General features: G+C 37.6%; 2 protein-coding genes across 4 annotated transcripts; both read right to left on the bottom strand.

Moving 5' to 3' along the window:
- Positions 1–17,826: 17,826 nt before the first annotated feature.
- On the bottom strand, positions 17,827–45,288 carry PGGT1B (protein geranylgeranyltransferase type I subunit beta). 3 transcript variants are annotated; one of them, XM_032213547.1, is made up of 9 exons: positions 45,077–45,288; positions 40,523–40,639; positions 34,867–34,934; positions 33,179–33,330; positions 31,544–31,676; positions 27,633–27,678; positions 26,946–27,130; positions 25,146–25,254; positions 17,827–18,469 (listed from the first exon to the last, which is right to left on the bottom strand). In XM_032213547.1, the coding sequence occupies exons 2-9, from the start codon at positions 40,602–40,604 to the stop codon at positions 18,288–18,290; spliced, it is 957 nt and encodes a 318-aa protein (XP_032069438.1). In that variant the 5' UTR covers positions 40,605–40,639; positions 45,077–45,288; the 3' UTR covers positions 17,827–18,287. The 3 variants fall into 3 exon arrangements, with proteins under 3 accessions (XP_032069438.1, XP_032069439.1, XP_032069440.1); XM_032213548.1 differs by lacking the exon at positions 45,077–45,288 and having other exon boundaries at positions 40,519–40,608; XM_032213549.1 differs by lacking the exons at positions 40,523–40,639; positions 45,077–45,288 and adding an exon at positions 37,102–37,210.
- Positions 45,289–47,098: 1,810 nt separating this feature from the next.
- Positions 47,099–60,332, bottom strand: CCDC112 (coiled-coil domain containing 112). Its single transcript, XM_032214520.1, is given in 13 exon segments — positions 47,099–47,150; positions 47,288–47,406; positions 48,156–48,251; positions 50,376–50,789; positions 52,116–52,497; positions 54,038–54,089; positions 54,092–54,112; positions 55,511–55,600; positions 56,329–56,346; positions 56,349–56,369; positions 56,372–56,445; positions 58,017–58,129; positions 60,282–60,332. Coding segments are annotated over 13 exon segments (1,482 nt in total). The 3' UTR covers positions 47,099–47,119.
- Between the last annotated feature and the right edge of the window lie 11,757 nt (positions 60,333–72,089).

The following is a 72,089-nucleotide window of genomic DNA, read 5'->3' as shown; positions in this document are numbered from 1 at the left end:
AAGGAAGCTAATACAAGCAAAGAGACTTATTTCAAATACCTAGTAGCCATTTTGGCATGTCATACTTACCAGTTATCTGAATCATGGTTTAACCCAGATTTCAGGCTTTATATGCCACATTCACTGAACCGTGAACTACAGGTAGTCCTTGACTTACAACAGTTCATTTAGTGACTGTTCCATGTTACCACAGCACTGAAAAAAGTGACTTGTGACCAGTTTTCACACTTACGACCATTGCAGCATCCTCATAATCATGTCATCAAAAATGGTTGGTAACTGACTCATATTGCTGTGTCCTGGGCTCCTATGATCCCCTCGGTATGACTTCATGACAAGCAAAGTCAATTGGAAAACCATATTCGGTGTTACTAATTTAACAACCACAGTGATTCACTTAACAACAGTAGCTAGAAAAGTTGCAATACGAGACAAAACTCACTCAACCAACGTTTTACTCAGCAGCATAAATATTGGGCTCCGTTGTGGTCGTAAACCGGGGACTCCGTGTAAGCGGCCGAGTTCGCAAAACCCCTTGGGCTAAGCGTGATTGCTATTACTTGGTGGCTTAACTACGTCCTGCGAAGACAGCCAGGGAGCTAGCTAGTCCTAAGCGTAGAATCGCTGGAGGATTTGAAATCCAGCTCGGCCGTTGGGTCTGTTAAATAAACAAGAGCCCGGCGTGCTCTAGCTAGCCTAGACTCCCGGAGTAGCGGCTTACGACTCACACACAACTCACACTTGATTCCAGAGGGCGGACAAAGCCGCCCGTCCAGTCGCTCCGGTTAAGCAGCTCCGCTCGCGGAAGCCCGCCTGCCTCTCCCTTCGCCGCCGCCTCGGAAACTCTCTTTCTCGCGGCTGGTCGGTTAATTCCCGCAAGTCTGAGCCGAAGTTGCTTTGCACCTGCGAGCGGGGGACCCGGGGGGGGGCGTACTTTGTATTGGACGCCGAATTACCGGCGACAAGCGCCGGGGGAGGGTTTTTTTTTTTTTGGCGGGGAGGCGAGAGGGAATTCGCTTTACCTTGCCTTTTGCTAATAGCTCCACTATGTAGCCGAACGCGCGCTCTTCCTTCGATTCGGACATCGTTTCCAATAAAGCCCCGCGGAGGCAGACGCTTCCAGCGCCACCCCCGCTCGCTCCACGCCCCCGGCGCCGTCAGTCAAGCCCCGGCGTCAAAGCAGCGGAACTCCAAGGAGAGATGAGGACCATCCCCGTCTTTCCTCCTCGACTGCCCCTCCGGTCGGAAGTGGCCGTGCCAAGAAAACCGCAAACGCCGCGGCCCCTGAGGAGGACTGCCGGGGTGGGGGGAGACGGACACAGGGCTGCCTTAATGAATTCTGTTTGACAGCAGGTCAAGGAAAAGGTGAGCGAAGGAGAAAGGGAAAAGAAGCTGCCCGGATTGGAAACGATGAGCAGCTGATCTCCGGACAATCGCATTCCCTCTAGAGGAGGCAAAGGTTTTATCCCCACTCTCTCTCTGGGGAATAGCTCTGATCCAATAATCAGGGGATCAAATGAACCCAAAGCCAAGATCATTTCAGCAGGGGGACCTTGTTTACTCTTAGGACAGTTGTAAGCCAAAGCCATACAATCAGGAGGCTGATGACACCTTTCCCACTGGACAAATTACAGGTAGTTCTCAACAACAGTTCATTTAGTGATGTTCAAAGTTACAACGGGAAAAAAGTGACTTATGACCATCTTTCACACTTATGACCATTGCACCATCTCCATGGTCATGTGATTTCCATTCAGATGCTTGACAATTGACTCACATTTATGATGGTTGCAATGTCCTGGAGTCATGCGATCCCTTTTTGCCAAGCTTCTGACGAGCAAATTCAATAGGGAAACTAGATTCACTTGTTACTAATTTAAGCACTGCAGTGATTCACTTAACAAATGTGGTGAGAAAAGTTGTAAAATGGAGCAAAACTCACTTAACAAATTTCTCATTTAACAACATAAATTTTGGGCTCAATTGTGATTGTAAATTGATGACTCTACGTATATATAATCTGGGAAGTGGAAATTCTCTTTTGTTCATATTTTAAATCCTGATGTCAGACTTGAGCCATTAATTGTTCTTCTCCTATTTTTCCTATATAGACTCCAGAAGGGTGTTGATGCTAGATCAGGGGTGTCAAACTCAAGGCTAAAATCTGGCCTATGGGGCCACCCTGCAAACAGTGAAGGATTGGTCCACAGTTCCTCTGCCAGTGAAAAAAGAGATCAGGAGTGCAACCCTTCTGACTTCCATTTTTGCTGGCAGAGGGTTGCAGGAGATCATTGCAGCTGAAAACAGAGCTTGGCAGCCCATTTTCACTAGCAGAATGCTCTGGCCACTATAGGCACCCGTAACACGAGTGACATCAAGGTGGCCATGCCCACACTGGCCACCCCCACCCCCAAGGTCAAACACAACTCTGATGTGGCCCTCAATGAAATCAAGGTTGACACCCCTGTGCTAGATAGTGGCATCTTCCCTACTGGAGAAAGAGCATGTAAAAGTGTTGCTGATCTTGTGTGCTTGTTGGGGCCTGTGATGATGTTCCTGGCATAAATGTGAGGGCAAAGGAGATATCTGATCTCCCCATATCCATTCCGACAGCACCATCACAAATCCTATTGAAGTTGATGCCCACTCCAAAATAAATGGTCATAGAATTGCATGTTTATTAGGACTCTTCATGCTTTGAAAATGATTTAAAAGTGTTTCAGACTTCACTTGACTGTAATCGCAAAAACTCTTTACTAGTCATTAAAACAATACCTTTTTCCCCCTGGCCAATCCTTGTAAACCTGGCAAAAAGATGCTTCTGGGTTAAGAATCAGATTCATTTTAATCAGTAGTAGATTTTTTTTTTTAATGCAGGTTTCCCCCCACCCCTGGTTTGAAAACTGAAAAAAGTTAGGCTGCTTTAATGAACAGCAGAGAAGTGCTACTCTCCTGCAAGATTATTCTTACTAATGATTTCCTAGTTAAAGTTTTTTGTATTTCTTGACTCCAGTATAGTGTTTTACCAGATTTCTGCAGTCCTGATATATTGTGCCTAGATAGCATTTTAAGTAATTCTCTCTTCTTCCTTTCTTTTCTTGCCTATTTAGCATACTCTTTTTGAAAATAACACAGGTGGGTGTTGGTTCATCATTCCACTGTTTTGCTATTTGAATTGAGTTAGGTATGCTGTTATGTCATTGTGGTAGACTAGCTGCTGAATTGAAGTAATCAGGAATGCAACATTGAAAAGGAGGCAGGGTGATGCTAAGCAGGAGTAGGAAGAAAAAAGTATGCCCTCATCAATCTGAAATGACTACTAAGTGTTACTCTAATTCTGCATACAACAGATAAATCTGATTTTATCCCTGAATGGCTGTAATAGATTTTGGGGCTTTGTTTGGTAGAGTTGCCACAAGAAGAAAAATACTACCCTAACTTTAATACAACTAGGTAAGGCTACCTTATGTGTCAAGATGAGATGGAACTAGGTCATGGAGACATGTGTTCCCCCCACCCAATTGCTGGGGCATGTTTGCATCATAGTTCAGTACAAGTGGAGAAGAGCCCATTACAACACATTTGCAGTGTGTTCTTACAAACTGAAAGCCAAATTCTGATCTCAGTTAATTATGTAACCTCATTAAATCTATCCATAGAGCTTCCTGAGAGCTGCTTTAGGAGAGTTGAATTGCTCTTTTCAGAGTGTTCAATGGTTATTGTTACTGCATTGATATTATAGCTTTCTACAGTTTAACCTTGATACAAAATACTCTTCCCTTTAGAAAACTGAGCACAAAGCTAGGTATCAAGCTCAATTGTTACTGGATACTCTGCTTTCCACTCATTCATTAGCTAAACAGCTTGCTATTTATTATGTCCTGTTTCAGCAAAGGCACAGGCCTTCTCCGGTGACTTAACGTTTTTCCCCTTGTTCGGTACTGTCTTATAAAGTTTTGCAACTAAGCACCCAAATGAACTACATAACTCAATACAAAAAAAAGGAACAGTCACCAACCAATACAGAAAAGAGTTCAAAGAAGAAGAGAAAGGTAGAAATGTTATATTGCCGGTCTTGTTTCGGCCTTGATTACAAAACAAGTAATATGTATCACCTTCAGTAGTTGATGAGGCCTTTCCTCTGGCAAACTCCTCTCAGTTCTTAAGTCCAGAAGCTGGACCTATGATGCATACTGTAGTCATCTTCTTTCTGAAGTAGCTTCTGCAGGGCTTGTATTTTAGTTGAAGCTAAGGAAAATTGGCTTGTTAAGCAACAACCTTGGGAAGGCAAAGTGCATAATGCTAAATTCCAGCTAGCTACGGGGCTGAACTTCCTTCTGAACTACCCTTGTTTGACCTTCAGTTATCCCATTGTTTTATGTTTCACATTTATTTTGCTCTCAAGAATCAACTTTTGCTGGATAAAAATTCTATTAGATTGAAGAGAAATACAACATCAACTCCTCCCTTTCTCTGAATTCAAACAGTGGTGAAACGGGTAACATTGGAATCAAAGGTCGTAATTGGAATTTTGCTCCCAATTTTAAAAGACAAAAAGCACAGGAAAAAGTTGATTTATATATTTGATAGCCAAAAATCATAGAAAGCCTGGTAGAACCTTTAATAAAGTTCAAAGGCATAAGCTTTCTTGAACTGCCCCTCATTTCATCATATGTAGTGAGTAGCTAGATTGATGTAGAATATGAATTGTGGTGAGGCAGAATGAGGAAGAGGACAGATTTGGTATGTAGATACAAGTTACATATGAGACAGAATATCAGTATCTTTTGCTATTAAAACCCATTGTGTTTGTTGAGAGTTTCTGAGATTACCCAAATCTTTTGTTTGTGTGTTCATCAGTTCTTGCTCAATAGTTGAGTTAAGGATCTTTGAGCTCAGCTAGAGAGTATCCTGGGAAGATGATTTGTTCTAATACTATTTTGCACTCAGACAAGAAAGAACTGGGCTGGATCTAATCAGTGTTGATTAACCGCACCTATTGCTTTGCATTGTTATAATTTAGTGGAGAAACGCCCTTTGACTCCTGAGTACCTAAGGATAAGATGCAGAAACATAGCAAAGAAAGCAAACTAGGAGATTTTTTTTGGGGGGGGGGGGGCGACATCACAGCGGTGAAAGAAAGGTTTTGGAGTCTCTTAAAAGCTAACAACTGTACTTCCATCAGCTTGCATGGACTGAAGGTGAGTTCATATGAGGGACATGAAACATTATTCTAAGTTAGCAAATAGATTGTATTGGAGGCAAAAAATACTAAGGAGTAAAGTCAGAGTAAAATGTAAGCAGCACAAATTTTACAGTCACAGTGTGTATTCTTTGTCTTTTCTTTGGATCTCATTGCTTTCAGCCTCATATAGAGAGAGCTTTTAAAGGATGTTCTATGCCACTGATGGCTAACCTTTTTGTCATCACGTGCTGAAAATGCGCGTGCGCCCCCACACCCCTGTGCAAGTGCACGTGACCACCATGCTTCCCCACCCCTGCGCATGTGTGCATGACCGCCATGCACCATTTTTGGCCTAGTAGGTCTCCCTGCAGCCTCTTAGGACCAAAAATGGGCTGTGGGAGAGGGGAGCGCCTCCCTCCCCCATGTTCTGCCCCCCATACATATGCATGAAACCCTGCCTGCTTCACCATGCATGTGCACACACGTCTCCTGCATGCACTATACCCCCACACGTGCACCAGAGACCCTAAAATCAGCTAGCCAGTGGGAGGTGCGTCACATGCACGGTAGACCTAAGCAGGGGCAACAGCTCACGTGCCCGCAGAGAGGGTTCTGCATGGCATCTGTGGCACATGTGCCATAGGTTCATCATCACAGTTCTATGCTATAAGAAAAGTTTGAAGATGAGATGAATGTTACTGAATAATTTTAGATTCCATTGCATTGCTTGAAGGTTCCTAAAGTATAGAGTATTTTAACCCAGCAATAAGGTATTGCTAGATTGAATAAGGCCTGGGATGTCTGGAAGGAGATGGGGAGTGAGGAGGGGTTAAAAAAAGCCTGAGTGGCTGTAATTGTGTGATTAAAGCTCCATCCCTTTCTACATGTATGTGAAATCAATGCATTATTTTAAAAAATGGGATTTCAGTTACACAATTACATCTACTTTCTTGACTCACCTCTCACTGAATAAAGTTTTAAGAATAAACAAGGCAGAATTGCAAACAACTACATTTTCTTATGTCTAGTCATGCTTGTTAAAATCATTAACAGTGAGAATCATTTCAAACTTGTATTTAATTTTTATTCTGAAACAGAAATCAGGCCTGCTTTTTTCCATGACTTCCGTATTAGGAATATTTTATGCTGCATCTAAATAATGCACAACATGATATCCATGTTTTGTTACATAGCTGAGGTTACTGTATTGTTTTGCTCATAAACAGAATTTCTTCACAGAAAAAGCTACTGCATATAACATCAAGGCTGCATAGTCAGATCCTTGTAGAATGAAGTGGCCCTGCTTTCTGAAGCTGTCCTTTGTGTTTGGTTAAGCTACCAAACACCTGCCGGGATAAATACAGTTTTGAATTGCTTGCTAAAGTTATCAAAGAGAAGCTGGATGGAATTTCAGCACTTTGAGCTCTTGAGTCTGCTCTGGTTTCCACAAGATGCTCAGCCGTATTATGATTTGTTCTTGATTGAGATCCTCCTCTATGAACTCAGTCACTGCAATTTATAAACATACCATGCTTCTGGTTTGGTATGTTGTGTGATATTTTTACCTCAAAGTGACAGTGTGAAGTGTCTTTCAGCCATTATTTGTCCTCCAGTTATGCATCACACTTGAGTTTGCTCCTCATATTAAGCTATGATTTACTTAAAAAGTGCTTATTAAAGAAACGTTGCAAATGTGAACAGTTACCGTTTAACAGTTCCCAATTCCTGTATTAGCAGGTGTGTCCACAAGTGGAAGGGCCTAAAGAGATAACAGCCACAACCATGGAATTGAATCCATGACCCTTTTTATCTAGGTTGTGACATTAAAAATAACTAAAGTTTCAACTGCATGGTTTTGATTGCAATCTTGAATTATCCAATTCTTCCTTGCAGACACTGCTCTCTGCTAGATAACATTATTCATGCTTTACTATAGGCAAGAAAAACCAAATCCACACTTATCAGATAGGTGATACTTGGCTCAATAGTAGTAACTGTGAGAGGGATCTTGCAGTTCTAGTGGACAACCATTTAAATATGAGCCAGCAGTGTGTTGCAGCTGCCAAGAAAGCCATCACAATCCTAGGGTGCATTAATAGAGGAATAGAATAAAGACCATGTGAAGTGTTAATGCCACTTTATAATGCCTTGGTAAGACCACACTTGGAGTATTGCCTCCAGTTTTGGTGGCTACAATATAAAAAAGACATTAGAGCGCAAAGAAGACCAACAAAAATGATTAGGGGACTGACTAGTAAAATATATAAAGAACGGTTGCAGGAATTGGGTATGTCTAGTTTAATGAAAAGAAGGACTGGGGTAATGATAGCAGGGTTCCATTATCTAAGGGGCTGCAAAGAACAGAGGCTCAACCTATTCTCTAAAGCAATGGTCTCCAACCTTGGCAACTGTAAGACCTGTGGACTTCAACTCCCAACTCAACTTCAGCTTTGCTGGCTGAGGAACTCTGGGAGTTGAAGTCCACAAGTCTTAAAGTTGCCAAGGTTGGAGACCACTGCTCTAAAGCACCTGAAGGCAAGGACAGGAAGCAATGGATGGAAACTAATCAAGGAGAGAACCAACCTGGAACTAAGGAGAAATTTCCTGGCAGAACAATTAATCAGTGGACTGACTTGCCTCTGGAAGTTGTAGGTGCTCCAACACTGGAGGTTTTTAAGAAAAGATTGGACAACCATTTGTCTGAAATGGTATAGGGCCATGATGGCGAACCTATGGCATGCATGTCTGAAGTGGCACACGGAGCCATGTTGCCTGGCACCCGTGGTGCCACCCGTTCCTCTTCCAGATTTCTGGTGCTCATGCGCACGTGACACTCAGCTGGCTTTTGTGCATGCGGCAGTGCTAGAAACTGGAAAATCTGGTCTTCTGTTTTCCGGCATGAGCATACATGCTGGCCAGCCGATCGGCACATGTGCATGCGTGCCAGTGACCAGAAGACTTGCTGGCTAGCGTGCATGCACACACATATGAAGCCAGAAATTCATTTCCCAGCATGTGCATGCCCCATGGGCAGCTCCTCTTCCGGGTTGCAGCCCAAACGAGCACACACACTTGGTGCCAAAAAGGTTTGCCATCATTGGTATAGGGTATCTGCTTGAGCATGGGATTGGACTAAAAGACCTTTAAGGTCCCTTCCAACTCTGTTATCCCAATGCAGCTCCTATAAACAGGCATTTATATCAGGTTATTAAAATTCAAATTATAAAATTTTATAAACATTTGAAATAAAGAATATAGATACTGGAATGTTTGAAAGTGGATTTTGTCTAGGACCATGTCAGTGTGTGCAACTGAAGTTCTATAAATAATACAAGGCTTTGATGTTTCTGACATATTTCTCATGAAATTTGTTTCCTGAACTCCATGGAAAAGCCTTGCTCACTTAGCGCAAGACTTTAACATTAGAGTGTTCAACTCTGAAATATGGGTTGTGTAGACCCCTATAAATATTTCATGTATAATGTTCTATTTGCCATTATGTATTTATAAGCAACAATCCCAAGTCAATGGAAAATCATATAACAATTGCCTTGATATTTAAAAATATACCATTTGGAATACATATCCACCTATCTATTGCAGAAACCTTGAATTAATCTTTGATCCTTGAATTAATTGCTACATTTTACTCTTCTTCTTTTTCTTGGTTTAATCATTTTATGCCCAATAAGTAGAGTCTTCTGGATGAGTTGAAAGGCATTTTTAACACAAGAGCATGTGTAAAAGGCAGACATAATTAACCAATAGGGCAAGAATTTTTTTTAAAAGCCAACAAAGAAGCCAGTACACTCAGGGTTAAAATAGTAATTGGCCTTGAAGTGTCAAGTAAGTAGTCTAATTATGCCAAAGTAATAAACAAGATATTAAAGATTTATGAAAAGAAAAAGGGTGGTTGGCCAATTAATTGTAAAGGCAGGAAATCTCAGAAGATCTTCTAACATAAATATATCAGACAGCAAATAATCTCTTTCTCCCCCAAACAGTTCTATAGAACAAAGAATGAACTGACAAAGCTGCAAGTTCTACTTTTCATTTTCAATTTCTAATTAACATACTCTTTCTCTACTTCATATGAGTCCCTGACCTTGTAACATTGAAGAAAGAGAATCATGAGAAAATGTAATTATATTGGTGTGCAAAGAAATTCATTAAGAAAGCAAAAAAAGATGGAGTGTAGAGAGAATAATCTGAATGGCACCTGAACTAGAAGTTGCAATGGAAATCTGAGGAGACCTATATACATTTTTTCCCTCTGAGAACTCAGCAATAAGAATGATTTGCCTCTGGAGTTTCACAATTACTCAACTACATATTTAAACAAATGTTTCCTGCATCTAAGCCAACTTTCTAAGCAATGATAATGATGGAGGTTTCACTAGAAATGTTCCTCTCTAAGGGAATCTCTAGTAAAAGTCAAAAGACTTATATGGTCTGAAGAAAAATTAAAGTACAGCTGGTTTTTAAATAGGTGAACAAAGCATTGCTTACACAATTGTGAGTGCACATTACAATGGTGATAAATGTTTTAAAGGTTTAAACCCATTCACGTCTAAATATTTTAAACGTGCTGGGACTGAAAAACCTATTGGGTGAGCATTGAGAGAGTGGAAAGTTTATGAATACTGTATAAAGCCATCTACCTTGCAAGCACTTGTAGCTGTCTGAAAGTTACTGCACACAGCATGCAGTTCACATACTGTAATATATTTTCTGTACATATGAAATGTGTGTTGGAGCTAAGGGAATTTTGATTTGCTTTTAGCCACAAAAATATTCCATTGATTAATGGTTATAAGAAGCCGTTGCAGCTGCTAAAAGAGGAGGAATAGGAAAGGCAAAGGAGTGAATGAGAGAATGAACCTAATCCAGATTTGGTATCGGATCAACAGCTGCAACAAAATTTTGTTTCCTTTTTTGGAAGGGAAGTCGTGGGAACTCTTGATCTCCAACACATTCCATAGTCTGCACGTGCCTTTGAGATCAACATACAAGGGGCCCATGTTACATGTATTCAGATTCCACAGTGCCATTAAATATCAAAGTCCACAGAACCAAACTAAACTTGCATGCATCTGTAAAAGCTGCCTATTTTTAGGCTTTTGGAAGTGCTAGTACAGGGAATGTTTTGTAGCCCATTACGGCAAGCAGTGGATAGGAACAATTCTAGACACTTGCATCCTGTAAGATATGAAGAGTATTTATTTTCAGCAAGGCTATTGAAAGTAACAGCACCCACAAGGAATCATTATAAATAGCATGATCACTATAAACATCTCATTTTATAGTGGTCATTTGAAGAATTTGTGATCACATGATCACATCTCAGATGAGATGGCCAACTTTTCAATGGCAGTAAATAGTACTTAATTATGAAAAGAAATAAGGACACAATTGGCAATTGTTGATGCAAAGTGGACAGAAATATATCATGCATACTGGCTTTGCCAGAATTTTCTGATATGAGGAGTCCTTACTGCTTAAAGTTTGTTTGCTTGCAGACCCTTTATTAGGTGACATCAATGCAAGTGGTTTGCTCCCATATATAGTAGGCTGTCCTGAAAGCATTGGTGGAGGTATGTTTTTCTCATTGTTTTCTGCTTGATTGTTTGTCTAGTGTTAATCTGCTCATCTGGGTCCTGACTGCTGGAGAGGATCTGCTCTTTTTTTTCCTCCTTAGCTTTTTAATTGTCTCTTGAATGGTGTGTAAATATGTCTATGGAGATTCTCAACCATTCAGGTCATGGTTGTTCCAAAGGTATTTTCAAAAGGCAATTGGACTTTCCAAGAAAGTCCAGGCGCCTTTGAAAAATGCCTTTGCTTAGGCAAATATGGTTTATTCTGTGTGTCTTGAAAGCTGATTTGTCTGAATGGCAAACTTCCAAGACTTCCCTAGCTTTTTTAAAAATTTAGCTTGGTCTAGGATGTTCAGATTCCTAGTTGAAACTGAGGTTCAATTTTCAGACAGATATCAAAGTTAGGAATTACATTCTGGTTGCGTTCTATATTTATATGCAAGGTATGACACATTCTGGTAGTCACATGAGAGTAATACCCAAAAGCCACAAAACAGTGTGGATACTTTTGATGTCTCAGAATCAATAATCAGAACAAAATGGGAAGAAAAGAAGAAACAAGATAGTATAGCTTTTCAAACCTGACTGATAGTGACATCCCAGGACACATGACCAGGCAGGAGAAGGAAGGGGGCTTAGCATGAAGGAATGAGCAACATACTGGACTCACTGAAAACTAGAAATCTCCTGTAGGGGGAACATTATTCTTTCTATTCTCTGGACGGATGTGGTCCATTTTCAATTCAACTCCCACATGCCTGCAAATCTGGTGCTCTTCCACTCTTCTTCAGATGATAGACAGTGTCCCAAGACCTTTACACAAGGTTATTCCTACAGTACTTTGAGTTAGAAAGGATTAAAAGCCGAGGCGAGGGGGTAAGAGAAGATGAGAGATACATTAATATTTAGAGCTAACAATCTGCATTTAGCAAATCTTAAAATGGGATGCCAAAATAGGTTTTTGATATTTAATTTAGGTTTGCACAGGTGCTGAGATGCCTTCAGGCTGATGGGCAGGAAAAGATCCCTTGTTCTTGAAAAAACTCCAAAGTCAACTGCAACATTTATTCCTAAAGCAATGCATATATAGCATAAGTGGATATGGGAAACGTTAAATCCATAGAAGAAAAACTGAACATATGATTGGTAAAGCATCAATTAAAAAAAAAGACCATAAAAAACATAGAATGCTTCCCACCAATAAATAAAAATTAAAGCTCATCTTCCTATATATTCTGCTAAATACATAATATGTGTTCTATAATATATTTTTCAACATATCGCTGCATTACAACTCAAGAAACACAAAACAGAATAACAGAGCTGGGACCTTGGAGGTCTTCTACACCAAACCATGTTCAAGCAGGAAATTCTATGCCAATTCAGACAATTTTTTTTCCCCATCTCTTCTTAAAAACCTCTAGTCATTCCACTGATTAATTGTTCCATCAGGAAATTTCTCCTTAAGTCTAGGTTGGTTGGTTCCCATTTTCATTACTTTCCATCAAGTGCTTCTTATCCTGCCTTATGGTGCTTTGAAGAATAGGCTGATTCCCTATTCTATACGGCAACCCATTAGATATTGGAACATTATCATGTCATGCCTAGCCCTTCTTTTCATTCAATTAGACATACCCAATTCCTGCAACTGTTCATTGTATGTTTTAGCCTCCAGTCTCATACCGACGGGCTCCGGATCCAATGGAGATATAAAATGTCCCCGAATGGGATTTTCCATGTATTTTGCCAGGAAATGTACAGAAGTCCGGCTCAAAAGGTGTGCCCCCTCCTACCATAACGACTGGCTCAAAACCCAATGGGGCTATCCATTTTGTTCTATGAATTCATAGAGAGCTAACCCTAAGCCTAAGTGGAATTTTCCCAAATGGGATTTTCCAATGTATTTTGCCAGGAAATGTATATAAAGCTGGCTCAAAATGCATCCCCCTCCTAACCATACTGATGGTCTCTGGATCCAATGGAGATGTCCATTTTGCTCTGTGAATACATGGATAGATATCCGTTTTTCGCTATGAATTCATGGAGAGCTAACCCTAAGTGGAATTTTTCCCGAATGGGACTTTCCCATGTATTTTGCCAGAAAAAGAACATAAGTCTGACTCAAAATGTGCGCCACCTCCTAACCATACCGACGGGCTCCAAATCCAATGGAGATGTCCATTTTGCTCTGTGAATTCACGGAGAGCTAACCCTAAGTGGAATTTTACCTAATGGTATTTTTCCATGTCCTTTGCCAGGAAAAGTACATAAGAATGGCTAAAATGGCGTGCCCCCTCCGAACTATAACAACGGGCTCCGAATCCAATAGTGATGCCTGTTTTGCTCTGCAAATTCGTGGAGAACTAAACCTAATCCTATATTGAATTTTCCTGAACGTGATTTTCCCATGTATTTTCTGAGGAAATGTATATAAAGCCGACTCAAAATGTTTCCCTCTCATAATCATATCAATGGACTCGAAATCCAATGGCGATGTCCGTTTTGCTCTGCAAATTCATGAAGAGATAACATTAACCCTAAGTGGAATTTTCCCAAATGGGACTTTCCCATGTATTTTGCCAGAAAAAGAACATAAGTCTGGCTCAAAATGTGTGCCCCGTCCTAACCATAAGTATGGGCTCCGATCCAGTGGCGAAGTCCATTTTTCGCTATGAATTCATGGAGAGCTAACTCTAACTCTAAGTTGAATTTTCCCGAATGGGACTTTCCCATGTGTTTTGGAAGGAAAAGTACATAAGGCTGGCTCAAATGGTGTGCCCGTCCCAACCATACAGAATGGCTCCAAATCCAATGGTAATGTCTGTTTTTCTCTTCAAATTCATGGAGAACTAACCCTAACCCTAGATTAAATTCTCCCAAAAGGGATTTTCCCATGCATCTTGCCAGGAAAAGTACATTAGTCCTGCTCAAAATGTGCGCGCCCTCCTAACCATACTGATTGGCTCTAAATCTAGTGGCGATGTCGTTTTTCGCTTTCAATTCATGCAGAGCTAACCTAACCCTAAGTGGAATTTTCCTGAATGGGATTTCCCCCATGAATTTTGCCAGGAAAAGTACATAAGTCCAGCTCAAAAGGCATGCACCCTCCTAACCACAATGACGGGCTCCGAATCCAATGGCAATGTCCATTTTCCTGCTGTGAATTCATGGAGAGCTGACCCTAAGCCTAAGTGGAATTTTCCCAAATGGGATTTTCCCATGTACAAGGAAACGTACAGAAGCCCGGCTCAAAAAGTCTGCCCCTTCCTAACCATACTGATGGGCTCTGAATCCAAAAGCAATGTCCAGTTTTACTATGAATTCATGGAGAGCTAAACCTAACCCCAAGTGGAATTTTCCCAAATGGGACTTTCCCATGTATTTTTTGAGGAAATAAGTCCGGCTCAAAAGCCGTGCCCCCTCCTAACCACAACGACGGCTCTGAACCCAATGGCGATGTCCGTTTTTCGCTGTGAATTCATGGAGAGCTAAACCTAAGCCTAAGTGGAATTTTCCCGAATTGTATTTTCCCATGTATTTTGCCAGGAAATGTACAGAAGACTTGGTCAAAAGACGTGCCTCCTCCTAACCATTCCGTCCTCAGTGAACTGCAAAAAATAAGGAAACCAGGAACTTCATTTTAAAATGACTTAACTAGTTTAATCTAATTAAATATAATTCTGTTGAAAAACCAGTGAATTACGATAAAGTTGAAAGCACACTTCAGATAAAAGAAAATGGCTAAAGGACACAAGAATCTCCAATATGCCATTTATCGGCCCTAATAACAAAACAAAAAAGAATCATTTTTTCTCTTCTTCATGCTTGGAAGAAATTACATTTCTGATATTGAGGAGTATCTAATAGGAGCCAGAATTAGCAGTTGTCCAACTGCCACAGAACACTCTCTGGCTTTTCCTTTTCCCTTCTGTAGTGTATAATATGTACATTTTCACACAGATGTAACCTAACAAAAATAGGACATTAATCACAACACTGAAAAAAAGCAAACAAATCTGTATCTACTATAAATGATTGTGTGTTAAATTGACATGTTCTGATTATAATTTGCTAGATTAGATCAAAACTATGATATTGCTGTGATTTTTCAAGTTTAGTTTAAGTCTTAAAGTTCAGAAGTTGTGCAAAATAAATTGGTCTGCAAATATTCACAACCTCAACCATTTAAAATGGACTTAGCGAATTTCACTAAGCCATGATTTATTTACAGTACATCATTAAGTAGGCTATAGATCAGTAAATCTTATACTATGATTTATCAATCGCCCAATTTAGTTTTCATTTGTTACCACTGTAAAAATGGGATTTCTTAGAAGCAGCTTTTTGAGAAATACAATCCGAATTCTCCCTATTCAGGCTTTCCACATATCAGTCAGTTTGAGACTGTAGGGTACACTGTTTTATCAGTTTGGTCTAGTAATTAAAGGGCCGGGATAGAAACCAAGAGACTTATGAATTCTAGTCCCATATTAAGTCACATAAAATGGCTGGGTGATCTTGGGTCAATCATTCTCTCAACTAACTCACTGTCTGCTTTGTTATACAGAAAATATGAAAAGAAAGAAATATTAGGAGTTTGCTGCTTTGAGTTATTTATAAAATATAAATAAAAACTTAAGGCTTGCCAGGCAGTCCAAGCAAATGGTGAATTGTATCTGTTGTTTAGATCAGTGGTCCCCAACCTTTTTATCGCCGCGGACCAGTCAGCCTTTGATAATTTTACCGTGGCCCGCTGAGCGCGCGCAGGGGTAGGGGGGCGTTGTTCGCGACGACACATTGATTGTTTATATATCAGATTGTTTTGATTAAACAACTTTTATTTTATTGTATTTAAACATGCCTTACAAAATAAAATACAATTACATAAATATAAAGTGCAAGGCTACGCTACTAGCGCTGTCTACGCTAGCCCTACGTAGCTGCGCAGGCGCTCTTAGGTTTTTTTCAGGAATCGGCCAGCGCTGAAGCGCTGAAAAGGAATGAGAAGGGCGGCGCTGGACACAGGGGGGCGGTGGGCCGCTGGTGACGTCAGAGTGCCACCAGCGGTCCAGTAACACCTTGTGCCAGTTAGCCCTAATTTGCATACAGAAAGAAACTATGGCCCCCGGCCGCTGCAGCGATCATGACCCCCGGCCGCTGCGCGGCCCGGTGCCAGGTACTCCACGGCCCGGCACCGGTCCGCGGACCGGGGGTTGGGGATCACTGGTTTAGATATTAATCAAGGTGCAAAAGGTAAAAAAGAATGACTTTTCACCCAGTTGCTTTTAGTTGTTAAGATATCTATTTTATATACCTGATCTTTTCCTTCAGAGACAGAAAAATAATATGGCCTGCTGTCTTCACTGTTGTACAATTATGTTAAGTTTACAAAAGGAGGAAGTAGAATGCACTAAGTGAGAAACTGCTGAATGTAACATGGGTTGGGCCATCTGTGCAACTTTCTGTAACAAGTCAAAATATTTGGTGTATTAGAAAGATCCTGAGAATAACGCCATTTTAATTTTTTTTTATCAGATTAGCAAAATATACTTTAACTATTAAATCTCAATTAAAACTGCAGAACTCCTGTCATTTAAAATTCAACTGGTAAAAGCAAATTTATAAAGAGGAGAAATATGAACTCTCAATGGAGTTCAATGAGATAGTTTACTCTACAAGGGAATCTTTAATGAATTTACCTTTTAAATCAAGGGATTTCCTGCCTGAATATAGCCTAGAACCATGATGGTGAACCTTTGGCATGTGTGCAACACGAGCCCTTTCTACAGGCACGCAAGCTGTCACCCCAGCTCAGCTCCACTTCGCATGCATGTGCGTCTCCCTCTGGCCAGCTGATTTTTGGGTCTCTGATGCACATGCGGGAGAGGCACATGGATGAGGGAAGGTGCCGGGAAGGCACATGCATGCATGGGGGCGGTCCCAGGAGGCTTAAGGGAAGCTTGCTAGGCCCAAAATGGGCCACAGGAGATGTAGCATTCTCCCCCTCCGGCCCCATTTTTAGTCCCAGGAGGCTTCAGGGAAGCCTGCTAGGCCCAAAACGGGTCATGGGAGGGTCATGCATGCATACGCAGGAGGGCAGGGCAAGGGGGATCATGCACATATTGTATTATGGGTGTGGCCATGTATGCATGCATTTTTGCACAGTGCACACTTCTGGCACGCGACGGCAAAAAGGTTAGCCATCACTGGCCAAGAAAATTGTAGCAAAAACTTGAAGAAAAAAAGGATAAGAGTAGTGAGTAGGCTCATTCTAGTTCATAAGAGATAATGGTTTATGAAATCGAAGAAACAGCAGAAGGAGCTGCCACAGGAAGCACTGTTCCAACAAGAAGAGAGTCAAGCAAAGAAGCAAGCTCAGCAGACAAGAGTGACAAGCAAAAACAAAATTCATAGTATACTTTGAACTGCTGAAATTAAACCAAGAGCCTCATAGAAGAAACTAGCACTGAACACCTTGAGAATTACAGGATTAGAGAGCTGGAATGAAAATAATAAGTACAGGTAGCCTTCAACTTACAATCACAATGGAGCCAAAAATTTATGTTGTTAAGTGAGATGTTAAGTGAGTTTTGCCCCCTTGTTTTGCCACAGTTGTTATGTAAATCACTGCAAATGCTATATTAGTAAAACAATTGTTAAATGAATCTGATTTCCTCATTGCCTTTGCTTGTCAGAAGGTCATAAACGGTAATCACTGAAGCATCTGAATTTTGATCGCACGATTATGGGGATGCTGCAGTGATTGTAACTGTGAAAAACAGTCATAATTCACATATTTCAGTGGTGCTATAATTTTGAAGTCACTAAATGAACTGTTGCAAGTTGAGGACTACCTGTAATTCAACAAAGACCAAGAGATACATTGGGAAACAAAAATCAAACCCATCAATACTGTCTAAGGAGGGGATACCAGGATAGTTTAATTTAGGCTGCTGTACTTAATGGATGACTGGAATTGATGTCCCAAATAACCTCTTCAAACTGTATAATTCTAAATTAAGATGACCCCCAAATAAATACAGTACATGATGAATAAAATAATTTTATTTTTTTACAAAGATTATACAATTGTTGTCTACCTTAAAGAACACCTTTTAGCAATTAAGACTTAATTTATAAGATACCATATGAAGTCCTTATTACATAAGTATCACTAATTTCAAGATATTTAGTATGAAAATATGTAAGGTCATTTTGAAGTTTCTTTATATCATAGTTTGCCATTGCACTGTTTAAAATAATAAAGTAGAATTCATTAACTCATCTCGCTTTGAAGACCTTTTTCTGAAACCAATCTTCTATCTTTGCATTTGTAAAGGCAAGCATTTTAAAAACAAAAAAATAAAATCCAATTCCAGAAGCTGTCAAGTTGATGCCAGTATATGAATTTGATTCTATGATACCAGTACTTTAAAAGAGCACATCGGTTATACATGGCTTTGAACCTTGGGCTACAATTATGCTACCAAGCTCAAATGGAGTCTCAGTCATGTGGCACTGTGCATTTCCTCTGAAGACTGTGTAGAGTCCTGGGTTGCCCAGATCTGATGAAGGTGTTGAAGGCGTTCTGAAGTCCTTGTGCTTACATTCAGGGCAGGATGAACCTTTCGAATGCCAGACTCGCCCATTAATGACAGGCCACAAATCCCAAAGTAGGCATGAAGAGCATCTAGAAAGGCAAACCAAAAATGAGTTTGTATGTGTGACAGATACATATATTATTCACACATAGGCACAAACAGTATAATACAATAACAACCTATTATTTTCTAAACTAAGATCTTTTCAAAGTAAATAACAAAGAAAGCCTAATTCTGACACACAACTATATATTTCAGGGTGGAGTGGGGAATCATAGGCCAAGCTTAGAGAACACTGCATGAAGGCTTGTTTGTGTATATTCCACCTTTTGTTCAGCTCAAGATAGCTTACGTAGTATTTTCTCCTTCCATTTTTCTTATAAAAACCATAAGGATACCAGTATGAGATAGGTTGGACTGAATGACAGTGAATGGCCCAAAATTACTCAGTGGTTTTAGAAGAAAAAAGAACTCTAATAGGATGAGAAATTCAACGCTAAGTATTACGGCTGGATTTATCTCTCTCAAATATCAACATATATATCCCATTATTAAAAGTTTGCAGAATGTCAGAGAAAAATAGTTTGCTTGACTACTGTTTTGGCTTCACTACTGCAACATATGCTCTACAGCTTTTGAAGATATCAGCTGGTCAGAATACACCTGCACAGATAGTCATAGACATGTCTCAATATGCCTGTGTAATATCTGCTTCATGAACTGCACTTGCTTCCAGCTGCAATTCAAGGTGTCTGTCATTCCTATAAAGCCCTATAAAGCATAGGGCCTAGTATTTGAGGGATAGCCTGTCTCTCGTAACATCTATTGGGCCTATTTAATCAGGCAGGATTGGCTTGCTTTGGATTCCTTTGATTAAACAATGCCATCTATCAGGACCCTGGCAGTTCACCTTTTAAGGACTAGCACCTGCCCTCCGGAATTAAGTTCTCTCAGATCCTGATAGTAGCCATTCTGGTGGTGTTTGAAAGGGTCTTGAAGATCTGACTCTTCACCAAGGCCTTCAGCAAGGATGAAAAATCATGGTGGAATCTAATAATTGCAAGAAGCAAAGTTTATATTGATAATAAAAGCTGAATTCAGCATTAGTGCCAGCATATGAATTCAATTAGAAATCTTCATGAAAGGAAACTCTGATCAGATTCCTATATTGTATCCTGTACAACTTACATGATTATTCATGTGTTCTACCAATGATATGGTTAAGTCACACAATCTTGCAGAAGAACTTGTAAATATACTTTCAAACTTTCTAAGAAATAAAAAAGCAGAGAGACTATTGTCCAAGATAGTCAATGTTTAACATTCTGATGTTGATTCTCAACTATATGGACAAATATCAAACAATTTGATTTAAAGCAGTGGTGGGTTTCAAAAATTGTTCGAACCTACTCTGTGGGTGTGGCCTTTGTGGGAGTGGCTTGCCGCCCATGTGACCGGATGGGAGTGGCTTGCCACCCATGTGACCGGATATGAAGATGCCGACGACACTTGTCAGAACCACCTTAAATTACCTCACACACAGCACTGGCATGCATAAGAATATGATGTAAACTTGTTTTTAAAAGGTATCTTTGGTTTGCGTTAAAACAACTTCAACACACGCAATGTTCTGATTGCACCACAAACGCAGTAGTCATCCTTACTTTTCACAGAGGCACTGAGTTTTATAAATATCATATCCAACGACCAGTGGTGGGTTTCAAAAAATTTTGGAACCTCTTCTGTAGGTGTGGCCTGCTTTCCGGGTTCACTGGTGGAACCTCTTCTAACTGGTTCGGTAGATTTGACAAACCGGTTCTACCGAATAGGTGCGAACTGGTAGGAACCCACCTCTGATTTAAAGCCTCAAAACTATATTAAATCATCAAAAGGTTTAGCAAACATTTTAGGGTGGATCCCCCCACCTCCCAGATTCTGCTCATAGTTCCATAGTTTTTCTTCAAAGCCAGGATACAAAATGACATGATTCCAAGCAAATTCTATATCTGTACAAATACACCATGTCTTCCAAGCAAAGTTTGACTTCTGGTGACTTTATGAATATATCCCTTTAGTTTTCTTGGCAACAATATAGAAGTGGTTTACCACTGGTTTCTCCTGGGATGTTAATTTTAACTTTCCAGTCTAGTCTAACCAGGTCCAACCCTGCTTAGCTTTCTAAGATTAGCCAATACATCCCAGATCTTTACAGAACCTTGAGTTAGTACTAGAAAACTGCTGAATGCTGGCATAGAGATGTATGCATTGGAAGGGATCTTGTAGAGCTTTTCCTGTTTCCTGAGGAAAACTATTAAACCTTTCCAGAATATTGTCCGTTGAACTGCCATTTGAAAATTTCTAGCAAGACCAGACTATTCTACTGCTTAACAGCCCTTCCTGGAAATGTCTGTTAATATGTACCCTAAATTTCATTTTTTAATTTAGTGAATTGACCTATTATATTTTGAGTTTCAACACAGAATATCTCTGATGTTTCTTGCCTACCCTCCTCCTTTAACATATGGCCATTAGTTTAGTGCCCATTCAAAGTTACAACAGCACTATAAAAAGTGACTTACAATTGGTTCTCACTGTTAAAACTGTCATAGCATCCTCAATCACGTAATCAAAATTTGTACATGTATTTATGGCAGTTGCTGCATCCCAGGGTCATTTGATTGCCACCGGTGACCCTCCCAGCCAACTTTAGATAAGCAAAGTCAATGGAGGAAGCTGGATTCATGTAATGACCTGCATGATTCACTTAACAAGCACAGTGATTTGCTTCGCATTTGTGGCAGAAAGGTCTTAAAATCAGATGTGACTCAGTTACTAACTACCTTGCTTAGCAACAGAAACTCTGGTCCCAACTGTGGTCATAAATCTAAAATTGTCTATACCCGTAGACTGCAATTGTATCTCCACTTCATTTTTTTTCTGTTACAAGTTAAACATACCCAGCTCATTATGATAGTCCTTAGAGGCATTGGTCTCTCCTCTGAACCTGTTCCAGCTGATCCATGTCCCTTTTGAAATGCATTGAACAAAGTAGTTCAACTGCAGCTTGATCAATACAAATTAATCCTACAATCTGGATGCAATGCCTCTGCTAATGAAGCCCAGAATTGCATGTGTGTGTGTGTGTTACACTGCTCCTTCATTTTTCCCTAGTACCGTGTTTCCCCCAAAATACGACCTGTTCTGAAACATTGCCACATTTTTGCGTGGGCAAAAATATAAGGCCACCCCTGAAAATAAGCTCCCTGGACAACATCCCCCCCCCCCTCCAGCCAGGCAGAGCACCACTCACTGACCTAGCGGTATCCCGAAGGCACCAAGCCATGGGCGCCAAAAGGCGTTCATGTTGCTTGCCTTTGGGATACTGTTAGGAATATGATTCTGACGGTTGGGTTGGCAATATATAAATCATGTAACAATGGTGTAACTGTTTCTTTAAACCATACTGTAAAATGTGATTGATTGCTGTTTTCCTCAATCGGCCATAAGAGGGAGCCAGAATGTCTGTTAAGTCTCTGTTTGTTAGGTGCTGGGCTGATCTGATCTGGAAGTGCCGTGAGCTATTGTAAGTTTTGCAACTGTTAGCAAACTTTGTGTACTGAACTGATTATATGATTACTGGACTATGTTATTTGGATTATCCCTTAACTGAAAGACATTGATGACTGACTGTCTTATCCGTGTATGACTTGGACTGTTTGATGGACTCTGATACCTCTATTTCCATGAAATTAAAAGCCCATTTAAACTGCAGTGTCTCTGTATGCTGGTTTGTGTGTTCTCCAACACAACTCTCCCAACGCTTCGCTGAACGTACCCGCTCTCCCAACAGAGAGCTTACCTAACAGATACTGCTAGGTTGGGGAGTGGTGTTCTGCCTGGCCGGAGGGGGAGAGTTGCCAGGTGGCTGCTCCCTTGCAAGTGGGCTCCCAAAGAGCTGGGCACAGCCTCAGGGACGAAGCAGCCATGAGGTGACCACACTCAACGAGTAGCCGCCCTGCAAACTCTCTCCAGCCAGGCAGAGTGCCATTCACTGATCTAGGGGGTATCCCTAAGGTGCCAAGCCATGTGGCACTCTGCCCGCGCCCCCCCAGCTCCCGCAGCTTGGCACATTAGAGATACCACTAGGTCAGTGCATGGAGCTCTGCCTGGCTGGAGAAGGGGGTTGCGTGAGCGCCTGTTCCACCCCCAGCAAGCATGCCTCCCAGCCTCACCATGTGCTGGTCCAGCTCTCCCTGAAGGGGCAGGGCGCCATCGCTGCCATGCTCTGAGCATAACTTCTTCTCCGGCTTCCAAACGCCAAAATTCAGTTGCCGAGTCTTCCAGCAGCGGCTGCTCTAGGAGTGCACTCTATGGTTGTGGGCTGGCTGCTGGAAGACTCTCTGTCCAGAAGATTCTCTGTCCGGCAGCCAGCCTACAACCATAGAGCGGCCTAGAGCGGCCACTGCTGGAAGACTCGGCAGCCGAGTTTTGGAGTTTGGAAGCCGGAGAAGTAGTTATGCTCAGAGTGCAGCGGTGGTGGCCTGGCCCTGCAGGGAGAGCTGGGTAAGGGCATGGTGAGGCTGGGAGGCATGCTTGCTGGAGGCAGAACAGGCACTCGCGCAACCCCCTTCTCCAGCCGGGCAGATCTCCATGCACTGACTTAGGGGGTATCCCTAATGTGCCAAGCTGCGTGAGCTGGGGAGCGGGCAGATCGCCATGTAGCTTGGCGCCTTAGGGATACCCTTTAGGTCAGTGAATGCCGCTCTGCCCAGCTGGAGAGGGGGTTTGTCGGGTGGTTGCTCGTGAGCGTGTCACCTCATGGCTGCTTCGCTCCTGAGGCTGTGCCCAGCTGTTTGGGAGCCCGCTCGCAAGGGAGCAGCTGCCTGGCAACCCCAAAACAATAAGCCCTCCCCCTATAATAAGACCAAGGCTATATTTCGTGGGGCAAAAGAAAATAAGACCCTGTCTTATTTTCTGGAAAACACATTAGGTATATTAGTACTTCTACATCCTTACATACATTGCCATCATGTAAAGTGTCTGCATTTCTATACTTATGATCTGATATTTTCCCCTCAAAAGAAAAACCTTACGTTTGTCCCAACAGAACAGTTCCCCCATAAAATCTCCAAAGAGAACACAACAACAAAAGCTCCATTTGTTATTTGATTCCCAGGACTTGGAATTCAAAGTTTCAGTAACCTGAATTTCATAACATAAAAGCACTTTAAACTTCCATTTTGGAAAGGTAATCCAATCTCTTTTTCTTGCGTTTTGTTCCAGATCAATGCTACATTTGTTTGCACATTCAATTCTAATTCATCAGCCAGCACTGTACTGTAATCTCATCTGGGAAAAATCTTACTTACTTTAAAATCTATTGAGAATGAAATTATAATATTACAATAGTTCCCCCCACCACCACCACGGATGAGATTTCAGATATTCAGAAGTCGAAGACAGAAGAAGCCTAAAAATTAAGGCTTTAAGGACAGTGTGAAACTCAGAAATATGAGATAGTTATCGAACATTATTACCAGAGAAGGAAGAAATTATTGAATACATATGAGAATGTAATTCCCTATGCTTAAATTTAATTCAATATAAATGGAATCATATCACATTTGTCTTTGTCCTGGCACTGCTTATTACAAGTAGTCCTTGACTTACAACAATTCACTTGGTGACTGTTTTAAGTTACCATGGGACTGATAAAAAGTGACTTATACCATTTTTCACACTTCTAACTATTGCAGCATCCCTATGGTCACGAGATTTACATTTGGATGCTTGACAACTGACCTTCATTTATGATGGTTGCAGTACCACAGTGTGACCTTCTGACAAGCAAAGTCAATCTGGGGAAGCCAGATTAACAACCATGTTACTAATTTAACAACAGCAGCAATTCACTTAACAAATGTGTTAAGAAAAGTTGTAAAATGGGGCAAACTCAACCAATTTCTTGCAACATAATTTTTGGGCTCAATTGTGGTTGTAAGCTGAGGACTACCTCTAGTTTCAGAGTATGGTTCCTACTGTAGATAAATTCAAAGTCTGGTTAATACCAATATTGTAGAATGTTCTGATATTTTTGAGATGAAGTGATTAGATTAGAAAATTGTAGGGTATTCTAAACATTACAATAACAGGTTTTAAAACCCCAAACAAGAAACTTGTGTTTTTTGCTACACTAGAAAATGTCTTAAATTTTAGCACAAATGTGTATCTTTCCTAAATAATACCTACCATTGCATACTCTTTTTTTCTGCCACTATATACATCATTTTGCATTTTCTAAATTAGCTCATTCGCTCTTTTATTCAATTTTCAAAGACTTTGAAAAATCAAAGTCTTTATAATCCATTTGAGTTTTCTTAGTCATCTGGAACTGCTTCTTAATTTGACTATATCATTGATGATCCAATTCCAGATTATCCTGTATTGTACAAATACTTGAGACATTTCTTTCCATTGTGACAATTATTCATTTATTCCTACACTACTTTCCCTTTTATAATTGACTATTAATCCATATGATAAGCACTTATTCTATGAATACTTGTGCAGAATTTTGCCTGAGGGATTCTACAAAATACTTCAATAGATCACTTTTATCTGTAGACCTGTTTTTATCTTTTGAAAAATTAGAGAGAAAAATTTATTTCATTCCACAAAACATTCCAATTTCCTTTCCGCTCTGTTTTAAGACAATCTTTGCTTTGTCGTAAATAATCACACAAGTAAACAAAATACTGCAAATACCTGGATGACTATCTGGCCACTTAGCAAATCCACCAACAAGGCGATCTTGGGTTGATAAAATGTAATTTCTATTTTTTTCATAGTTTGTGTACTGAAATATTTTTAGAAGCTGAAAGAAAAATGTATCATGTTTATCATATTCAAAACACTCAGAAATATCACAATAAAGCAATTTCTCATGAGGAGCATTCAGTTAGATGATGATGCAATATTTATATTAAACGCTAAACTGACAGCCTCAAAGTAATGATATCTATCTATCTATCTATCTATCTATCTATCTATCTATCTATCTATCTATCTATCTATCATATATGTTGTGACTCAGCAGTTCTGCTGAGAGTCTTTTCGGGATCAAGATTCATTAGGCAGCTGGGAGTGGTTAGAAGCAAGTTGGGAGATAAAAGGAGGGATGCTGCCACGCCCCAGTCGCTGGAGTCAACGTTCCTTCGTGTGTTCCGTGTTTGGTAAAACATTGTGTGATTATTAATCATGATTTATGCGTGTTACACTTGGAAAAGTGCTTTGGTGTTTCGTGTAAACCTGATCTGTGAAGACTGTGAAAGAACAGCTGCGTTTGTAAGAGCTTTTGTTTTGAACTCTTATCGGAGAGTGATGTTTATGTTATTTCTGGGCTTGAAGCCAGTTTGAACTGTAAACTGATAAAGAGAAAAGTCCTTTTTTAGTTTGCCTGCCTGCGTTTGTTAACAAGCCATCAAGGGGGGGTTAGAACACACACACACACACACACACACACACACACACACACACACACACACATATATATATATATATATATATATATATATATATATATGTATATATATATATATATATATATATATATATAAACTACAAGTTTTCTCCTTTCTTCCTGCTCATTCATACATTTTAATCAGAAATTTTAGCTGTCTAGCTTGATGAAAAACTGAGCAGCTTTTATGCTGTTGGCACAATAAAACTCCTAATATAGAACAGCGATGGCGAACCTTTTTTGGCTCGTGTGCCATAAGCGGGGGGAGCGCAGAGGGGTCGTGGGTGGATGTGCCTCACCCATAATTCAATGTGTGACCCCCCCAGCGCGCATGCGCACATGACAGGCGCTCCCCCCATTTTTTGCATATAAAGCCTTTAGAGCCTGGGGAGGGTGAAAACAGCCTCCCCTGCGCCCCCCAGAGGCTCGAGAAGCTTCCCTGAAGCCTCCAGAAGGCAAAAAACGACCATATGAGCAAACTGGAAGTCACTTCTGGGTTTCTTGTAGGGCTGATTTTAGCCCTCAGGAACGTTCAGGAACCCTCAGGTGGCTTCCCTAAAGGCTCTGGAGGACTAAAAACAGCCATACGGTTTGCTTATAGGGTTGTTTTTTGCCCTACGGTGGCTTCAGGGAAGCCTCCTGAGGGCTCCTGAACGCTCTGGAGGGCTTAAACTGGCCCTACGAGCAAACTAGAAGTCGATTCCTGAACTTCCTGTTTGCCCTTAGGGCTGGTTTTTTGCGCTCCGCAAGCTTCAGGGAAGCTCCTGAAGCCTCCGGAGGGCCTCGGAGAGGGGCGGGATAGGCTGTTTTCACCCTCCCAGGCTTCTATAAAGCCTCTGGAGCCTGGGGGGGGGGGAATGGCTTTAAAAAAGGACTCAGCTTGCCAGCACGCGCATACACGCTGGCCAGCTGACAGGACAATGCCTCGCGTGCCCTGACAAATGGCTCCGCGTGCCACCTGTGGCATGCATGCCATAGGTTCACCATCCCGGATATAGAATAAGCAGACTATAGATTCTAAAGTCTTAGTTATACTTTCAAATTACCTTAAGAGTTGCTCCTACCCAAAATGAATAACAGGTATCTACAGGCTTGTTGGGTCTTCCTTGATAACCATTCTGTTGCCTCATAATACACCATCTCCTTATTCTCTTCAGTTCCTTTTCAGAGAAGACTTCCTCAAGTTTACCCATGAGGCACAATGATGCAATACCACAAAATGTAGAGCCACCTATAACAGGGGGGACAGTCTCTTCAATATGTTTACAGCCTTTATGGAATTACTAATAAGATTTAGTTGACATGAACTATTATCTACTATTAATGTTCTCAAGCAACTACCGACACCCAGAGCTTTTTCCTCCATGAATTCATTTAATCTTTTAAAGTAACTGCCTACATAGTGTACCTGTTAATAGCCCCCAGCTGAGTTTAATTGGTTCTAATTCATCCAACTTTGAAAACATACAATAGCTGTTATTTCACAATGCATGTGGGAAGAAAAACTGCACGTAGTTGTAGCAAGCCTGACACTTGAAGAAACAGCAATTCCAATATGGGAGCAGCTAGCTTTTGTCAATGAAAAATTAGTGGGTTTTTTCCTCCTTTCTCACAAGAATCCTCAAACTAGAATTCACAACGTTCACATTTTGCCAGCACTGGGGTAGAAGTGAAGTTCAATCAGATTCCCACAACCACTTTTTTTTAATGGTAAGACTAAAAAATTATCTTACCATGTGATTCAAGTTCTGCTCCTTGGGCAAGACCATTATCGTAGGACTGAAAAACAAATAAATTGACAATGTAATTTTATTAAGAGGCAGTTCTTTTTTTAATATTGCATAAGATGAATTCAACTTGATCAGGACCAAGATCAAGGTGTTAGAAAGTAGAACAAAAAACCAGAATCACCTCCCTCAACTGCTTTCTTCTAACTGGAGATTGGCGCTCCAATAAATGGTAGCACTTTTAATTCTAAATGAAAAATAAAGATCTAATTTTTCAATCACTACAGGAGACATAGAAATATTAACTTTGCGAAAGATTGGATTTTGTTTTACAGGAGTTAAAGTAACTCTTATGCTTGGACTTAAAATCTGTAAGCATAACTCTATTCATAGAAAAATGCTTTCTCACCCCATCTTCCCAATGTATTTACCTGCCTCATATAGTTATCTGAGGGTTCGGGATTCTTCCAATGGAATACTCCACCCTGGCACAGGTACAGGAGCAGCAGTAGTAGTATACCAGTATGTGAGTGTGGGTTCCGGCAGGCACTACTGCCGGTTTGCTTGTGGGTATGCTGTGCGCGCATGCACAATACAATAAAAATTATTCTGCACATGCGCAGAAGCAAAAAACAAGGTGGTGGTGCCTATGGTGCTGCCCAGAGAACCTGTTCAGGGACGTGGCAGACCTGGGTTGCTGCTGGTTCCAGCAACCCAGGCTGCCAAACCACTACTGGTTCAGTTGAACCAGTCCGAACCTGTTGGAACCCACCACTGGAGTGTATACTTGAATGCACTGAATAAATGCAGAAACATAAGAGAAAGAGATTCCACACAAGCAGAATCATACAATATATGACTTTCTTTTATAAGTGTATAAAAATATTACCTTAAAATAACATTTGTCTGGTCAAAATAACAACTGGTTACCCAGCTCTATGAATTTCAGCATCACGCCAATTTGTATTGCCTACACAAGTTGATATTAAATACTAATGGCCTTATTCTTTTACACAGTAACATAAGATATTGTGAAACAAACATTGTTGTGTAGTGAGTTCTCTGACAATGAACAATTTATACAATTGCCTTGTATAAAGAGCCATTATTCAAATAAATAAAGAGTCAGTGTGGTGGTTAAAGTGACAGACTACAAACCAGGAGATCACAAATACTAGTCCTCCCTTAGACAGCCTGCTCACTCTTAGCCAATAGAAATCTCAGGGTTATTTTTGTGTGGAATAAGAGGGGATATTATGTACACCAAATAAAGATGCAATATAAGTTTGATAAATACATTATCCATAAACTAGAAATCAATATCAGTGATAGCAATTTGCATCAATGATATATTTAGTTTACAATACAATAAAAAAACATACAAACTATATATTATACTTTATATCTTTTATACTGTATAAATCTTACATTCCAATTTGAGATTCAAACAGAGCTTGTATGGAAAGACAAATATTTTAGATGAATTAAAATTAAGACCAATATCTTCATTTAATAATTTTGTTAAATTGAAGTAAATAATTTTAAGCATTTATTTCTGCCTATCAGTTAAAATGCTGATTCCTTTATCCTATGTCTTAATTTTAATTAAGAAAAAACAGAGAAATCCTATCAGATTTGTTGTTCAACATCATTATTTTGAAGCATACTTCATTTTCCGAGTACTAAATCAAATGTACAATTTTCTCATTTTCTGGGCTCAGTCTAGTAATATTTTAGTCATTCCAAGTTTTCCCCACATCAGATCAGAATTAAAAATAAGCAAATAAGCACTCTGTGAAGAATACATTATCTCTTTTCTTAAATTTATGAAAAAACTAGAGTTGGCAACTTGAGAAGTAAGGAGCCTGGGACCGAATCATTAGATAAACATAGTACCAATGCTATCAATAGCCCAATCTGAGAAAAAGACTGCATACAATCTATTACAACAAAAGGACTGAAAATAGAAGAAAAACTTGAATAGACACATATACAGTGAGATTTTGTAAACTCTGTATCTTCATTATTATAGCTATTTTGCATCTGCAATAAATCTTACTTATGTATCAGAGTCCTGTCCTTCCGTGAAAGCTCCTGAGTGCAGACTGAAACATCTAGAGAGATTAATTACAATGATGTGGATATACTGTAAGGCTGAACATTTGTGGTATTATTACAATCCAAGGGCTATTGAGCTTCTCTAAAAGCAGCCAGTCTGATGCAGTGATTAAGGTATCAGATAGAAATTGGGAGACATGAGTTCCAGCTCAATTTTAGACAAAAAACCCAGTTGGGTGACTGGGTCAGTCACTGTCTCTCAGCCCTAGGAAGGGGGCAATGGCAAATCACTCCTGAAAAACCTTGCAAAAATACTGTGGGGAACTGTCTAGATAGTCTCTGAGAATCAGAGATAACTGAATGGAAATTTAAAAAAAAAACAGCTTAGAGAATGCCTAAGAGATGGCAAGTTGGCATGCTTGGGATCATGCAATTTCAACTCTTGAAGGTTCCAGACTTTCATAGAAATTGAACATTTGCAATAATCAGATAAAGAGGACAAAGAAATTTATGTAATTCAGAATTTTACTCATTTATCACCACCTCACTTTAGAAGCTTATAACAGGAAATTGTGTATTTTGTTCATTTGAAATTCTTTGTTTTTTAACAATGATTTAAGACAATGATATTAAGTGTAGACTAAACAACTATGACTTATGACAACATTCTGATTTTTTAAATTAAAAATTAACTTCTAATGCGGTTATACTGAAGTAAAGAAAACATTCCTATTTTCACTATATTAGGGAGTAGAATTTATCACTGTAATTACACTTAAATTGTATGCATTAGCTTAAATTTGAGCTGATAGTCTTGGTATTCCTTATTTTGTAAACCAGACATTTAAAAATATTACAACCTCAATTTCCAGAAAAGGTAAATATCACCATTTTTACCATAGTACACAATAATACACTTTATATCTATGGCATGAATATAGAATACACTTCCCAAAGCAGAATTTAAATTTTTGAATTTAAAAGCTACTTCAGTTAATCAGACTTCAAATATCAAATACTATTTTTTAACATCTTCATTAAAAAAAACATTTTTCATCTCAAACAAGAAAAAAATTAAAAATACAACTAAAAAGGAAAACTATCAGTAGTCACTAAAAATCAGATGCTAGTTTGTCCAACAGAAGTTACTAAGGTATGACATAAAAACAATAGGAAGTCTATATATGTACAGTTAAGACTACACGTTAACATCCCTATGAATCCTACAACACCATATATAGTTGGTTGGTATATACAGTATATTATCATTACAGTGGTCACAAAGTCAGCCAGATGTTTAGTCTTGGATTTGTGCACCTCTTGAGTCCTTCTCAAAGATCTGGGATAGGCACATGTTATTTAACAATATTAAAAGTATTGTCGAAGATTGTAAGTAAGCTGCCTTTTGCAATTGTCTGATGGTGATTTTGTCAACGCCAATGGTATTAAAGTGGTGCTCCAGGTGTTTTGGAATTGTACCAAAAGGTAGTATCTTTGCTGTCTTTTGCTACAATCATTCCATGTTTTATATCTTGTGATTTTTCTCCTTTTCTTTCTCTTCTATTTTGCTACTTCAGGTATTTTAATGTGCACATCCAGATTTTTTGTCTTTCTTATCAATAATTATTAAGCATGGGAAGTTGTGTGGTAGTTGCTATCTTTATTATTTATGGTTAAATTAAAGACTACTCATTCAACTCAAGAAATAGTTAAATATCTCTATGATATAATTTGTCAGCGAAGTTGAAAAGAAAAAGACATTCCAATAAAGCAGGGATGTCCATGAGAAGCAATATAATGGCTTTCCAAATACAGGATACAAAAAACATTTTAATCAAGTGACACTTGGCAAAACTTACCATACTTCTTCTAATATAGTCAATGGCTTTCTTTGTATTCATCCCTGACCAACTATTGAGCATGTAGCATATGCAAGCAGCACAGTATATAAATCTCATGTCATTTTCACTTCCTTCAAGGACTGCACAAAAACTAGAAAAAACATTTCAGTTATGTAACAGTTATTACATTATTTAACTATGTATTTTTGTTTCCAAGATAAAACACAATGGTGTGGTCTTCCTTCAATGACCAGGTTTGTTAATAATATCAAGTATCAATATCCATCCATCCATCATGCAAGTTTCCTTGAGTAAAGTTCAATTATAAATCCAATTTAAGACGATTAAGTCTTCAGAAAATAGATAATATTTCCTGTTATGGAAATACAATAATTCAAGCACCCATTTAGAGATCCAAAACTACACTTTTATTTTTTAGTATGTATGCCTACGTGACTACTTTTTGCTTTTACTTTCACATCCTTATTTTTACAGTATTCATGTGCAAGTTAATACAGGACTAGATGACCAATATATAGTTTCTCAATCTCAGCAACTTTTAAAATGTGTGGATTTCAATTCCCAGAATTCAACAGTGGGTGACATCTGTGAAAAAAATTCAGGTGCTCAGGCATGAAAATGTGCCGCTCAAATACTATACTTTTCTGCACACACTGGAAAAAAATAGAGGGAACATTGTATATGACTCTAAAGAGTTCAAATGCCAATTACAATAGGAAGAGAAATAATTGATATTAGAGATACTCAATGCAGAGTTTCCAACTCTTCTCTGCATGAAATATTGTGAAGCATCCTTTTCAAGTGAGAACCAGGCATTTTAAAGATATGCTGGGCTACTTTGTATAGTTTCAAAGTGTTCCAAAAGTCTCAAAGGGTTCAAATCATAGAGCACAGCACTTCCTGTTCTTGTGTTTCAAGGTTAAAGCGTTTCTAAAACATTTGATGCAGCCACACAGCAGTTACAGACCTAAAATAAGACATTTTTTCCACATTCATATTTGTTCATGGTATTGCAAAGCTGTAGAGTGGAATTGCTTCTGTAAGATACAGCTGCAATTAACGCTGTGGATCATAGAAGATATAAAATATCACTCCTCCTATATACATCTACAAATATTTCAGTTTTTTGACTCAACATTTTATATTCTATTTCTGTAAATGCAATTTTTGTTAGCCTAGATTGAGCATATCCAATTTGTGATTCATCAGCTACTTGATTATCAAGTAAGGGAGGAAAGCCCTGAAACACCCTGCCAATTTTATCATTTAAAGCAGTGGTTCCCAAACTTGGCAACTTTAAGACTTGTGGACTTCAACTCGCAGACTGGAGAATTCTGGGAGTTGAAGTCCACAAGTCTTAAAGTTGCCAAGTTTGAGAACCACTGATTTAAAGGCAAGAGCATAGTTTTCCCCTATTCCTGAGCTGTGCTGTATAAAATGAGGAAGGGACTAATAAAGACTATTCTAACTGGAGGCCATGGTCTCCAGCTGCCTTCTCTAAAAAATGACAATAAAGACATGGAACAGGAAAATACCTTTTCTTTATATGCTTAGCTGCCCAATCCAGATTCAGCTTCACCAATGTACATGATTTTGACATTTCCCCCCTTTTCTAAATATATTTTACTGTACCTCCCATCTTCCAGCTGTAGAGCTCTGAGTCCTGCCAAACAGGCTTCTTTATTTACTCGACTTAAATCATCACCAAGAATAATTAAGCAGCAAAGGCCAGTGTAAGTCATTGCTATGTGCCCACTATCATATGGATGAGAAATACCAGGCCCCTGGAACAAGAGAAAATGCAAGTTTGTTTACCAAACAAAATTATGATTACATAAATATAAACATTTATTTTACAGAGAATTGCCTGAGCTTTTTATTGTAATTCAGGAGGGATCTAGTCAGGAATACTGCTTGAAAAGCTATATATAAACGTCCACCTCTACATGACCCACACATATCAGAAACTGTGCGAGCATAGAAAGAAGCTATTTTAAGGTTACATAGATTTATGATACCAAAGAGTTTTTGCGGAGACTTTTTGTCAATTGGTAACTGTTTTTAATCTCAACTTACCTCTGTAGTACAGATCTCCAACAATATAGCATTTGATTAAAAAAAAAAAAATAACATATTGACACTAGAAAAATACTATATTTATCATTTCAGGAAATCTTCCTAGCAAGAAGTTAAATAAGCAGAAGTTAGTTCTTTTCAAATAGAAGGTTATAAGCATGGTACCAACAGCATCTGTTCTACAATCTTTATTAAATTATTCATAAATGAATTATTATTAGGATGAACCATGGCATGACAAATCTATTCAAACTGTGAGGACAGCAATTGAACAAAAAAATGTAGCAAAGAATTATAGTGAAAATGGAGAATTCTACTTCAAGAGATTCAGAAACTGAAAAGGTTATTGCACAGTTGGCAAGTCTGTTAAATCATATGATAAATTAGGACAACTGAAGCCTAGGAAAGTTAACCATCAAAGAACCCATCAAGAGGAGTGGTTTCCTCTCCTGTATTGGTTTTCAGAAAGGTGTATCCAGGCTACCTTCATTTAAACTCACAGAGCAGAGAGATGCAGAGATATTATGTCATATCCTCATGTATTTTATATGACTTCCAACTCTCTTGGTGCGATGGGAGAGGGAGAATTTTTCTATTTGGAAATGTCCTCAGTTTCTATTTGAGAAATTTTATCAGACCAGCATCTGATGGTTCCCAGTAAAGATGAAAATAGTAATGTGGTGATTCTTAATAGCTAATGTAACTGAAAAGTCCACCCAAATTGTATCTTGGACTTTCTTGTTTTTTCTTTTAAAGATTTCGCTTTTTGAAATACTGAAGAAACTTTTTGGATAAGAAGTGCAATGTCTTCAAAAGAAAAAATAAGGAAGTCCAGTTGCCTCCTAAAAAAGCACCCTTGGGATAAGATAACCATGACTTGTATGTCTTAGAATCTCCATAGACTTTTAGAGAAGTACATTCATTTTTCTGTACAGCCAAGTTATAATCTGAATCATTCTATGATAGACTGGATAAGAATGGCTCATTATTTAAGATGTAAAAAAATATCTGCATTAGCTTAAAGGTTTTATAAGAATATCATATTATATACACACACACACACACACATACCAATTTGCTCTATTTAATTATGTCTGTAAATAAAAATATTTTCCCTACATTTTCAGAAAACATTACAGCATTTTTACTTTAAACTTTCTAATTTCTACATATAAAGCACTATGTTTATATTTTATACCAGATTTCCATTTTAACTTCTAAAGTGTCAGTTAAAATTCACTAACCTTAGATGGATTGAAAGGTATTCCTAGATATGAAGAACCACGGAAGCCACAATGATGCATATTTGTTCCTTGGGAGAAAACAAAAACTTGTTATTTTGCATACACATTAGAAAATAGTAGTAGTATCTTAAAAACTGCTAGCACCTGAGAGTAAAAAAAACCAAAAACCTGCTGAAATTTAAAGGTGTATGTAGCATACCACTATAGTAGCATACCACTATAGATACTTTTCAACTAATGATCACAATTGGAACCAGAATCTGTTGCTAAGTAAGACAGTTGTTAAGTGAGTTGTGCCCAATTATATCAACCTTTTTGCATGATTGTTAAGTAAACTTCGAATGGTCAATAAATAAATGACTATAAGTTGAGAACTATCTCTAATATACTTATATATACGTAATTATATACTTATTCATTTATACATACATATACTTAGAAATTCCAGTACATTCAAATGTTTACTTTTGAGTAGATATGCAGAAAACCCTGCCAGTCTTACAAATTCTAGACAACATGTAAACAAAAAAACTCCCCCAGAACTAAGCATCACTACAGAGTATTAAAAATACAAATGGTAGATAATTGATAGTCCACAATAGGAGGCTGAGCTAGCCTACCAAAATCCAAGAAAGATTAGATGCTGTTAATGCTTAAATGGGAGATCATTTAAAAAAATCCAGGTTTGACTAGGAAACAAACAAACAATTCTATTCTAGATAAAGTCAGGGGCAAACCACTACTACATTGTTGGTAAAAAAGAAGAAGAATATCTCCAGGAAGTCATGGGACTAAATGCTAAGAGAAAAACCTCCCCCCTTTAATACAGTTAAGGTGAGCACACAATCATCTGCTCATCTACATATTTTCACAGGATACAATGTATGAAACTAGACAATAAACATTTAGTGAAAAATCACCAAAACCTTTAAACAAATTATTTACATCAAAACAGCAAAATATCCATTTCCATGAAGTTTATCAGAAATAAATGGGGGGGAAATCCCACTGAAAAAAATCCAAAGTTTAATTTTTCTTTTGTATTCCATTCAGCTCTTCACAATTACTATCCTTTCCCCCCAAAATTGGCATAGATGTGTCCAGATTTGCACCCTGCCTAAGAGAGGAACTGTTTTATGTTATAATACCAGCCAGCAATATTTTCAAGCACTATAGTTCTTTCAGTGCAGTGTAGTTATGCAGCCCTAGTACAATTTCAATTTTTAATCACCTTTACATAAGTTACAATACATAACATTATGCCAATGTTGATTTCTAACGACTGTGTTGAGACAATGTTCATGCCTGGACTGGTCTCTGCAGTCTTCTTGGCAAGTGGCTTGCCACTGCCTTCTTCCTAGGACCAAGAGAGAGTGAAACTGACCCAACTAACTTTGAGCCTAAAGTGGGACTAGAATTCTCAGTCTCTTGGTTTCCAGTCTGCTGCCTTAGCCACTAAACCAAGTTGGTGCTCTCCTACAAGGTATAAACAATCTGAAAATGCAACATACATTTAAATAATTTAAGTAAAATGCTTATCGTATAAAATCCTTAGAATAATAAATATTAACATTGGTACAAATCAAACAGAATTGCAGAATGTCTTCAGAGAACTTCAAAAATATGTACAGATAGTCCTTGGTTAACAACAGCAATTGGGATTGCAATTGCCAACACTGGGGCAATTTTTTAAACAACGGATCCAAAATGTAATCTTAATAGTATCTGTCTCTGTATATACAGACTCTGTTCAAATGATGTTATGGAGGAGGAACAGGTTCTAACTTGGAAGTGTATTTTAAAATGAGAAGCTACAAGAATGTCATGATTAAAAATGTTACATTGGATGTACAAACTGTCTAATGTCTTAATAATTAAAAGGGCTATGCTAACAACAAATTGAGAGTGACCTGAATAATTTTCCTACACTGGATTTATAAAACCATCTGGTCAAAATTTTGTGACAAAGAAAAATGAAAAGGAATAAGGTTGTAGCACGCTATTTGAAGGGACTAAAGTTCAAGTTAAAAGTAAAATAAAAAATAACCTCTCAGAAATTTTTAAAATATAAATAACCCTAGGATTTTCCTTTCCTTATTGCAGAGAGTTATTTTTAAAGGGAAGAAAACTATTTGCAAATTTTAAACCAACATTCAAAGGTAAAAGCCTATAAGAACACCAATCAGAAGCAAGTTTTCTGTTTGCTTTAAATTCCAGGACTGTGGAAATACTTACAAAGAGTTGTTTTGATACATGCAGAAACTTCTTTTTCCAAGCTCATGCAGAAACACTGAAAGTGTTTCTGACTGCCTGGGCAGACACAGCCAGAATCACATTCCAAAGCAGCTGCACAAGCCTGGAGAAAGATGCATCTGCTTTAGCATTTCAAGGAGATGGGTCTCATATTGTGTGTCCCAAAGTATTTTTTTTTCTGAAGCACTTGTACAATCCTACAAAACACTCTCACTGAACCTGTTGCTTTTAAATTATCTGTACACAATCCATCTGCCTGTAAAACTTGGTTTCAACCTTCTTTAATCTGGTACCTCTAGACTGGGTTGGAGTTCCATAACCACAATTGCAGCCAATGATTATGAGAAATGATTCAACACATTCGAAGGCACCAATTTGGGAAAAGTTGGTATAATTTTTAATGTAAGTACTCTTGAAATTAATACCAAAGGGGATACCACAATAAATGTAAAAGAAATCACAATAAGAGTCATCCAGCAATTTGAAAATGAAACAAACAGCAGCCAAATGTGAGCTTTTATAATAAAGATTCCAGAAGGGCTGCCAAAAGTCTAATGCTAAAGTTGATTGTTCGGCATGTTTTGAAATTATAAATGGAGTATTTAAGTTTCACATTGCAGTATCAATGAGTGCTAGAATGTATAATTTTAGTTGCATAGTTTAATATTACAGTAATAACTAGATATTATTTGGTCAACTACATAAAGGAAGTAGTCTGAAAAGATCAGATCAAAGTAAGTGACAGTCAACAAAATTAAAATCTTGAGGTGCCTTAAAGACTACAACACATTATACTTAAATCTCGAATAGATTTGTTTCTCTAAGGCACTGCCATTAATCTTTCCTTTTATTTGGAACCAAATATAATTTCTCCCTTTTGAAATATAATCTGAAAGTTTTCAATTAAATAAATTATGGGAATGTTCCTCACCACTAGTATACAGATGTGGCCTAGATGGAAAACTAACTCCCTTTCTCAAATTTAAATCTTATGCTCATAATTTACCATAATTGATACAAACATACAGTATGATAACAGAACAGCTCTGTGTATATATGTGGTATATGTTTGTATATATCAAGTCATTGGCAGTCTTAAAATTTGACATGTCAAAAACTCCTGGATTATAGTATGGTGCCATCTAGTGTTTATAGAAATTGTATTATTATTTCTTGAAAAAGCAAAACAGCTTTTTAAAATATGCTGCTTCAAGATATGCTAGATTTTAAGTATCGTAATTTCCCAGTCTTTGGCTTTATTCATTACAGCATTATGCACTGTGGGAAGGGTAAAACCCCAAATAAATTAGGATGGATTAAAACATTCACAAAAGTATATAAAATATTCCATTTATTTAACTCCACAACTATTCTAGGAAATTCACACTAAAATCTGATGACAACATCACACTAAATGTAATATAGCTTGTTTAGTTTGATGGCTTTGCTTTAGCAATTGGGTAAACCCAGAAAAGTATGGTTTAGGGATCTGTTGTGATTAGAATGCAGTATTCGCATTGTGACTCTGCTCACTGCCAAAAGTTTGATTCTGACCAGCTCAGCCTTCAGCCTTCCACCCTTCTGTAAAATGAGGACCCAGATTGTTGGAGGTAATATGATGGTTCTGTAAACCGTTTAGAGAGTGCTTTAAAGCAGAGGTCCCCAACCCCCAGTCTGTGGCATGCCAGAAACCAGGGCGCGCAACAAGTGAAGCTCCACCCACAGGATGCAGGCAGCATGTAAAACCATGCCTTCAGTCCACAGAAATACACTATATTGCCAAAAGTATTCGCTCACCCATCCACATAATCAGAAGCAGTTGTGAACGAATACTTTTGGCAATATAGTGTATCTCTCTCCACAGAACATAAAGGTTGGGGAGCGCTGCCGTAAAGCACTATGAAGTAATAATATAAGCCTAAGTGCTTCTGCTGCTATTGCTCTTAACACTTAAACTAAGGTTAAAAATCATAGCAGTGACAACCTAACTTTATAAAATTATTGTATCTGTCTTAAAAGTGCAATAAAATTGAGTTCTCCTTTTACTATTTTGAGCCAATGTTTCTCTGGCATTAATGTAAGGAACTTGGTTATTTTTGGTGGGAAAGGCTGTTCTTAAAAGATATCACCACTCCTAATAAAACGATGCCTGAAATACCTTCTAATCACTCTGAGCTTCATATTTCAAGAACTCCTGCATACAGTTCATAATGAAGTTAATTACTGGAACATTTTACTGTGTTCAGTATTTGAAATGAATCCAATGTTCTCCTCTCGTATTTTAGACTTCTAGTATAGAGATTAAAAGTGCCTTTGTAAACTTGCTAATACTTTTTAAATAATATTGCTATGGTTCCACAGAAGATGCCAATGCTGAGATTGTACATTTGAGCCAATTTTCACTTCTATCTAGAAGCATTTTTACTTTAAATATACTTTAAATATATCTATCACCAGAACACGAGGTAGATACAATATCTGAGGGAAAACCTCTTCCAACATCCCTCTACTTAAATCACGATGAACTTTACAGGCCAGATTAAAGTGCCCTCTCATACTAAAGTATGGTGAAAAACTACAAGAGAACAGGTCTTTTCAGAGATAATCCACCAACTCTAGAATGCATTGTGAGTTTGCCTGACAACCAGCGTTAGTGTCTTGTTTAACAAACACAGTTTATTACTGGGAAAGACTGGTTTTGAAGGATAGTATTTAATTAAAATGAAAACCAACCATCATTTATCTACATTCACTGCACCAGAAAATCTACCTCAGGCCTGGTGGAGCAGACAGCACATGGAATGTAGGCCACTAATATCCAACAAGCAAATTGTATTCCAGGCATCCTGTTGGTTAACTTTCTAACAAGTAATGTGACTTCTTTCACTCTATTTTCTTACAGCAGTGTAAAATTCGCCTTACATTTATTAAAATAACTGCAGATTGGGAGAGTTAACAATATGTGCACTGGTTACAGTACATTGTTATTTATACTAATCTAATAATTCTTAAAAAATTCTAGCAAATAATTAAGAGAAAAAAATCTGATAGTTTTCAGAAATTGTTTTTTTTTTTCTTAGTATCAGGGCATGCAAAAACAAACTTTTTAAAGTTATCAGCAGGTACTCATAGGAATCTTATTCGACTTTCACTCCTTACTTACTTTGGCAAAAGTTATTATCAGCAATGTACAGGGTTTGCCAAGCTTCACTGCACTGTTCATTGACTGAGTAAGAACAAAGATATTTTAGGACTGACAAACTTTTTGTGAGGTTCAAATAAAATAGTTTCCACAATTGATTAATATTCAGATGAACAAGAGAATGGTCTCTGTTTTTAAAAGATAAGACACTATTCATAGGTAATGAAATGTTAATAAAATAAAAGCTAAAAACTCACTCACTGTCTTCTGTGGGAAGGACTTGCAGAGAATAAATCCATTCTATTATATCCTCTTTGTTCACAACATCTAAGGAATCCAACATATCCAACCAGAAAGTGCAAAAAAGCAACTGTCAACCTGGGGGGAAAAAAGGGGTGGGTGGGTAACAAAATAGAAATGTACTATTTACCATTAATATAAATTTCAACCCAGGTGATAGTTATTTGCAAGGACAACTGCAGAATTAACTGAAACAACATGGGTGTTATAACAAGAAAATAAACTAAATGAAACATACAGTACCATAAGCAAATAGTTATTGATCTACAAATATATTCATTGTACTTTAATTAATGAGTAGATGCATTACCCTCATTTCTCACTCTAACTCCAGCATTACATGGTCAATTTTTCCCTACATTTCTGATATTTTCATTTTCATTTCAAAATTCATTTCCCTGAGTTTTCCCTTTCCCTTATCATTAAATCAAAATTAGCTGATCCTCTTACTCAGGTCTGCATAACATACTCCATCAAGCAGCCGTGTAGCCTGCTGTCATTTTTAAATAAGTTTTACCCATATTAATTCACCCTTTGCCCCCCAAAACACTGTTGAGCACTTACTAGTGTCGCTGCTCCTGCAAGCTGCACTGCTACTACCACCTCACTAGCTGATTAACACCTGATCGGTACACAACTATTCCTCTGTGGAGAGCAATATTTTTATTTATAAATGGGCCTTATCTTCTCTACAATCTGTGCAGGCTTGTTCTTATTCTTTTCATACTCTTGCAGATCACACACTCCATGGGATAACTGAGTTAATACCAGAAACATGATATTGTTTCCATGATTTTTCACTTAAAACATGTTATATACTTTATTAGCGATCAAGGGACTGGGGGGGGGGGAGATACATGGGTCTTTACATTGATAAGTTCTGGAGACTTCTAATTCCCAGATGAGGGTTGGTTAATTAAAGGGCAGTTGATTGTTACAATCCATCTTTTTATTGAAAAGCACATGACTATGTTAAATAATATCAGTAACTATTCAAAGGTCTACTAAATTTATATATATAATAAATACTTCAGGAAAAATGGGTGAACATTTCAGAGAATGAGCACAAAGAGCATTGACTAAACATGTTCTAGAAAATGTGTGTGTGTATATATGTGTGTGTGTGTGTGTGTGTATGTATGTATGTGTATGTATGTATGTATGTATGTATGTATGTATATATATAGGTCTCTAGTTATTCAGGTTTTCTCCACATAAAATTGGAGATGTCTTGGCGACGTTCGATGAAGTCTCATCGTCATCTTCAGGCTCGGTGCTTCCAGGAGCAATGTGATTTGCTCCTGGAAGCACGAGCCTGAAGATGACGAATGATCTTCGTCGAAACGTCGCAAGACATCTCCAATTTTACGCGGGAGAAACCCGAATAACTAGAGGACCTACATACTAACACCCGTGAAAACCTCAGAAAACACACACACACACACACACACCACACACACACAGACACATATAGGCTTGTGATGGAATAAATTATAAGCAGTATTTCTCCAAGTGAGGTTTTATATATTGAAACTTAAGAAAGTTATATGCACTTTGGACATAAAAGTAAATAGCAAAATTGATTGTGTACTGATTGTATTAAATCATAAGGCACACTATAAATACTTTAGCATTTACATAATGGAACAAAAGACAATTTCCACATTGATATAGAAGCAAAAGAGCTTTATATAGTGCTGGAAATCAGTCAGTCTGCACAAAAAAACTTCTGTTTGAGCAAATGTTTTAGACTATGACCCAATTAGAATTTCGCTTTAAATAAAAACTGAAAATAATTTTAAGAAATAATGCATATTTATATTATTGCAAAATGAACTCATGCATTTCATTACTTATTTGGTTGTCCAAATTTGGGATGAATAGAGCTTCAGATTCAAAGGAAGTGCTGTTTCAAAGTGTACACAAGAGTATACATAGCACCTGTCAGAAACTCCTTAATCTAAATACTGGTAGTTCTCGCTTACATCTGCCATTTCAAATTTAGGAAGAATTGTAGAATGCTACTAATTTTTACACCCTATTTTTTCTGCAAAATTTGAGATGAAGTAAATGGACATTGCAACAACATGCTTCTTATTCACTTTGGAGCATGCTATATTTAATCTTAGAATCTCTCAGTGAATGCTTTTGACAGAAGGATACATCTTAACATCTACCAAGGTTTATACATTGCAGTAAACAAAACCACCACCAAGCACATATACCTGCTACACCATTTTTAATTGCAATGTGTGTTCAAATTTTAACATTTAGACTAATTGTCACATGATTGCCTTTTGCAATCTCCCACTGGCTTCTCCATTGACTGCTTGTTGGAATCTGGCAATGAAGGCTGCAAATGGAAATCATGTGACTACAAGACACTGCAATGTTGTAATTGCGAGCTGGGAGCAAGCATCCTAAAAAATTACATGGGGATGCTGTGACAGCCACAATCACAAGGAAGTGTACCCTAAAAGAACAGGCCTTAGGAAGTTTGGGGTGTTCAGTTTCAAGATTTAGGGGAGTCCTACTAGCTATGTTCAAGTTTATGCAGGAAAACTATTAGGAAGTTAATCATAAGCTATTTTCATGGCCTCAAAACCAAGCCCAGAAATAAACTGCAGCTACCTAAATTTCATTTAAATATTGTACCTTCCAGGGAAAACACAGCATCAACTTTAGCTACAAAATGATAACTAAGTACTAGCTCTAAGAAGAACTGTAGAATGCTACTGAATTCTTACAACATTTTTCTGAAAATCTGCGATGCAGTAAATGCACATTGCAACAGCATGTTTCTTATTCACTTTGGAGCATGCACCATTTAATCTAGAATATCTCAATGAATGTTTTTGACAGAAAGATATAGCTTAACATCCACCAAGGTTTCCCAAGGCAATAAAACAAAACACCACCAGCTCATCATACCTGCTACGCCCACTTTTAATTGCAAGGTGTTCAAATTTTATCATTTAAGTTCACTAATTGTATTCCTTGCATACTCACCTTTAATAGAATAGTTCTAAATAAGTACCTTAGATCAAGCAAAGAGAACATTCATAGTAAACAATGCAGTACAAGTCCCAAGGACAGAATTAAGATTCCCGTCCAATGTGGGAAGCACAGAAAATAAAAACTCCTTTACCTTTGATGTGTTTACCAAAACTGCAACACCTTGCTTAATAGGATAAAGTACAAAGGCCTAGAATTAAATCCCTTGCATCAATGGACAAACTTTTAAATTAGTGAAGTCCCTTAGCTCTTCTCCCCAAATGTAGACATATTATCTTCAGTTTAAATAAATCACTTTATTTCAAGCTAGTGAATTGAGAAAATTAGTTTCAAAAGGAGGAAACTATGGATAAAGAAAATTTCATGAAAAAGGACATATTCTCTAGTTGCTTTTTTTTAGAAGCCCCACATCTTCTCTTTCTAAGGTACTTGGATATTAAGTCCACATAGTACCCAAGTATCTTGATCTCAACTCCAAGCCAAGAAATATGAATTGCCATTCATCTGAGGGCAATCTTACAGGTGTCCACTCAGAACTAAGTTTGACTGAATTTCATGGGTCACACTGTAACTTTTTTTTAAAATAAACTCTCTGCAACCTTTGTACTAACCAGCAGTTTACCCAACACAGATTTCTCCAAGAACAGACTAAATCCACAAAGAACATTTTCTATATTTTCCATTTCAAATTCTATAGATTTTATTTACCTTTTACACTTTCTCTTTTTAATTCACACTTTCAGCCACGAGTGTCAAATTCTTTTGAGAATCTTACAGGAAGTAAGGCCTTTCTGAATGCAAAGCAGGTACCCTACCAACTACAACTAGGTAAGCATTACTCTCAACCTGCATCCATCTCAATGAGGGGAGTTCAAAGTTTTGAAAATGGTACAAAACCTAGGTAAGCTGCCAAAAATATTAACAGTTTAATGAAATGAAAGCGGAAAGTATCTTAAACTGTGTTGAGTCTAATAATTGAAAACAAGATCATATATGCTTGATCTGTTCTCCTAAATTTGACCCTAAAAGGCACGGGAGAAACTGGATCTAATTTTGTTTTAGTAGCCAATGAGATTGTCATTGTTAGATCAGAACACCCCAACATTAAGCTAACATTTGAAGTGTGTGAAGAAACTGGGGTATGTCTCAGCAGACATTTTACTTTTCAATTTCAAGCCGCCACAGACAGTCGTCAAGGAATAGGGTGCAGGATTTTTGGGGCCCGGTCAAGTTTAAATCGGAATTAAGACTATTGCCATTCTACAAACATCGACTCCCAGGAAGCCTCCCAGAGCGCCATCCGGGCCCCCTGTCTCGACACCCGAGTGGCCAAAAGAGAACAAATCATGGCGGGTTATTCCCGCTTCGGATAGTAACCAGCCCAGCGCCCAGCTGTCCCGAGCACTTAGCGCACAGGGGCTGCTTGTTGGGGTGTCAACTCCTCGTTTACTTCCCCACGGGAAGCACCCCGATACTTCTCTGCCGCTTCCCCGAGGGTACCTGCTGGTCTCCAGTGACGAATAGCGTTCGGGCAAAATCTGGAAGGCTGCGTTGGAAGAAGCGCACGTGGCGTTCCTTGAGGAAATCCAACCTTTTCCCCGTCCCCGAAGCCTCCCTCGTCTTCCACCAGCACCGTGATCGCCATGTTGGTCTTCCGCTTGCCTACTCTCGCACGCAGCTCCGTCACCGGCGGCACGGTCATGTGACGCAGCCCCAACGCCGGGCCTTTTTTCTTTTTTTTCCTTTTAGCGGCCGCGACGGCAAACAACCAGCAACTGACAGCGCTTCGTTCCGCCTCAAGAGGTGGCTTAAGCGGCTTTGGCGCCAAGCGAAAGCAGCTTTAAAAATGCTCCCGTCGTTCGTGCCTGACAGTCACCGCGGAATTGGGTAGCAATGGACAACTTTTTTCCTGATTGTATGTATGCATGTATGCATGGGTGTATGTAGGTTTGTATGTGTACACACACACACACACACACACACACTTCTTGCAGACATTTCATTACCCTAACAAGGTAACACTATCATTACTAGTAAAGAGTATTGTTTGCTGTCAGTTTACAGTCATAGCAGCATAACAGCACTCCTTACTAGCACTGATGACGTTACTTAGGGTAATGAAACATCTGCAAGAAAACAAGCAAGATCAGAGAGGACCAAGGATCCCACACACATGTTGCAAAATTGCAGATTATTTCTGTTTACATAGTTTGTTCCAGAAAAATTAGATTGAAAACTTTGGTAACTTCAATGTGCAGAAATATAAGAAATGCAGTTTCTGTCCCAAAGCCTTCTGAAATTATGTATTTCTCATTGATAAAACACTGATAAATATTAAACTAATTCAAAGACCATATGCTACAAAGGCTTACAATGTGTTATTAAAATTGAGGTATTGCGTGGCAAAACATGGATCTGTACTATATTTTATGCAGGGCCTCTGGATTTTTACAAGGGAACTTCCAAGATATATCTGAGCTTGTACGATTAAAATCAACATTTTCTTCAGAAGCATTACAGCGAAATGAGGAATTATGTCAAAATTTTGTGTGCTGCAGAACTTACAGGGAGTTTCTATGCCACAATACTCATACAGCATCAGCACTGCATTTAATAGGGATGTGCAAGATCCCAAATACAACCTTTTTTTTGGAGCTCAGAGATAAACAAACAAAAGTTATGGAACTTTGTTTTCATGTAAAATAATTAGGGCAAGATTACAATGTGCTCCAAAGTGAAAAAGTTTGATAATACCTACAATCGACAAATGGCTGGTGAAGGTGATGAAACTTCCATAGATGGCTAAATTAACTTCTTTGCTTAGAGAGAAAACAGAAGTTTCTATTTCTTTCCGTTTTGGCATGATTTTTTTCTCTTTTCTCTCTTTTCTGCTTTTTTTTTTATTAGTCTGTCTTAGTTTTTATGTTTTTTGAACCATTTTAAAGTAAAGTTTAAATCACACAACTTAATCATAGACAAGCTTACTTTGAAACATTTTCAATTGTTTGAAAGTCTGCAGAAAAAAATAATAATAATTTGCCTCCTTCTAAGGTTTTTTAAATGTTATTTTGTTTGTAAAAAATATTAGTTTTGAAGGATGGCGATTAAGAAACAACTCATTTCTTGATAACAAGACCTTATTATTTTCTGTCCCATTTTAGGAAGATATTATCCTCCTTACCCTCTTAAATTAATCTGAGATACATTATGCAAATAAATAAAGCAAAGATAAAACACTTGTGTTAATTTTCTCTGTTTATTTCTGGGCTGAAAATAACCATGAAAGTATGTAGAAAGCAATACATACACTTTTTTCTGAGCTTTACAGAAAGAGGTCACTTGCTAAATCCAGGTTCTAGAGAAAAAAATGCAAACCAAAAAAAGCTTTTGCAAGTACTTTACACGAAACAATATATACTTGATTTCTATTTTAACATAACATTTATAAGCATATATACAACATTTATCATATATAATACAAACTAATATACAATACATTATGTTGTAATATTATCTTCAAATAAATTATTTGCAGATGTCCAATTATAATCCCTGTCGCCAGCTTGGGACAGCCCTATCAATGTAAAAATAGATTAGTACCTTGCAAATATATTAATCATATAAAAGTACATTAATTATATAAGTATTTAAACTTAAGGTAATTTAATTTAAGATGTACAGTATAATTATAAAATATTTCAATTTTCTCACCTATGAGGAATATACAACACTGGTCCTGTACCTATAGGTCCAATCTCTTTTGTTCGTTCTTCCCAAACTTTTGTAGGTCTGAATAACCTGCATGGATCCCGAGTTACATTAATATGAACCTGTTAATAGTGAAAATACAGAAAATAATTGAAGGAATTGCAAATACAAATGAATTAAGCAAAAAAGAGTAAGAAGTAAACTTGCATAGCACTGTATTTTCATTATTGTAGAACCCAAATTACTATTAGTTTGGATTACAGACCCAGTAATTTATTATGCAGCTGATTCTTGCTGGATACTTAGAATAAAGATGCAAATCAAAAGAGTGGTGACTACTAACAGAAAAGAAGTCAAATGGGACCAGATAGTAATTGCAGAGTGGTACCAAACAAGATTGAGCAAAACCACTAGAAATACAAAAGTTAAATTTCAGTCCACCAAGATTATTGCTCCAACCCCAACTAAAGTCTGGGTCAACAATCCTAAAACACTTAGAAGGAACACCAAATAAACCGATTAGGAAGTATTGTTGAATCATCATCGCTACAGTTTTAATTTAAATTTAATTTCCAGAGGAGACACAATCCCATTTTATTTTTAAAATGACATTATGCAGTTTGCATACCTAATTGAGTTACTCTCAACCCAATTTCTTTTCCATTTTCTTTCATTCTAACCTACTTACAACTTTCCCTCTTGCTTCCATATGGGCAACTAAATTCCAGTTTCAGAATGTTATATAATGACATTTCAATAAGAAACTAATATCATATGTGATAATTTTTAAATGCCAGAGTTCTTTGAAGTCAGAGGTACACTTCTGAGAAATGTACATGGGACTGAGATATATACCATATTAAATTCTTACCTTCTTTCTCAGCTTAGACAATCTTTTTTCTTTTTCGATCTTTTCATCTTCCTTTGCCTGCTTTTCTAGAAACTTCAGCTCAAGTTTATGCAGATCCTGAGTAAAATAAATGAAATGTTGCACACTCTTTCTCTCTCCCTCCCTTCCCAGGAAATCTTGTTTGAGATAGGCCACCATATAAATTGAAAAAAAAATAAATAAAAAACATATAAAAATAGCTTGTCGTTTTAACAGCTAACAGCTGTCAGTTCCAATTGACTACCTATAACTGCCCTTCATTCTCATAGAACACAGGGATGCCCAAAGGCTGCAAAACCTGCTTTGGAGACCTTTCCGCAGGCAGGGAGATATAAAGATCAAATATTGGTTAATGGATTTTTAAATTGGATTTTTTTCAAGTCCAAATTTAAAGCAAGTGCTTGATAAAAATTGAAAGCAACTGGATTATATTAACATGAACAATGACCTCATTATAGTCTTTGCTAATGCTAATGAGATGTGATATTAGTGAACAGACTATAGCTAATCTCTGACTAAAAGTACAAATTAAACATGGTCAATGAATAAGAAATTTGAAGTGTAAGCAAGCAAGGGGAATTTTATTAAATATACAAGGGAGGGTCTAAATATGAAATTCAATTAGGAAGTGAAGTAAATAAAGGATCACATTTTTGCCATATAAAGACTGAGAAACATGTCTCTAATCCTCTTGAAGATAATAAAACAAAGGTAACTGGTAAAGGTAATATATCCTTTGATATAGCTTGTTTCCTGAAGGGAGGCTGGCTACTCTCCTTTTGGCCTTCTGGAGAAGAGTGAAGAATTGTTCTTTCAGAACACCTTTAGAGGTTGCTTGTATATTGTTCTCAGCAGTGGGATGATTAGTTTGTATTGCTATTGTTATAGCATCATGATATTAAGGTATATATCTGTGATGGTGAACCTATGGCACATATGCCACAGGTGGCATGTGGAGCCATTTGTCAGGACACACGAGGTGACTTCGGCCTTCTTTTGAGGTCGTTTTTCACCCCCACCCCCTGGAGGCTTCCTTGAAGTCTCCGGAGCGCAAAAAAACAGCCCTATGGGAAAACCAGAAATTCAGGAAAGGACTTCCAGTTTGCTCGTAGGACCATTTTTCTGCCCTCTGGAGCCTTCAGGAATGCCTCCTGAAGGCGAAAATTGGCCCTACAGACAAACTGAAAGTAACTTCCTGTTTGCTTGTAGGGCTGGTTTTTACCCTCTGGAGCCTTCGGGGAAGCCTCCTGAAGGCTCCGGGGGGCGAAAAACAGACCTACGGGGAACCCAGAAGTTTGGGAATGATGAATTCTGGTTTGTACGTAGGGACGGTTTTCGATCTCTGGAGCCTTCAGGAGGCTTCCCTGAAGGCTCCAGAGGGCAAAAACCAGCCCTATGAGTAGACAGGAAGTCACCATTCCTGAACTTCCGGGTTCCCTGTAGGTCCGTTTTTCACCCTCCGGAGGCTTCAGGGAAGCTCCTGAGGCCTCCAGAGGGCATCGGGGGGGGGGGGGAGGCTGTTTTTGCCCTCCCCAGGCTCCTAAAAAGCCTCTGGAGCCTAGGGAGGGTGAAAAAACAGCAGCAAAAGCGGGGATGGGTGGGCACTGATCGTGTGCATGTGTGTTCGGAGGGTTGCACACATAGCATTATAGGTGTGGCACACCGGCACACGACCCCCCCCGTGCTCCCCCCCGCTTTTGGCAAGGCAGCCAAAAAAGGTTCGCCATCACTGGTATATATGCTATTTTGTTATTCTGTAATATTCTGTATTTTACCCAGAGTTCTTCAGAATTGGCAAAGACCACTCTTATGGATAATAAACTGCAGTCTATTCTGACATTTTCAAACTTAATATAGTATATTCTTTGATAACAGCATGTAGAAAATTCTTCTTTTGCTTTAAGGAAATACTGGGGCGTCATCTGCTAGATGCATTTGTTTTTCATAATTATTGTCTCATTAGTTCAATTCTTGGTATCCCAATCAAATAATTATTTTAAGCCTTTACGAATAATTCTTTTAGAAATAATTCTTAAAATTTGCCATTTTTAATGGAAACAATTGTATCCAGATGAAACAAATTAATTGAATTTCAATGTTCATCACCGAGAAGCTTCATACACTGACAGAGAATTGTCCCTCTTATATGAAAACACAGAGAAACCTGAAATAAATATGGAAGAGATAAACAAAACTACTCACTCGTTCTTGGAATTTAACAATTTCTTCTGCTGCAGTTCTTTTCTTCTCTTCCCTTTCAGCTTCCTCTCTTCTTTCTTTTTCAAGTCTCAGCAAGTCTTCTTGTTCCCTTTTCTCTCTACTATAATCTTCCAACAGTAACTTCGTTTGAAGTTGCCGCTGTCGTTCTCTCTGCTTTTTTTTCTCCTTCTCTTCTTCTTCTTTAAACTGAGCTTCCTGTTTTGCTGCAGTTGCAAGTGCTTTGTCTCTCTTCCATGCTTCCAGCTCTGCTAATCGTTTTTTCCTTTCCTCTTCAGTTTTCTGCTTCTGAGCTTCTTCACGCTCATGTTGAATATCAGCGGGCACTTCCTCAGGATTCTCTTTCTGGACTAAGATTTTACCCCTTTCTTGTTTCTTCATCTTCCATTTTTTAATGGCCTAGATGATTACAACAAAGTGAATAAAATAATTCATAAATAAATTTATCACGCCATTTCTAATCCTCTGAAGGAAAACAGGACCTAAGATGTGCAATTAGGTCCATATGTGTCTTCATGGTTCGGAAGAGTAAAGTAAAGTAAGTAAAGTAAGAGATGTTAAAAAATCTGTTTGACAACTGTGAGAAACAAATTACTATACTAGGATGAATTTTAGGATAATCTACCAGGGCCTTTCTGGTCTTGTAACTATTAGTCATAAATTGAGGACTACCTTATTATGATTAGGAAATAACAACTAAACTACTGTAATACTTTTTTTAGACTATTGAATGCTTTTACATTTCAATGGAACAAATTTCTAAAGCCTTGTTAAATGTGAGTCTAAAATGCAGAATTATACATTCTGATCAAAGTTGAATAAATTCCAGTCTGTATGATGACCAAACCCAGAGAATAGAGAAACAATGAACAACTAGGTGAATGTTGTTGTGTGGGGGAATTATAGGCTGTAAGAATTTTTTTTAAAAAGGGATATAGAATAAAAAGAGACAGAAAGAGAACAAAGGGCTAAAGTCTAACATAGAACCCAAAGACGAACCACTCTATTTTCCCCAACTACAAGTAGTCCTTGAGTTACAACCACAATTGTGCCCAAACTTTCTGTTGCTAAGTGAAACAATTGTTAACTTGAGTTTTGCCCTATTTTTTCACCATTCTGCCGAAGTTGTTAAGTGAATAACTTCAGTTGTTAACAACCATGTTAGTAACATGGTTGTTAAGTGGATCTGGCTTCCCCATTGATTTTGCTTGTCAGAAGATCACAAAGGTTATCACATAACCCCAGAATACTGCAATTATCATAAATATGAACCAGTTGCCAAGCATTCAAATTTTGATATGACCATGGGGGTGCTGCAATGGTTATAAGTGTGAAGAACAATCATAAGTTACCTTTTTCAGTGCTGTTGTAAATTTGAACAGTCATTAAACAAATTGCTGTAAGTTGAGGACTACCTGTACAATATTCTTCGTTATTGCAACAGTATTTCAACATGTTCTGATGTTCCAAAGCATTGGACATTATCACCTGTATTTACTACATCATGTAAACATTCTTCCTAAATCCAATTTCTAGCACAACAATTGGAAGTATGGAATTTATAATTCTACCACATCTAGAGGGTACCAGGTAAGGGAGTACTGATGAAAATTGAAGACATTTTCTACAACTAGCGGTTAAGAAAAAAATAATTGCATAGATCAGTTCTAAAATACACTGGCACTATTAATTTTATGGACAAATGAATTGGCAAAATTCTCTCACCTCCTTTTTCTTTGACTCCAAAATTAGAAATTCTTTATGCCATTTCTCATGTGATTGAATGTCTTCCTTTGTTCTATCAGGGAGGTATTCAAGGGTTTCAGTAATGTAGGAAGGTTTCCCTTTATGTTTTCTCCAGATTTTTCGAAAGATTTGATGATCGCATTCATCCCAACCTCCTTGCCTTCCTCCAGTTTGCTGAAGAAATCTTTCAAGTTCAAGGACTTCTTCAGGAAATTGATTTTGGACTTCCTTATGTACTGGAAATACACATTGCTTGAAAATTCTTGCAGCTGAAGTTCCTACAGCCCACATCTCAATTTTTCTTTCTAAGGCACTGATCTCATTTGTAGCAGCATTCTCCTCTCTTAGAAGTTCGTCATAACTAAAATTTAAAATGAAATAAAATAAATAATCTAACATTAGAATAAAAATGTGATTAGCTAAATCTGTGCCCAAGTTTCATGAACATACACCTTACAAAAAGTTATATAAACTGAACAAATATATAAAAGCATGTAATCTGATATCATTTTGCTGCTCATACCACATGGCACTCAGAAAATCCAAATGGGGTTTGGATGTATATATTTAGAACAAATCTTTAAATCCTAACACGGGTAGCAAACCTCAGAAATTTTCTTCAGAGAGCTTTAAATCATAAAGATATAATAAAATTTAAATATTATTCTTATCAAGGCCAAATATTGTATTGCCTTAGATAATTAAACACAAAGTGAAATACATATCTAAAATTAAGACATTCTGATTCACTTTTAAATTCACTATTTTTATACAGTAAAAATATAAATCAAAGATAAAAATAGATAGCACAATTCATAAGGTATCACACATAAAAGGCTTTTCTTTTACATTACTACACACACATACATACACACAATTTTATAGCAATAGCACAAATTGGTCAAAATTATTATCCCTTTTTTATATAAATAGATTGAAAGAAAAATAGTTTGGTCATGGCTGCCAGACAAGCTCATAAAAAAATTAATGTTAACCAAACATTTTTGGATGAACTGCTCAATCAGCTAAAAAGCGGTTTACAATGCCATTTGAATGGTTTGAGTGGTAGAGGTGAGTTTGCCAACAGGGGGATCCATGTGTGAATTGCAACTATAACTATGTGGCAAAGAGATTGTCTTCTATAGGCATTGTTAGCCTTGGCTTCTCTCTTTCTACTTGACTCCTGAAATAAAATAAAACGGAAGAGGAAGAAAAAAATATCATCCTCCAGTGCTCACTATGTTTGATCGGGACTTCTGGAAATAACCAAGAAGATGCTGCTTTATTCTGCAATCCAGCCATACATTTTAATTTTATTATTTAATTTATGTACTGAATTTCAATTAAATGGAACACTCGTGAAAATTTACAATTTGAAACATTTAAAAAGACACCTAGTGGCCAACAGGGAATTTAATCCTTAATTTTCATAAAGAAGGTAAAATAAGAGAATATTTCTTGTCTTTAAAATATACTTTACTGTTTTATGGGTTATAATATATACAATATTACTAAACATATCTTTATTACATATACCAATTTAGCTTTTGAGAAAAACTGAATATTTAAAATATTTATATCAAATACTAACAATGAGGGTAGGCTAAAAATTAATACAAGATATGATATCTGCAAATTTAGAATTTACTTTCTATACACCATTTGTAGTTCTAACTTCAATGGCTTTCCATAACACTATTAAAGGGTCTTTGGGTTATTTATACAGAAATGTTAATTTACTGGGAAACTGTTTTAATAAAGTTGTATCTTTTTGTATTCTTTCATTTTATTAACTTTTTAATATTATATGAATGTTTCCTGGTTAACATTTTAAATTTTCCTTTTAATTAACTTATGGTAACAAAATCCAAATATAATATTTTAATTTAAAAAATGAATACATTTGTCGCTGCTCTTCTTTAAAAGAACTTATTGCTGTTTCAGCTTCTTCATCATTTCTCTAAGCTTGTCAACAACTACAAAGAGAGAGATAATATTTGCAAATCAAAACCGAGAAGTTCAAGTGTGTCACAAACTATAGAAGGTAGTGTATCTTAAATAATCCAATTTAAAATTAAAAATATAGTAAAAGAGATTTTATATATGCAAGTGTGATATTTAGTTCCCTAAATGTCTGTGTCAAACAGAAGCATAATCAAAAAATAAATTAACAAAATTAAGTTACAATTAACTTATCTTGATCTAAAATAATACGATTTTAAAAACTGATAAACTTCTGGTATCTTCAACAGTGAGATAGAAAAGAGAACTTTAGCAGCAGAGGCATCTCACAAACCTTCCTCTGCCTAGAATTCACTCTTTTATGCAATTCAAGATGAAGGAGTCTTGTTCCACTTTGTATATAATCACTTTGATTTGATCACAGGTAAAGGGATAATTGCAGCTAATCTGATATTAATATAAAGTCACAATACTCACTGCAGAAATGTCTAAGGTGACAGCAACATCCTTTAGAATTTTTTCTAAGGTTCTTCGGATTTTATAAATTTAAGAAAGCAAGTCTGGGTGTGGTTAAGTTGCTGGCTTAGAAACCAGAAAACTAACTTCTAAGTATCCCTTGGACATGAAAACTGGCTGAGTGACTTGGGAGCAGTTCCCCTCTCTCAGCCCAGTTCACCCCCATTTGGTTGTTGAGAAAAATAGGAGACAAGAGCTATGTACACTGCCTTGAATTGAGCAATTTTTTTTTACAAAACGTGAGATAAAATAATAATAGTTATGCATATGAAAGCCAATACCAATTAAAAAACTGGCACATATGATTTTACACTATTGTGTATACAAAAGGTGGATAAAAATGCCAAATCCAGTCTGAACATCTGGCTGACTATGCGCCGAACCATAATAAAAAAAAATCAAAAGTTAGAAGATTATGGCATAAACTAGCCATAATGGTCCCAGTAGTTATCGGCACAAAGGGTGCCACACCCAAAAAAATTTGGGCAACATTTATAAAAACTGCACACTGGCAAAATTTTCATTAGTCAATTGCAAAAAGATCACACTGCTTGGATCCACACACATATACATGGATACCTTACCATATCTTAAGTTCTTGGGAAACACTCAGTGTGTATGAAGACCAAAAAAGTGGCAGCTGTGACTTCATATTTTTGTAAACAAATAATAATTTCAACATGTTCCTTAGCAAGTGAACAGAAAACTCTGCAATCTGAAAATTATCTTGCAACTCTGTTCAATTTAGCCGAATTGTGAAATAAAAAAAACCACTTTTCAACTTTATAATTAGGAAATTGCAAAATATTATTGCTAAAATGCAAATAATTTAGAGCAAAATTATCAAACTACTTTTAGTGATTTTGTTGATAACTAAAACATTATTAGCTGCTTACATTCAGGAGTTGGTTTCACATCTTTTAGCTGTCGCTGAAGTCCCTTAACAGCACTATGGATTCTAGTCAGTTTTTGCTGTATCTTTGCTTCTATTAAAAGCAAAAAAAAAACATAGCATCTTAGTATTTTTCCACTAGAAAATTATGTTGCTTTAATATCTTGCCCTCTTATACCTTTAAATTCCTTCACGTTTAAGTATCATAAAAATGCACAAATGCAATAACACTGTTCTCTACAATTCTTAAAATAAACGTTAAAAAATAAGCAAACATTTTTGAGATATTAAGAATTTGCTAAACATTTTTTGTAAGTCAGAACAAGAATGCATTCTTACATACAGCCAGTCAACTTTTCTTTATTCAAATGCCACTCCAACACACACACAAACACACACACACACACACACAGAGTCTCTTTCTACATGAAGATCCTGGATCTGGCAATGAATGAAAAAAGTAAGATATCTTCCAAAACTGCTATTTTCTCTGCAGAGGCAATGGATAATCTGACCATGGCAAAGTAAAACTCTTATTCCACTATGAGATAATTACTTTGAAATATTCTGGGTCTGTTCACTAATATTATATAACTCCCAACAGAAAATCCATTGTTTCAATCAATGAAGGTTTCCTAATCCGAAATAATGAGATACTTCTGAAGGTCCGCTAATCATCATACAAACTGCAGAGCAACACACTATGAAAACCTCAAAGCTGATCTGTTGTTACATAACATAATGAATCAAGAAGATATTTTCAGTATTTTTCAAAATAGTTAATAAATGAACAAATATATAAAATATAAAATAACATTTTACTTTCTGTTTTCCGGTTTTAGTCAATTTGTGTTCGAGTTCTCCAGTATGCAATATCCATCCTAAAATACTCTTCTTATTGAAAAGAAAACATGCTTATCCTTTTCAAGGTTCACAAGTCTAGGAAAAGAGACAAGATTTGTTGAAGTACATATATGACAAGGGACAGGATACATGTTACTATTAGATTGGTTTGATTGCTACAGCTTGGTCTTGTAAACTGAGAGATTGTTTGACCCAAAGTCACCCAACTGGCTTTCATGTCTGATTGGAATGCCTGGAAAAAAAATTGGAAAATCTTGGGGGGAAAACAGTTTTCTGTTTTTCCAAAGCCATTTAGAAAAGAAAAAAAAAGGGGGGGGGGACTGTTTTTTTCCAAATTTTTCCGGGTTTTTTCCAGGCCTTCTAGCCTGGTGTCTTAACCATTAGACCACACCAGACTCTTTCAAACAAAGCATTCAAACAAAGCATATTAAATAAGTATTTTAATGGTCAGTAAATCCAATATGTATATTAATATATATTAGTAAGTAAATTTAAAAATAGTCTGCAACCACATCATTTTTATATGATATAAAACACCTCTTGTTACAGGCAAATTAGATGTGAATAGGATTGGCCTGATAAAAACAGTGGTTGAAAGAAAACCTTTCATCCCCAAAGTATATCACATAAAGAAGGTGTCTATGATATATAAGCATCATAAATCCAATAATCCACAGAATAATTCTAATATAAATATTTAAGAATGTAATTTCAAAATAAATAAAATGTAAATTAAAACAGCCATGTAAACAAGCAATAGCCATAAGGAGATCATTTTCCAGAAAGGAGAGAAATATTAAAATTAAATTTAGAATGAAAAATATTGTTCTTAAAAGTAAAATGAATTATTAATGTATTCATTGGATTTATCCCTGCCACAATCAAAAGCAGTTTAAAATACATCTTTGAAAATAATAAATTGTCCAAGGCTTCATATATCAAACCAAAAATAAAATGTAATAAATTAAATCAACTCATGCCTCTCCCCCAAAACATACAGACTGAAGACTTCCATACCCCAACAATTTGTTGCTATTAGATGGGTGTCCAGATATGAAAGAAATAAGCAAAATAAATGTATTTTCTCAAAAATACGTTCTTATTTTCTTTTGACCCCCGAATAAGCACTTGGCCTTATTTTCAGTGAGGTCTTATTATTTTTGAGGTACAGGAGGTGGCGAGCATGGTCATCTCATGGCTGCTGCCGTGTTGCAATATTTTCGGTGAGGGCTTATTTTTGGGAGAGGGCTTATTTTAGCACATGCACCTAAGTCTGACTGGGCTTATTATCCGGGGAAGTCTTATTTTGGGGAAAACAGGGCAGTAGTTTTTAATAGCATATAAAACTGATCATATTTCCAAGGGAAGACTATTCCAGTCCATAGGTACGTCAATGGAAATCTCTGCAGGTATATACTTCACTCTCTGCAGATGTATGGAGAACAAATTATGAAAATAAATGGTTGTGAAACTATTCAAGCTAACTTATAGATTGCTACAGCTACTTACATTGAATAAAGATATCCATAAATTTCAAACATTTTTTTCCTTCTTACAATACGTGACCATTTTAAAAATATTTTATTTTTATTTTATTTCTATGTCTTGTTTTAGAAAAGTTATACCTTTACAGAATTTAAACTTACTGATTTTTAAGTTTATTGCCTGTTCTTATAAATTCAGTTTTCTTAACTTGATCAGTTTTGGTCTTCCAGCTCTGAAAATGTTGAAGAGCATCTGAAGCACTAAAACAGCCATTCTATGCAAAACACAATTTTAAAAATCATTATAATCAAATATAGCAGTACATTTTCATTAGAGTGCTTAAAACATAAAGATGGGAAAACTCAATTTAGACCTAAAAGTACTTCAAACCTCATTTTAATGTTATTCATTTTAATAACATGGTAAAGTGGTAAATGCAATTCTGCAGCGACCCTCCAAAGCTAAATTCTTTTGATATTTTATTACCTTAACAAGCTTCAAAATTTCATGGCAAAGGGTATTGAATAGCTGAATGTTGAATTTGACAATAAAGCAACAGGGAAAAAAATCTGCTTTTTTTCTGCTGCTTTTTTCTGGGAGAAAAAAGAATTTTTTCCCCCCAGAAACAGGGAATATGCTGTATTCAGCCCAGTTGCACAACAGGAAGATAGTAATAATATTTTGTCTGCAATTAAACAGTACAAAGAGTTCTGTGATTTATCTAAAAAACAGATACATCATACATCCAATTACTCTTCCCATGTGTCTAGGTTTCCTTGGATATGATTTTTGCCTAGCTGGAGAGCAATATTTCACCAAATGTCTGGAATTGGAGCAACAGCAAATGACAGAGGGCCTGGCAGTTGAGAGCAGGAGGCAAATGCAGCCTTCAGAAGAAAATCTGTTTTTTTAATCCAAGAAATATTGGATAAGGATAAAAAAGTGGCTAGAGGAAATAACAAAAAAATAGAGTTAAAACTACGTATTTTACTACGTATTGATAAGAATTATAATTAAAAAACCCAATATACAGTGCCACATATAATAACGGCCAGAATTGTTTACCTGCAAAATTAGAAAAATGAAAGTATGCCTCCTGATGGAATGGTGATAAAGAAAGTGCTAGAATGTGCCAAGATGGATAGGCTGACATGGAAATAAAAGATAGAGGAGAAACTGAATATTATTTGATTTGGAATATATGGTACAACTGGTTAGAGAATAGAAGCAAAGATTAAGGATGTTAAAGTATAATAAGATGGGATAAAAATTATATATATAATTATATATTCATCAGTGAGTAGATTAGTATATGTTGCTAATTTCTAGTTAGTAGTTATAAAGGAATATCTCTGTATATAAAAAGAAGGAAAACAAAAAACAACTTGTATGTACATATGAGATTTACTGATACCAAAGTGCTGTAAAAATGAAAATTGTGATATAAAACAAAGAAAATTGCTCAATAAAAATCATTAAAAAAGAAAAAAAATCTGACACAGCATCCCAGCTTTACTGTCTGGAAAAAAAAAAGTAGCTTCTGCCACCTGATTGTTGCAGGGAAGGAAAAAAGAAACCATATACCACGCACATAAAAATGAATATAGACAAAACGCAAGATACCAAAAGCATTTGATAATTTATTTTATTTATTTATTTATTTATTTATTTCATCAAGCATGTATTAGACATATATATGTAAACATGATTTTGGATACATGAAATGGATACGAATAAAAAGAAATATTAAGACAGGGACAGTAGGCACGTTGGTGCGCTTATGCACGCCCCCTTTATGGACCTCTTAAGGAAGGGGTGAGGTCAACAGTAGACAGTCTAAGGTTAAAGTTATAATGCTGGACAGATCTTTAAATTTAATATTTGGAGCCAAAACTTCAGATCACTGGTTGAACAGATAGCAACTTTTCATAATAAACCATGTTTCATAACTGCAGAGATTTTGTACAAAGATTTTTGATTCTGCAAGCTCGAATGTATGGGGCTTCTTCCGCTCCCTTTTACAAGACTTCAACCACTGATCCGGTTTAGTTAGGAAGAGGCTCTCCTCCGCTCCCTTTAATAGGACCTGTTTTCTTTGTCCATGCCATGCCATGCCTCGGAAGAAATCGGCCATAGCGTGTGACACCGGACATTTCTGCTAACATGCTTAACTGCTCAGGTAAATCAAACTATAGATCTTCTAGCATAAGACTTCTCCTACTTGGAGCCTTCCAGAGGCGGCAAAAGATAACTGCCAGCATTCCAGGAATTGTAGCTCAGCCAACGTCCATGTCGGGTAACTTACGGGGGAACGGGGTGGGATTTGATCTCAGCTCGATCTATCCAACCAAGTCACGATCCCCCGCTTCCCGTTTTTCAACCGGGAAGGAAGGCTATAGTAGCGAAGCAGAGGTGAGCGAAATTACCTGTTGGTACCTGGTCCATCCTTCAAGCGTCGGCGTTGCTAGGGCGGCCATGTTCCAAGCCGAGAAATGAGGCGGGAAAGCGCCGCGTCGGAGGGAGGTCCTTACATTTCTATGGTTGACGTCAGACCGGTACGACTAAGAGCGGGGCGGGTGGGCAACGGTTCGAGGAGTAACCGTTTTTATTTTCCTTATACGCTTTTTATAAGAGCTGCTCCTGGGAAGCAGTAGAGAAATTCAGATCATTAATCTAGTTGTAAAATAAACAACATTCTAAATTTCATATACTTCATTAAAAGAAAAAGTTTGTCCTGCTCCGTTTGTATTCTATGTGGGGGAGGGTATGTTTTTAAGCAAATTGAAGGCAATAAAAAGCAATTAAATAAGATTATTGTAATAAAATAGGTGGATCAAAAATGCCAAATATGAACTGTGGATTTCTTGGTGTTCTCTGAACTTGTTTAGAGATGTTCCATTACAAGTTGACTTTGAAGATGATGTGGCTTCAAAGACAGACGATTAGTGATAAAAAAAACATTGCATAAACTCCAGCTGCAGAACAATACAAAATGCTTAGAGGTACAAACAGTAACCTTTGCTGAAAATACCTTATTGTTAAATTTAGTTTTTTAAAAACATGTTGGATATATCCTTCATTTCTTTTTCATTTTGCACAGCTTCAATTATGTTAGTGATTTTCCATGGTTTTTATTTTGAATTTAATTAATTATTGGGAAGCAATTGAGAGATTGGAAATAGTCATCCAGTCATATTAAAAAAATGTGTTCCTGTTGATTCCTTTAAAAAACAGGCCTATATCTTCAAACTTGAAGCTAAAGTTCACAACCCTTTAGGGCCAGTGAGCATGACTGAATTTATTTTAGTATTGTAAGATTGCTCACAGATGATGACTGTCATTTTGTACATAGCAGTCACAAACACTCACTCACTGGAAGGCAGACAGATGGGGATGCTGCTTACTACACATCAGTTTACTTTTGGGGAGCAGTTCTGGTTCTCACTAAGTAAGTACGGTAGTCTGCAGTTCCTCATTTTGGATTTCTTAGAATACTTATGGGGCAGAGATGGATCCCAGATCCTTATAAGTAATGTGGACATTGTTCCTCTGCTCTGTAATTTGCTTCCGATTTAATGTATTAAATGGGAATTTTTAAAATTCTAAATTGGACAGGAACACTAGCAATTCCATTGGAGGTTTGTAAATGCATATTGATAGCTCAGGGCAGGGGTGGGATTCTACCAGTTCGGACCAGTTCAGGCAAACTGGTAGCTCCGAAGATCAGCTGGCAAGTGGGTCTACCTGTCTGCCCCTGTGCTTTAGCTACAATTATCTTCTCAGCTGAGTCATGCGGCAGAGTGGATTGCCACACCTCAGCAGTAATCTGGAAGGTAAATCTCTCACCTCCAAGCAGTAATCCGGAAGGTAAGTCTTCTCCAAACTGTGCATGTGCACCGGTTGTTAAACCAGTAGGATCCCACTCCTCCTCAGGGCAGTGGCCCCCTGAACCTTTTTGGCACAAGGGGCTGGTTGTGTGAAGAGAGGTTTCTCCACGGTGTCACAGAGGGTGCGTGGTTTCATGTGCTATCTGCATCCTGTGAATGGGGCTTCACTTGTTTGCACGGACCAGTTTGTGGCATGCCACAGACTTGGACCAGTTCATGAACTGGGGATTGGGGACCCCTGCCTCAGGGCATCATGTCAGAAACACCAGACCAAGTCTTAATGTGATGCTTTCTATAAACATTTGAAAGCTAAACTCACATACATAATTATGTAAAGTTGCTAAAATTATCTTACATCTCTGTAATTATACTAGTTTGGTATCTGTCCACGCCAGCGTGGGCCAGGAAAGAGCCATATATACTTTCTTGGATACTATCTACTGTTTCTGACTCTTTCTAAAACCAGTATAATTACACATATGCAGTGTAATTTTAGCAATGTCACCATTCACCAGCTGGGTGACTTTGAGCCAGTCACTTTCTTTCTCTCTCTCAGTCCAATCTGTCTGACAGTGCTTTGGGAAAAATAGGAGGGGGTGCTGTACATGTTCTCTGCCTTTACTTGCAAGGTAATAAAGGCAGGATAAAAATATAATAAATAAGTTCCTATAATTGTGATCTTTAAATATTTGATTTTCGACAAGCTCAAGAAAAAGAGCTATGAGTTTGCTCTAATAATTTGGATTTAGTCCTATCTTTGTCACAAGTTGAAAGGAAAGTTCCAGAAGATTTATATGTAAGTGTCCCATTGTCAGATTGCCCAAATGTGGCAGTAGCAAGTGGCTCCTCTGTCATTTTTAACTATGATTTGGGAACAGACCTTGTTCATATAATACCCAATTCCAATAGCTTTCTTTAAAATTCAAGAGAAAATAAGTTTCCTTTTATTTTAAGTAAGGAAACACCCATAATAACTTGATGCATCTATATGGAAGTAAAGACTTCAAACCCACTTTCTTAGATTAAAATTCCTGTGTCCTGTTCATTGAACTGAAGCTGACAAGAAGGCTGCCTGGCCAGGGTTCAAAACACAAAGCAGCAAAATAAACTTGGATACTCCTAATCATAGATGATGAGCAAAAATGTCAAAACTTCATTTAGGATTATTATTATCAACTTTATTTTACACTAATCAGGGCATGAAGCATAACTATCACAATAGAAGAAACCATAAAGGAGAACAGCAGTGAAATTTAGAAATAACAACTCAGTTTTAGAGGAATGGTAAGGGAAAAAATGTATTACAAAATTGCCTTCTCTGGCCAGCAGATGTCATTAAAAAAACAGCATAGCATATTCTACATGAAGATAATATTGACTCTTAAATTGAATTGCTAGAGATAAAGCCATTACAATGATACAAAGGAAAGGAGGGCAGAAGTGCTCTTGGACTAAGGTACCAATAAAAACCTCATCAGCTGCTATTTATCCAAAAGAGAAACTTCTTTTGTTGCCAGCATCTCATCAAAACATTTTGCAATCACTCAGCTCCTCAGTTTGTAACATCAGTGAGAGATTTAGGACAGCTTCTCCTCGTAATGTTAATGCACATTCCTTCTGTTGCTGAGTTGGCAGAAAAGTGTAATGATATAAACTGCACAATCCTCACAGTGGTGCTGTACATACAAATTTAACTCAGGGTGCTTTCAGGCAGCAATTGGGAGTTTTCCGGTGTGACTCAACATTGCCTGTGTAGCAGGACATGACAAGGGTTCCTCTTCATCCTTCCTCTTCATCTTATGTCCCGTCTGTCACAAGGTTGCTTAGTTTTTGGGATATTATTTTCTGCAATACATTCCAATCAGCTCCTCAACTTTCTTAATATTAAAAATTATTTTTGATTTTCTTTGTGTAGGAAAATGACAGATTTAGGAAATTTATCAGTCTCTGAAAAGCTTCAAAGCAGATGGGTATATAATCTCCACAGCACTTGCACCCTGATCTGTACTCCAATTTACAATTACGCTGATCCAGGCATATTTACTCTGAAGAAAGTCTTGTCATGATACAAGGCAATAGTCATGAGCAGGGGTGGGGTTCAGCTGACGTTACTGCGGTTTGCTGTGCACGCGCTTTGCGCTCATGCTGCACGCAAATGTGCAGTTCAATAGAAATTGTTCTGTGAATGCGCAGAACTAAAAATAAAGATGGCAATGGCAGCGACCAGGGAACCAGTTTGGGGACGTGGCCAGCCTGGGTCGGTGCTGGTTTCACTGAACCGGGCCAAACTGATAGGAACCACCTCTGGTCATGAGTAAGAGTGTATCAGAGTTTGGGACTTTTCACAAATTAAATAAGCATTAATTTAAAAATAATTAAATATATCTATACATTTTGGTGTCCCATTCTAAATTGTAATAAAACTTGAGGAGATAACATTAAAACCTCACAAGATTTCCAGTTAGAATGCTAATACATTGTGTTTTTTTTTGTATAGCTAGACCCCCTATAATATCCTTAGAAACTACTGATTGGAAGTTTACATAGAGTTTTGTGAATGTTGGCACAACATCCCTTGCTGCAGATATAGTTATCTTGTAAAGGGATAAAATTATTTTCTTTTGGGACAAACAGACATAGAAGCACCTATTGCAGGGTGGGAGGAGATGCCTAGATTGGATGACATATAGGTAGCATAATGGCACTATTATTAGACTAAGACTAACCAGAAAGGTATTAGAGTAATTGTATGGATGCCTTCACCTGGAAGATATATCCTAAATATAGCATACTAAATTTAACATATGTCCCTAGGAAAATTGTTTCTTAATCACATAGCAGGTCTTACAAAATATGCAGTTAATTCCATTTAGTCATTTCCTAAAATGTTCAAATAATACTGTCTTACCATCTGGAGTCTAATATAATTTTATGCCTGCAGCCCATTGATTCCTTCATTGTAGTCCTTTTACTAGAAATCTAAATAGAATTTGAATGTTCAAAATAAAAGAGAGTCAATACAGGCTTCGCGAGACGCCACCGGCTTCCGAGGGAGATCCATGTGAGGGTGTTGAGAAGACAGCTGAGAGAGGACATTCTAAGTACAATAAGAGGGGACTCTCTAACATACAAAGGTAAAGAAATTCTCATCTTAAAACAGACTCCACGGAGAGTCAGAGAGAAGAGAAGGAAATACAACTTCCTCTCCACACGTTTAAACAGAGACAGAATTCAGTTCAGATGGCTCCTTCCAGAAGGAATGTTGATAACATGGAGGGAAAAGAAATACCGAATAGATACCTTGGCGAAAGCTCAAGAATTCCAGGAACTTTACTAGCAGACGATGAGAGATTTAATAAAGAAGGACTTTTAAGACAGGGGGACACTATAATTGAAACTCAACCAGAGGGGCGGGGGCCAGGAGAGGCCAGAGAACGAGAGAGATATGGCAGAGAAGATTCGAGAGCAAGGTCACCCATCAAGACTCGATCCAAAGGTGCCCTCAAAGCGAATAACGTGTAAGGGAATTGAAGAATGGGAAACGAATGTACTATCAGCTAATGTAAATGGTCTTAACATAACTTCCAAAAGAAAACGTGTACTGTTGGATCTAGTGAAACAAAAGTTAGATGTAATCTGTCTTCAGGAAACCCACATTAAAGAAAAATACAATAACCTGTTGGTCTGTCCAAAACTAGGTAAAACATTTGCTCGTCAGCACAAACCAGAAAAAGAGGAATTGTGATGTATATAAAAGAATGGTTGAACCCCAAATTAATATATGCAGACAAAGATGGTAGGGTTTAATGGTGGAGATAATTAATGGTGGGAAAAAATTTTACTTGGAATCTATGCCCCAAATCAAAAACAAGAGAGATTTATATTAATATATAAGAGGATAAATGAAATAGAGTGGCAAAATATATGTATTCTAGGGGATTTCAACGCTATAGCAGGTGGTAAGATGGACTATAAGGGTACCCACAAGAAAAGCACAAGAAGGAAACTACCGTCTGCCTATGTAAATATGGTGAAGGATTTAGATCTTTATGATGTCTGGCGAGCAATGAATGACAAGATGCAACAGTACACGTTTTACTCCCATCCACATAATTCATGGTCCCGTATCGACATGGTTGGTCAAACTCGGAGCTACTCATGGATACTGTAAATATTGAAATAATAACCAACAAGTGGGCCGATCATCACCCAGTCTTATGGCAATGGAAAGGGAAGGCAAGGATAAAAGCTAGGTGGACATTAAACCAGAACATACTACAAGAGAAACAATTTGTACAACAAATAGAAAAGGAACTGGGCTACTTCTTTAAAGAAAACGGTAAAGAGCAGACCTCAATACAAAATGTTTGGGACACGATGAAGGCAGTTGTGAGGGGAATTTCCATAGCCTAATAATAAGAAGAAACAAAATGCACAGGGAAAAACTTAATACACTGAACAAAGAACTAAGAGAGACGGAACTGCTGACCCAGAAAGAGCCAGAAAATAGTAGACACAGGGAAAAGGAGAGTTAATTAAACACCAAATAAATTTGATCTCCCAAGAGGAAATAGCACAAAACATTAAGAAAATGAAGCAGAATTATTTTGAACATGCAAATAAAACTGGGAGATGGTTGGCCCACAAATAAGAAAGGAGAAGGTCAAAAGAATTATTAAACAACTGTATGACGAGGAGGGGAATCTGAAACAAGAAATAGGAGAAAAGAAAAGATAGTACAGAACTATTATAGGAAAACTATAAACAAGACGAAATTAATGAACAGGACATTAGAAAATACCTTATAAAGCAGAAGCTTCCAGTCTTGTCGGAGGAGATGAGAGAGATGCTCGATAAAGAAATTACACAAGAAGAACTGAAAAAGGCCATTCAAAAACAAAAAACAATAAAACACCTGGGCCGGATGGGCTCCCATCGGAAATATATAAAAAACTTCAAAATACCATAGAAGACAAATTATTAGAACTATGTAATGATACATTGCAAAATGGTAGGGTCCCAAAATCATGGGGGGAAGCTTACATTACCCTAATACCAAAGGAAGAGGCGGACAGTAGCAAGGTCCAAAATTATAGACCATATCCCTGTTAAATGCAGATTACAAAATCTTTGTATCAATATTGGCGGAAAGACTAAAAATAATATTAAATCAAAGTATCCATTCGGATCAAAACGGCTTTCTCCCAAAAAGACATTAGAAACAATACAAGAATAATAATGGACACCCTGGAATTCTATCAAACAAGATCCGAGAAACAACTCGCATTAATCTTTGTCGACGCTCAGAAAGCCTTTGATAACCTAGATTGGAACTTTCTAATCACTCAACTAAAAATGATGAAATTTGGCGATAAATTTATTAAGATTATAGAATCTATATATTCACGGCAATCTGCAAAATTATAGTCAATGGGGAACTAACGGAGAGGATACAAATTGGAAAGGGTGTTAGACAAGGGTGCCCGCTCTCCCCACTACTATTTATTACGTCTCTAGAGGTCCTTTTAAATCGGATAAGATCAAATCAGGAAATTAGGGGCCTGACCAAAAAAAAGAACAATATAAAGTACAGGCCTTCGCGGATGACATGGTCTTTATCGTGGAAGACCCCTTACTTTCAGGACCGAATTTGATGAAGGACATTGAGAACTTTGGGTGTGTGGCCGGTTTAAAAATAAACAAGGAAAAAAACAAAAATGATTATAAAAAATTTCCCCAAAAACCAGATTGGAGAACTAGAGGAAACAATGGAATTAAAGGTAACTAAAAAATTAAGTATTTAGGGATCTGGCTGTCTGCGAAGTGCTCTTCCATAAAAGAAGACAACTATGATAAGTTGTTACAGAATACCCAAAAGGACTTAAAAACCTGGTCAAAACTACAACTATCACTGATGGGAAGAGTCGCAGTAATTAAAATGAATGTTCTCCCAAAAATCCTCTACCTATTTCAAACGGCACCGGTTAAGCTAGGGGAAAAATTTTATAATGATTTGGACAAAATGATTCGAAACTTTATATGGAATGGTAAAAAGCCCAGAATAAAATATATGCACCTGCAGGATAAAAGAACTCAAGGGGGAATGGGATTACCGGAATGGAAAACATATCATCAAGCAGCAACAACTATGTGGATAAAAGAATGGTAATGTTAGCTAATAAAAGAATCTTAACAATAGAGGGCCACGACCTGCAATACGGGTGGCACAACTACTTATGGTGCGAGGGAAATAAAATCCACAAATTTTAGTAGTCACCATTTAAGGGGGGTATTGATTAAGGACTGGCTCGAAATTAGAAGGAGATACTATACGCAACTACCTAAATGGATATCTCCGACGGAAGCCCTGATATACCCGAATTTGATAAACTTGGATAAAATTGTTACCTACCAACAGTTGCTAGACGACCAAAACAAACTAAACCCAGGGAAGATTTGGCTGATAAGGGAATAAAACATCGATTGGTGGCCATATCTTCAAATTCAAAACAAACATAAATTCGATCTAGCACAACCTGGCTTCCAGAACAAGAACCAGGAATTAGATAAAATTTAATTGGACCAGATGAGAAATTAATTTCAAAAATATACAACTGCTTACTGATTCGAAAAACGGAAGCAGAAAGAGTAAAAGAAGTCATGGTAACCTGGGCCCAAAACATCGGCCACTCAATAGATCTAGACGACTGGGAAAGAGTCTGGGAATGGAATCTAAAATTGACAAAGTCGACGGCCTATAAAGAAAATATATATAAAATGTTCTACCGCTGGCATCTTCCACCGACAAGACTGGCGAAATGTCTTCAAAAGTTTCAGCCATATGCTGGAAATGTAAAACGGTGCTGGGCACGTACTACCATATGTGGTGGACGTGTCCGGTAGCCAAAGCATATTGGAAGCAAATACTAGGATGGCTGAATGGAATCCTGTCAATTAAACTATGCTTTAAGCCGGAAACTTTCTATTAGGAATAATAGATCAAAAAATTTGCAAATCTGACCAATACCTCCTAGTCCATATTCTGACAGCGTCAAGGAGTTTACGCACAGTGCTGGAAGAGTGAAAATGCCCCCACCAACACTATGGTGATGAATAAAATTTTAGAACTAGCAGAAATGAACAGACTGACGATGCGAATTAATGACAAAGAAGACACAGACTTTTATACAGTCTGGGAGAAGCTATACAAATGGCTTGATGAGTCAGTGAAGACCTAGACATAAAAAGAGATAGCTAACTAACCTATCACGATTAAACCAATAACTCAAATGAACAATATACAACAACTGAGAGATAACGAAAGGAGAAATGTATCAGGGGCGAGAACCCACCGTCGAGCAATTTTGTCACGCTACAATGCTGGGAAAACTTTAAAAGCTGATAGGAAATTCGCTATAATTACCTGCATGAAATTAGTGATCAAACTTCATTCTAGATGAGGCGAGGAAGACGTATAATCCTTGCCTCTTCAAGCAAGGAAAGGGAAAGAGAACCAGATTGTCCTCAGCAGAGGAAATATGCAAATGTAACAAAGGTTAGAAGGGAGGGAAGGAGGATAGTAGGGAAGTCAGGATGGAGAGGAGAAAGGAGAGGAATAGGAAAGGCAGAAGAAGGGGGGAAGAAAGAGGAGGAAGAGAAAGAAGAGAAGGGAAAGAAGGTGGGAAGAAAGAAGGAGAGAGAAAGAGAAGAAACTGGGAGGAAGGGGGAAGAAGAGAGGGGTAAAGAGGAAGGGGAGGGAAGAAGAGAGAAGGGAGTAGAAGAGGGAGTAGAGAGGGAGAGGAAGGAAGAGAGAAGGAGGAGTTAAGAGAAAGGAGGAGGAGGGAAAGAGGCGGAAGGAGGAAGGGGGGGCGGTGTTGGTATGTGTGAAGGGGGGGGGAGCGAGGGAGGAAAGGAGGGGGAAGGAAAGGAGAAAAGGAGAAAGAAAGGAGGGAAGGCAGGGGAGAAGGAAGTAAGGGGGGAGGGAAGAAAAGAGGGAGGGAAAGATACCTAACCTTGATGTTTATAATGATTTGATAGTATGGGAATATCTCGAAATGTAGTTGTATTGTTTGTCACAAGTTATGGATGTTGTATTTCTTTTTACCAATAAAATCTTAAAAAAAATAAAAATAAAAAAAAAATAAAAAAAGAGAGCATTTTGAAAAACTTTCATTAGGCATAATGAACACTCTCTTTTTTAAAAAAATGTGTACATTTTAAACCATCTGTTTTTAGCTTCTGAGAACAGAATACTTTAGAAAATAAAACAAAGGCTGAAAAGAATCGTTCAAAGTTGTTACTCACTGAAGCAGTTTTGTATACTGTGCGCAATGGAATTGCATCCAGATGCTGAAATTAGCAGAAGAGACATTTAGTCCTAGCACTGTTTCAATTGAATGTGGTTCATACAATTTGGAACTTGCATTTCCTGCTTATTTTGATGTGACATATCTCTGATCAGATATAGCAGGGGTGTCAATTCGTGGTGTCACATTTGCATCATGTAACATATCACAACCTTTCCCCTTGCTAAACCAGGGGGTGGGTGTGGCCCGCGCATGACACATCCAGCCTGCGGGCCATAAGTTTGACAGACCTGAGATATAGCAAATGTGTCTCGGTTGAGCTGCATTTGTTTGCTTTGATTTTATAAGACACTTGCATGTAAATTTGCAATAGGTTGTAGTCAGGCAGAACAGTTTGCTTTCCCCTCTGAATTCTGGTAAGATTTGAGGAGAGAATATTAAAATCTCACAAGATTTCAATTGGAATGCCAATGCATCATGCTTTTTTTTTGCACAGTTAGGCTACCTATAATATCATCGGAAAGCAAAAAGTGGTCACAAAGGCCCTCTAATAGTAGTCACAAATTGTAATCTTCGTTCTCTTATATTTTAGCATGTTCAAAAGAAGTCAAAAGAAGTTATCGTATAACATGTTTTTATAGGAAGGAAGGAAGGAAGAATAAAGGAAAGATGGAAGGAAAGAAAAAGAAAGAAAGAAAAAAGGGAGGAAGAAGAAGAGAGAAAGAGAGAAGGAAAGAGAAGAGAGGAAGAAGAGAAAAGAAGGAAGGAGAAAGAAAGAGAAAGAAAGAAGAAAAGAAAAGAAAGAAAGAAAGAAAGAAAGAAAGAAAGAAAGAAAAAGAATCAGCTTGGTTTTTAGAGAAGAAAAAGGTACTTAGATATTAGGGAAACAATTCTGTTTTGAAAAAAAGGGGGCAAGTAGAGATTGGCGTTGGCACCTAATAGCTATGCCAGAAATAGTTTTAGCTGTCTTTCAAGATTGCTCATGCTGGTCCTTTGTGTCTGAATTTCAATTCACTTCTTTTTTCCTGTTTATAAAAAGTCCTACATTTTAAGTATTTTCACAAAATTCTATTGCTAAGGGTTTTTCCCCCCTATAACCATATGCAACATCTATTGAATACAGCGTATAGTTCTAATGGCAAACCTATGGTACGTGTGCCAGAGGTGGCATGCAGAGCTATCTCTGTGGGCATGCATCATCATCAGCTGCTCTTTTGGGTGTATGCATTGACCAGCTGATCTGCTATGCATGCACACTGGCCAGCTGCTCTCTTCCGGGTTCAGGCATGTGCATGCGCATCGGTCATGTATGTGTGTGCCGGAACCCAGAAGAGAGCAGCTGGCTGGTGCACATGCATGCCAGATCAGCTCTTCAGCACACATGCGTGCACCGGAACCCGGAAGAGCAACTGGCTGCCACATTCATGCGTACTAGCCAGCTGCTCTTTTCTGGGTTCCGGCACTCCGGCGCGCACACATGCTCCAGTGTCGCACTCGGTGCCAAAAAGGTTAGCCATCACTGGCCTATAGAAAAGCTCCTTCAATTTCATCTAGCTACAAGTGAAGATTTCTTGATTACTGAATGTAAATGCTGAATGAGGGCAGGCAGTTATAACTATTCAAAAACTGATGGGAAAACTATCACTCTGCAATAGGTCTTTTTTCATGCATTGGTTGCAATGGAATGGAATAAGGATTGCAGATTATGCTAACCCATGGCTTCTTTGTCAATGATTTTGTGGATACACCATAGTGTAAAACATGTTTAAAAATCATACCATCTAGATTGCTACAACTAGCAAAGGAGTAGCCAAATAACTCTATTTTGATTTGATGGCCGTGATCCCTTAATACCTTCCTTTGAATCAAGGATTTTTTTTTGAACTAACTTAATTTTCCGAACTCATATAGTAGAAGGCTGGAGGTCACAAACCTTTTCTTCAGAACCCTCTGGGTCTTTACACTCTGGTCCTGCCTCCTTTGGGATAGAAAATTGAGAAATCTTGCTGCCTTCACTTTTTCCAGAGAGATATGTCGGCTG

Source organism: Thamnophis elegans, chromosome 3 (genome assembly GCF_009769535.1).
Source record: "Thamnophis elegans isolate rThaEle1 chromosome 3, rThaEle1.pri, whole genome shotgun sequence".
NCBI classification, from domain to species: domain Eukaryota; kingdom Metazoa; phylum Chordata; class Lepidosauria; order Squamata; family Colubridae; genus Thamnophis; species Thamnophis elegans.
The sequence above is the reverse complement of the archived record's forward strand: the minus strand, read 5'-3'. Positions and strand labels throughout refer to the sequence as shown.

Bases quoted from the DNA above. Each gene is read 5' to 3' on its own strand.
- PGGT1B (XM_032213547.1), bottom strand. From the start codon at position 40,604: ATGTTGGATTCCTTAGATGTTGTGAACAAAGAGGATATAATAGAATGG. The intron at 31,677-33,178 runs GTACAGTAAAAT...TGTTTTTTCTAG, and splicing joins CTACAGCTGGAAGATGGGAG to TTTTTGTGCAGTCCTTGAAG. The intron at 25,255-26,945 runs GTAATTTGAAAG...TTTTTCTTTCAG, and splicing joins GGGTAGGAGCAACTCTTAAG to CTTCTAAAAATATTTCAGTA.